At 44.4% G+C, this 72,089-nt stretch overlaps 2 protein-coding genes across 4 annotated transcripts in view; one reads left to right on the top strand and one right to left on the bottom strand.

The window, feature by feature from the left end:
• The window catches only part of cbfa2t2 (CBFA2/RUNX1 partner transcriptional co-repressor 2), a 21,770-nt gene extending 5,708 nt beyond the window's left edge, over positions 1-16,062 (bottom strand). The window contains exons 1-6 of one of the 2 annotated variants that reach the window (XM_062405964.1): positions 15,629-16,062; positions 3,903-4,061; positions 3,499-3,743; positions 3,267-3,356; positions 1,179-1,363; positions 841-1,094 (exon numbers count right to left, since the gene is read on the bottom strand). In XM_062405964.1, the coding sequence (XP_062261948.1) occupies positions 841-1,094; positions 1,179-1,363; positions 3,267-3,356; positions 3,499-3,743; positions 3,903-4,035 (907 nt within the window). In that variant the 5' untranslated portion in view covers positions 4,036-4,061; positions 15,629-16,062. Of the gene's footprint in view, positions 1-840; positions 1,095-1,178; positions 1,364-3,266; positions 3,357-3,498; positions 3,744-3,902; positions 4,062-6,651; positions 6,770-15,628 lie in introns of those variants that run through there. The other variant, XM_062405970.1, reaches the window with a different exon arrangement.
• Positions 16,063-43,281: 27,219 nt separating this feature from the next.
• snta1 (syntrophin, alpha 1) lies at positions 43,282-71,715 on the top strand. Of its 2 annotated transcripts, none has more exons than XM_062405952.1 (8): positions 43,282-43,746; positions 50,379-50,564; positions 66,173-66,368; positions 66,633-66,822; positions 67,484-67,614; positions 68,039-68,235; positions 69,586-69,773; positions 70,183-71,715. In XM_062405952.1, the coding sequence occupies exons 1-8, from the start codon at positions 43,464-43,466 to the stop codon at positions 70,270-70,272; spliced, it is 1,461 nt and encodes a 486-aa protein (XP_062261936.1). In that variant the 5' UTR covers positions 43,282-43,463; the 3' UTR covers positions 70,273-71,715. The 2 variants fall into 2 exon arrangements, with proteins under 2 accessions (XP_062261936.1, XP_062261927.1); XM_062405943.1 differs by having other exon boundaries at positions 43,289-43,746; positions 70,180-71,715.
• Positions 71,716-72,089: the final 374 nt, after the last annotated feature.

Raw genomic sequence — 72,089 nt, 5'->3', positions numbered from 1 at the left:
GTGTGTGTGTGTGTGTATGTGTGTGTGTGTGTGTGTGTGTGTGTGTGTGTTTGTGTGTGAGAGAGAGCCTGGGTCTGTGAGCTACTGCTGTTTCCACTGTGTGCTGACAAGTCCCAAATGGAGGGTAGATGTACACCAGAGTAGATCCAACCCTCGCTGCCTGGACAGTATGGCACTGTTTATACACACGTGGACTCCAGAGGCATATGGGGGTGGCTGCACAAACACGGAGACCACCCGTTATCACACACAGAATATGATGTGTGTGTGTGTGTGTGTGTGTGAGTGAGTGTTGGTTTCAATGCAGCCATTTATTTTCTAAATGTCTTCACCAGCCACTTGCACTCACAGAACCTGGCTCAGGTACATGACGGTCAGTGTTTATGTGGCTTGTGGATTCCTCCAGTAATGACTTGGCATGCGTTGAGAGCTTATGTTGTGTCCGGTGGGATGTAGGAGTCTAGAACCGATGGCTTGTTAAAGTTCCCCCACTAGCTGCAGGACTTCAACACAACTTGGTCCAGGTAGGAACGCTGCACCTTTATTCCACCTCACTGTTCTGTATAGAAGTTTGGGATGGGGGCTTCATTGCTCCACCTTGATGCCCAGAGGCGGAGGTCATTACAGAGCTGGATGATTATCTGAGTGAAAGGAGGAGCCAGCATGGCGGTACAGATGCTGCAGATGTTGTATTTTAAACATCTGGGACACTGAAGCAAATTGCCAGCTTGTTTGGTTCAGTGCAAACCGGCTAAGCTGACATCAGGAGGGGGCTCCTAATGACAACATTGTGCGATCACTAATAAAAGTGGCTCATCGGCAGGAGTGTGCGTCACGTACCAGGGAGTCGGGGTCTGTCTTTGAGCTCTCGGATCTCCAGCAGGCGCTGGCTGTGCTCGCGGTGGAGGATGTGCGGCGCGGCGATGTCGTCCAGGGCGTAGTGCTGCAGGGGCGGAGGGGTCGGGTGGAGCTGGGAGTTGAGGGGCATCGGGTGGGCGGGGCTGTGTCGGGGAGCGGGGCTGATGGTGCAAATCCGTTTCGCCGCCGGCTCCATGGCTACGGGTGGACGTTCGTGGAAACCGTTCTCTTTCGCCCTGAAAACCAAAGAGAAACATGTTAACGTACGTTTCTACAAAGACTAGATCTCAACAGGGACTCTTTTGGAGCTTGAATTTCACCTGCTGGGGCTGTGTCTCTTCATGGCAGCATCAGGAGGCTCCATCAGCAGCTCGGAGGAGTCCGGAGAGGAGGCGAGGGTGGTGCTGAGCAGGAGGTGCTCGTGCTGGGACAGGTACTGGGCTGGGGTTTGCTTGGCGGCCCGTGCGCAGTGGAGCAGCTCTCTCTGCAGCAGGGGTAGGTTTGCCTAGAGATAGAGGGGGGGGAATTCCAATGTTCAATTTCAAATTTGCTAAAGTCATAAATACAATTACTCATTCAGAGGCAAATATAATCGTTTTAAAGAAGAGAGGGGAGAAGACAGAGCTGGGCTTCATACACGAGCAGTCTCATGGGGAAGATACTTGGCTTGGGCGGGACTTAAAGGAGGGGGGGAGGGGGGGGGGTACCGACTCCTTGAGGTCTGGCTGTGAGTCTGGGTGTTGTTCTGTGGCTGCCTCCATGGTGGCTGTGGTTTCCCCCCCGCTCAAATGAAAAAAAAGGCTGAGTTCTCTAAACTGCTGCTGAGGCTGGCGACTAACCAGTGGCAGGCAGGCCCGAGTGCCACGGCCACAGTAAAGACGTGCAGGACGCTACCGCGGCTTAAAGACGTTTCAAAACAAATGCTACACAGGCTCCACTCCCCCGAGCCCCCTCATTCCTTACCCTGTTTTCTTTTTTTTATTCATCAGTGACTGTCTCTTTCGTATCTTTCCATCTCACTTCTGTTCCCTGGACCTCCTTAATTAGGAACAGACCCCGGTGTGTTTGCAATTACTCCACTTCCTCACTCCCTCGCTCCCTCGTCCCTCCTAAACAACCATACCGTTCTCCTTTTGTGACTCTGACCTCTTCTTCTTCTTCTTCTCCTCCTCACACAGCACTTCCAACCATCGTGTTTTCAACTTCTGTAAACCTAGACCCCCCCCCGTTCCAATCTTATCTGACCTTTACTGATTTCTAAGCAGAGCATCTCTCAAGCTTCATCCGTTAACGACGCTAGCATATCTGCCCTGTGCGCTCTATCGTCCTCTTTCGCCCGTCTCCCATGCTCCCCGGCCTCCTTTCCTTCCCTGGGGCCCCAGACAGCGGACACATGTGCTGTGTGTCAGCTCGGCAGAGGGCTCTCTGGGGTTCAGCGGGGCAAATGCTGGATGCTGGATCGGCGGCGCCTTGGCAGCTGAACGCTCTTTTAACGGGACAGCGGCTCCATATGGCGCACACACACTGCAGCCCATAAAAAAGGGAAGGGAACACTTTATAGGCATGTTTCACACTTCCGAGTTCCCACTTTTCCCTCTCTGTTTTCTCTCTCTCTTTCTCCTCCGCTACCTCACCCCTTGACTTTGTCCATCTGTCCGTTTCTTCCCTCTTTCTCAAGACTTCTCCCAGGAGTTGGAATTAAGTTGTGCGGACCCCCCCCCCCCCCCCCCCATTGTAATAAATTAGCAGAAGGAGGGGGAACAGAGGGTTCTTGTGTCTCGGCGCTCGGAGACAGACAGCTGGAGGGGCTCCAAAGGTGAGTAAGAGGTAAGTGTGGAAAAAGAGCAGATTTCGACTGCTTGAAGTTACAGCGGTACAACTCGCTGAAGATTTATGGGCTGCTTTACTGAAGGGGGCTCCTAAAAAGTATACACTTGCAGACTTCACTGGTTACAAAGGGGGCTCGCGAGGCAGTTTAACACACTCACACACTCATCTGAGGCCTGTCAAGTCAACATGCAAATCTTAATAGCTACTTTGAACCGCTGAAAGGCAGTTTATTCAATTAGGAAACCTACACAGAGGCGTATTTATAGACCTCTGCCATGTATCCTGGAAACATCGTAATATAGTGTTAATGAATCTATTGCATTTCCATCACCATGACTCACAAGCTGTATTGTGATTGGCCGTGGATTATTCAGATCATGCTGGATGAGGGGTATGTTGATGTCAAGGACCTTCTGTTTATCACCGGTTATTTGGTCATTAATCGTGCGGCCGAGGCTTGAGGGGCTGATGGGAAGGTGATGCTACAGTCACACAGGCTGTATGGTTTACTGGGGGGGGGGGGGGGGGGGCAAGGAACTGACCAGAGAAGGTGGAAAAGAGGATGGAGGAGAGTTTACCTTGAGGAAAGGAATAACGAAAGGCCGTAGGGGGAAGTTGGTGGCCTCCTGGAGTCGTGAGTGAAACTCTTCAATGGTAACTGTGGAATTCTAAGAGAAAAGGAAAGGGCGATTTCAAATCAATGAATTGTGAAAATCAAATTTGTGCAGAAACTGATGTGTGAAAAATGTTGTTTGTTTACAAGGTACAGGTTCATTTGTTCGTCTGTCGCATGATAACAAAAGGACTCACCACCAGGGCCAGCACTAGGCTCCGGACGCTGTCTCCGATCTCGGGGGAGATGTCGTTGCCAAACTGCTGCAGCGTGGTCAGGAAACGCTTCAGCTTGCTCAGCTGGCGAGCCCCACAGGTGGCGGGCAGCTGCTGGTTGGCTAGCGACGAGGACGAGGAGGAGGACGGCCCGTTGCTGTAGCGCTGCGGCGGAGAGGGCACTGCGTTCAAGGTCGGTGGGGAATGATGATGATTCCCGTTGGTCACTGGGGATTAAAGGTGAGAGGAAGATGGGATTAATCAGGGGGGGGGGGGGGGGGCAGAAAAAGCAAATAGCTCACAGGAACTGATCAATAAGATTAGGACTTATGCTATTGGTTTTTAGCTTTTTAAGACAACTGATGAATTTAGGAGTGGACCCTTACATGCTGTGGTGGAAAAAGAGGCCGGTCGAGGGCCGCTGGGGTTGACAGAGGGCAGGGGGGGCATCGTGAGGCTGTTGATGCTGCTTGGGGCTGATCTGGAATGAGTCTTAGCATCCACAGGAGAACCGGGCATGGCAGGGCTCTTCTTCTCTCTACTGTCTGCACGAGGAGGAGGAGAAGAAGAAGAAGAAGAAGAAGAAGAAGAAGAAGAAGAAGAGAGGTCAGCTGAGGGTCGACAAAACCAGAACACGTAAAAAGAATAATGTCCTGAGAACACAGCAGTGGGCGGAAATCAAAAGCAGATTTTAACTACAGAAGCACAAACATTTCCAGAGAGAGTTCCCATATATTCACAATGCACTTCTCTACAACTGTGTGTGTGTGTATGGATGGAAAGAGCAAAAACTAGGGTGTTAAATAAGTTTGGCTATTTTTCTTGAACTCATTAAAGTGTCAAATAAGTAAATAAATACGACCACTTTAACTTTCCCCATCAGCTCACTGGTTAAAAAAACAAAACAAAAAATCAATGCAAAAGCAATAGGTCTATAGTCACAAAAGAAATGCCCCGCCCCCCCCAAAACCACTTCACATCATACAACACATACTGCCAGGTCACCCCCCCCCACCCCACCCCACCCCCCCGACCCACCGACCCCCATCAATGAGCCAGATGTCTAAAGTTTAGCCCCTCACTCTGAAACCATTCAGATCAATAACAGAAGAAATGCTGAAGGAGCCTATTGTGAGGGGAGAAGAATGCCCCCCCTTTGAGCTCCCCACCCGATGCAGGCGGGGACACACGAGAGAAAGGGACGGGGCTATTTCACGCTTTACTAACAAGATCGGCGAAGCTTTTGAATGTTAAACGCTACTTCTCAATATGCTTCTGCCGCTGAATGAGACCACCAGATAAGGGGTCTGAAGAAAGTGGGATGGGGGGGGTGGGGGGTGGGGGTTAGGCGAGCGATATGTGGGATCAGAAGCCGCCTTTGTCTCCCGGAGACCCATGAAGGCTGGGTCCCGTCTCCATTTAGAGTGGATCAGACTTTTCTAAGAACCGACGATTAATAGACAAGCATGGCCTCGCGGGTCATGGGTCAACAGAGAGCAGCTTTTTAAATGTGGTTTCATGGCTTTAAGGCTTTGGCTTCAATGGCACCCTGTATATCTTTTTCACAGCTATGAACTCTGCATGGCCTTGAGCCACAGGGACCCGGTTTATAAAGAGTTGAGACGGGAGTGTAAGCCGTCGGTTGGTAGCGCAAGGAGAACTGAAGAGAAAGGGAACAACGCCCGTTAAGTGGATAGAGATAATTACAATTGTGAGAGTAAAAATATGTAAAAAAAAAACTAAAAACAAACAGGAAACAATGCTAAATTAATTCAGTTCAAAGTCAAATATCGAAAATATGTGAATTAACAGTCGTCTACAGATAACTGGAGAAGGAATCTCCCCTATTTCCGCGAGTCCGTCTATATGACTCATCTGTCATGTGTGTGACAGCTTTAAATGCTCCGTCCTTCCGTTGCCCCCCCCCCACCCCCCACCCCTCCATCTCTGTCCTGCCGCGTTCCCTCTCATTCTCTCAGCCCTGTGGCCTGCCTGCCATCGCTCCACCTGTTCACCAACATGGGGGGGCAGGAAGGAGGGATCTACGCAGACATTTGGATCGACATACCCACCCACCACACACCACACACACACACACAAATAGTCTGCCAGTGCACCGCAGGAAGCAGCCTGCAGCACACACACACACACACACACACACATACACACATACACACACCAGTATCAAAGATCTGCACACTCCGTCCGTATGGCCAGGAAATTAGACTGACATCTCAATAACAGAATCAACGGGGCATATGGCCTTAGTGTCAACACTGTCACCATGTAAACAACTTCATATACACACACAAGGCCTCGGGTTGTGGCATTCGGATTGTGCTACGTACTCACAAGTTCTTTTGTTGACACATCATACAACAGTTTGTCACCAGCAGAGAACATGAGTTTTCAGTCCAACTCGCCTGTCGTCCTTGTAAAGCGTTCTTTTAAAAAGACGCTTGTAGATCTATTGTGTTTGACAGACAGGCCGCAGAATAAACACAAGCACAACAGTCGCATGCGTGTGCATCCAGTTCTGCAGGGGGCGGAGAGAATTAGGCTGCAGCTGCCTCCGTGCAACCTCAAGATGCAGAGCGGGTCTGTCGTTCGCCTCGTCGGAGGTAATGGCCATAACAGGAGACATCAGGTGTGTGTGTGTCTGTGTGTGTACGTGTGTGTGTGTGTGTGTATACAGTGCTGACAGCCCGTAGAGAATTTCCTCTGCTCGTCAATTAAGACAGCGCACATATCCCGGATGACTTCATCTGGCCTGTGAGCACCTGAGTCCACTGTATGCAGTCACAGGACTGTCAGGGGAGGCAGCTGTCACCGCAGCCACAAAACACACACAAACACACACACTCACACACACTCACAGGGTGCACAGAGTGGTCTGATGTTAACTCAGGTGAATATGGTCTTGGAGGAGGATGTGGGCTGTTTGTCTGGTCTAAATGCCACCTGTCATCTTGGCTCTAATGGAACAAAGGGAAGGCACACAAAGCTCCTGGCCGCACATCCACAGGATTACAGGCAAACGCCACAATGCACACACACGACACTTTGAGGCGAAGGGGACGAAACTGTGAGCAGATCATCACACTGACGAAAACACAAAACTCCATCTTCTCATACCGTTCTGGATGCTCTTCCAATCACGTATTGAGATATTGGGTTTGTACGGCCCGTGCGTTACTCGGCTCCACTTATTTGCTCTCTGCAGCAGTTGTTATGCAGGGAAGGAACAGTCAAGTGCGTCTGTGGTGATGGCTGTTGTTGCTAACCAGGTGTTCCCTGTTTGTTCAGCTCAGGTGTCGCTCGTCTGCATTCAGACCTTCAGCTGCCTGTAATTGCCTCGGCCTCTGCAGGTGATGCAAAGGGACAGAGAGAGGGGCTGCGTCCGAAATGTTTAGGGACGTTTTTTATATCCCCTAATTGGTGCACTTACTGTTTCCCACAATGCATCATGGAAAGTAGTGAACAGCTGATGGCCACTAACCGAGCAATATATACCATCATGCACTGCGCTCGAGGCGGGAGTCGCGACATCAACAAGTTTATTAGTAATTCAAAACGTTTTTTAACCTTAAAGTGTAAATAATCAGTGCAAAATAAACATTTAAAATTTACTATGGGATTTTCTAGTGGCCGACGTTGTTGAATGTAGAGGACGTTCATTTAGTCAAATAAGGATCTTGTCAGAACAGATAAATTAGACTTGATGTGTAAATAAATGTGTTCAGCGGTCGGGGTTTATTAAACTCATGGTTAAACTGTAAAGTTTAAAAGGTCTAAAGCTTTGAGTCATGAGGGAAGTATGTGTAGTTGAAGCCGCGCTGCTATCACTGTCCTGTTATCGTAGAGGAGGCGAGAGAGGACACAATGCAGACTGGACTCGTTTATCAGTGAGCGGAAAAAAGATAATTCATGTTGTGTGCCATGCTGCAGCTATCAAAACAGCTTGATTACTAAATTATGTGGAACACCTGTTATTTACCAAGACTGAGTCAAAAACATAATGATAAGGGATGTTTGGCCAAAGAGGGAATTTAAGCTAAGTTAGCTTTCTGTCCAAAAACAGTATTAATCCAGATATAATTTAACAAATGAATCAAATGAATTTTTGATATAAAGCCTTATTGATTGTACTTTGTACAGAGGGATAAATAATCCTACTGCGATAATTGACAAAACAAAAAATGTGTATGCTATTTCGATAAAAGTGTTAAATAATTATCCTGCAGAGACATCTGAAACAAATGTGCAATCTCCCCATTTGAATAATTAATAGAGCGCTCATATGATTAAAAAAAACATTAAAACGATCCCAGATATCTGTTAGAAAATGAATATTCAGGAGCAGAGGACTCGTCTTGGAGCTGAGGGCAAAAAAGGGACAAGCTAACAGGCCCCTTAGCACCCATGCAACTGATGGACGCTCCTCCTCCTCCTCCTCCTTCTCCTCCTCCTCCTCCTGTACCATATGGATCTAATCGGCCAAGAGCTGGCCAGCTGGGACCTCCAACAGTCACCTGTGAGGGAGGAGGGGGGTGCAGAAGGGACGGCTGGAGCCTCCTCTGCGAAGCCAAGGCTGCCCCCTCCTCCACACAGAAACACACACACACACACACACACACACACACACACACACACACACTTATCTGCCGTCCCTCCAAGGAGAGGGGGAGGAAGAAGGAGGGGGGGGGGTAGGGGAGGCACGAGGCGGCTGAATGCAAGCGAGTGGACTTAAATGCCGCGGAGACAAAGGCTGCACCTGGTCCCCGTCAGTCCACACACACCACCACAATACAGCACACATCTGTTCCTCCATCCTGCTCTCCCTTCTGACCTCCACCCACACACACACTGACTCACACACACACACTCACAAACACTCACACACACACCACTCACTGACACACACACAAAGCAGATAATTCAGCAGCGCACGGCCTCTGTGAGACTGTGTCAGGCTGCTGTTACAACCCTACAGCCACACAACAGTTTCAAGGACTTAAGTATTTAAGAGAGTGTGTGCGGTGTCAGATTCCCGTAAATCAGGAAACTCGTGTCCCCCTCTGCTAATTTCAATCAGCTTCATTTGCGTTATTGCTCTCTGGGGGTCGACCCCTCGTCCACTGTTGAGTCGCCTCACTTCCACTCGAGCTGTCATCGGATACGATTTGTAACGCAGTAGAGAGTAAAGTGGTTTGTACAGTTTAATCAAAGGCCTCATTTTTTATTCAGGACATGTCATTTGAGTAAAATCCACACGTGCATGTTACTAGTAACTCTAGAAATCTCTGTCCTACTATTTGTCTGTATCTAGACTTTATCAACAACTTCAAACTTGGTGGATGAAATTGTGAGGACATCAGAAGTGTTTTGAATGAGCCCCAACCCAAATACCACAGCAAAAACTAAATATTTTTTTCCGTTTAACGTTCAATTAAATTTGTTGCTTTGCTGGTTCCACGGTGAATTGGACGCATTCACGATTTGAATTACATCTAATTTTATTTGCACTTTATTATTTGTCATCTCGGGCCAAAAAAGGGGCTTTTCAATTATCACAGTAACGACTCTGTCGAAACCGTTAAACAAGCACCCGTGGGAATAAGAAATTAGTCTGCAAATTAGTGGCGCCAGAGGTAGAGAAAGAGGGATGCAGAGAGGGATGGAGGATGGGAGGGAAGGAATAACAAGGATAGAAAATACTGTTTTCATTCGGTTTCATCAGAAAGACAAGGCTGGTTGTCAGACTCCGAGCAAGGCTGTTTTTCTTGGCTCTCATTACCACCTTCCAGCCCTGTAGACTATTTGGAGAAACCCCAATATCAACACTCTGCTAGGGAGGGGAGAGATGGGGAGGTGGCAAGTTTGACAGCAAAGGGGGGAGAGTGGAAGAAAGATGTACACAAGCAGAGGGCAAAAAGGTGGGGAGAGACGGAGACGAGCTGGGAGGAGGCGAAATTGGCAAAAACAGAAATGGAGGTGAGGGAAGGTGAAAAGAAAGAAAAACAGAAAACACGCAAGTGACTTCCAGTCAAACACATGTGAAGAATCACAGATGTGTAGAGAGAGTGAACTCCTCACATTTCCCCGAGACGCAGCGATGATGAGAAAAGCCCCCACATAACCTTGTGGCTCAGTGGGATGATTAGAAAAACACTGCTGTAATCCAGCGTGCCACATAGTGATGAAAAAAGTGGGACACAGGGATGGAATTGTACTTAGTGGCAAAGGGAGAGAGAGAGAAAGCGATGAGGGGACGGCAAGGCAGACAGACGGTGTCCATAAAAAACTGGGAGTGAGCAGTAAAAAGAGGCTCGGTGATGTGAGGCTGGGAGCAGAGGAGGGAGAGGACGTCTGGCAGAGACTGGACGGAGCGGGACAACGAACAGTGTCCACGTGTACATGAGGTCGGGCCGGGGGAGGAAATTCACTGATGAGAAGTTTGTCAGAAAACTACCAGACCTAAACTATAAATGACTCCAGTGCCTGTAATTTCTTTTCACTTTCTGAAAATGTCCATGTCTTGGGTTCAGGGAGGAAACACACAAACCATAACGGCAATGAAAATCGTCATGTAAAGAGTCATAGTCATAAATCCAAATCCATTAACAAACCGTACGACCCATAAAAGTAATGGCACACCAGTATAGAGCATACAGCCCAACAGCCCCCTTCACATTCTACAAGCTGCACCAAGTTTCAACAGTTCCCTAAACTTGGCAGATTTTCACCATCCAAGATCCATGAAAACCTCAAAGAAATCAATGACAATGTTCTCACAATGCAAAATAGAATGAAAACAGATTCTTGGATCCGGCCCCTGATCTGGGTCCACACCAAATTTCAATGGGATCCTCTCGGACCCATATCGCATCCTTCCAGCTATTTTTGCGATAATCCTTCCAGGAGTTTTTGTGTAATCGTGGCAATATACAAACGTAGTGCAGACAAAAAATATATAACCTTCTCTGTGCAGGTAACGTAAAAGGGTGGAACAACAGTTTGTATTGTGTGTTTTCCTTCAGTTTCTGCTCCAGGGCTCCACTGTCTTTGGGTTAAATGAGTGTGCGTTATTCAGTGTGGCGCAAACTTTTAAACACACACACTCGCGTCACACACAGCTGTGTCACGGGGGATAGGGCTGGAAGTGGATGTGTCATCATGTGTAAGTGTGTGTGTTGGCCCCGTTTACCAGGTGCTGGGTTTGTCATCGGCTGAGCGGAGGGAGAGGACATTTATCCCTGAAGTAACACAATTTACACACACACACACACACACGGACACGCGCACACACCTGTGAAATGTCCGACCCGAGCCACATGTGCATTCCCACCCACACGAATAACAACTGTGACATAACCGGGACGATTTGAATCCTCCAATCGCGACCTTCAACCGAAAAAGCTGTTACACACACACACACACACACTCACACACACACACATATTTACCCAGCTCTCCCACACCGGCTCCCACTCTCCGAGGCCAGTAGATTATCTGCCTATCTGGTTACAACCCTTCTCACCTCTCCGTAACAAATCGGTTAGTCTGCCCATCAATCATCGGGAGCCTCATAATTCTTTAAAGCACAAAATCGCCACGTGAAAAACAATCCGCTCTCGCTCTTTAAGGACGCATGACCATGAGAATTATGTCGAGTTGTCTTTATTTTCTTTTTCCCATGCACATTTCATCTCGGGGTGGAAAAAAAAAATCCTAACGCTGAAGATGTATATCACCATGTCTGTCTGGAGGATTAAGACTCTGTGGCTCCTGTGCGTTACAAACCCAGACGATTGACTGCAGCCAGGAAAAGAGAAGTGTTTTCCCTCTCGGAGACACACAAACGCAGACGCTCGCTCTCACCTGGAGAGTTGCAGTATTCCATTAAACTAAATACGAGCTGGAAAACAAAGCGAACACTGCGGCCCGTCTCAGACCAGGTGTCGGGGGCCTCAGCAGCCGAGCGGCCTCGGCCCAACCAGATGTTGAGCTCACGCGGAAGACTTTCACATTACACTTGACTTCAGACGTCCTCCGCGACGACTCAGTGGGTTTTATGTTTATGTTCTCTCACTAGCTCCAATAGCTACTCATGATGAAGAACGCGAGTTTACTTGAGATTCAAATGATGGACGTGCAAAAGTTGTTTACGATATCGTCTCTGAGTGAAACTTGTTTGTGATTCGTCTGTCACATATATTTATATTACATTATTTTCTCCCATTTCCCAAAGTGGACGAGACTTTTCAAACGCTCACATTTCTGACTCCCAAAAAAACCATGATGATCACTTATCATTATAATGCTAATAAATAGTGTCAGACCAATATCAGGGAGTAACACATTTCTGACCTCCGATTTATCAGTCAGATTTTGAAGAAATGATGATTGTCAATGCCAGTGATTGATAAACAACCAATTAAGGAGAATAAACATAATTTTCTTTTTTTCTGAATTATCTTTTCGGAAATGTTTATATCAGTATGTCTGTGAAAAGGCTCCAAAATGGTCGATTTTATGGCATAATGATAAACGGGTCAGGCTCCACTATAATGATTCTACTTGGTGTATTGTAATTATAGAAGAGACATTAGTCTTTCTACAAACATGCTACAGAGAAAACTATTGTGTTGCCCTGGGGGGGTGGGGGGGGGGGTTTGGGGGAAGACAGGGAAATAAAGCTGAGACGTAAGGTCCCCACACGGAGCTGCTCACTGGTTTATCCCAGCAGAGCACAGAGACAGATAAGTCAAACAAAGAGGCCAGCTGTGCTCAGAACAATGAGGAGGACGAGACAGAGATAGCGGAGGATGAGTGTGTGCGGTTGGGAATGTGTGGGCAGTGGTTTGTTTTGATGGGGGGGGGGGGGGGGGTTGAACGCACATATGTTTAAGAACACGGTGCATTCTTCGTCTATGTGTGCAGGGCGTCTGCGTGGTGATACGCTTTTCACGCTTTTCTAAAAAAAAACATTCTGGCATTTGGCTTTTAGTTTGTGGAAATGCAGTGATTTTTCAACGCTCACTCAGAAGGAGGCCGAGGGGGAGGGGGAGAGAGAGAGAGAGAGAGAGAGAGAGAGAGAGAGAGAGAGAGAGAGAGAGAGAGAGAGAGAGAGAGAGAGAGAAAATAATGACTAAGACAGACAATTCACAGAGAGGGGCAGCACCACCCATTTCTTATCCACCCACGTACCTAACAACCCGAGCACAGGAGTTTTATTCTTTATTTCTCTCTCTCTCTCTCTCTCTCTCTCTCTGTAGCAGCTTTTACCCTTCAGGGCTTAGCGTTGGAAATAAGGTTTCCAGGAAAAAGTGCAAATGCATCATGTTGCTTAGGGATTTCACTGAGGTTCACCGAATGTCAATGTTTCCTCTGTCTGTCTGCTGGGTGCCTTGATTGGGGTTTTAGAAAGTGCAGCCTTTAGGCTCTGTGACATAATACCAGTTATATTAACATCTAAATAACCAGAGGGGTGGTTTTGCTGAAAACCCTGAGAATCAACAGAACGCTGCCCTGCTCAGATTTAGATATTTCTAATCTACATAAGCCATAAGGATCAAATCTGGAGAATTGGCTTCGGAGCTCCCCCTCAGTTTGTCTTCTCCACAGGCGCAACAGGAAGGTTTTTTTTCCTCAATCTCAATCCAGACCATGAATTGATCCGTTTGAAGACTTCGGTCGCGGTCGTTTTACGGCCTTTTAAGCATGTGCCGGCACTCCTCCCCGTCACACCACACCAGCCCCGTAAATAGAGGTCTGGTCCTGGGTCAGCGAGCGTCTCTCTCAGGGCAGCGAGGGGTCAGCGGAGCCCCCCCCGCAAGAGACCTCTGACTCGTGCACTTGGCACAAGGAGAGGGGCTGCCACACCGTGTCAATGGGGTTGCAATGGGAGAGAGGAGGAGGGGTGGGGGAGGTGCAGGTGGCGACACTCACTGACACAGATCTGTCTGTACGCTCACTGACACACACACACACACACACACACACACACACACACACACACACACAGGGCTATTTACATAGTCAGCAGACGTCCCCCATGATGAAACAATCTTTCAGAGTGCTACTTGTAGTGACTGAGCGGTTTCTGTTCAGTAAATGGCTGAAACCCTTTCATGTCCAGACACACAACACACACGCACACACACGCACACGCACACAGAACCCCTGGGGCCTGATATCACAGTCCTCACAACTGGAACTAATAGAGTACTTCCTGAATCATCCTCCTGCAGCAGCTGCTCTATTCTGTGTGAACGTGTGCGTGTTGAGGACGGGGGGGGGGGGGGGGGGAATTCTTCTGATAATAGTGAGCAGGGGTCATGGTGGTCTCGATCTATTTATTACCACACTTTGAGCGGAGAAGCTCGCAGCTGGGATTGAGGTCGGCGGCGGAAAGTTATTAAGACATGTAACCTTGTACTACAGCAGACACAATGTCTACAAGGCACCTGGTACACACACACACACACACACACACACACACACTCCCTTCCCCCCGGACACAACCACACACTCACCAAAGTACTGATTGAAAACGTATTAAAGCAACATCAGCCACTGGGAGTGAATGGAAGTGAGATTTGTGATTAAAAAAAAAGGATTTGAAACTTCACGTCCTCGGATCTTTGCACAAACAGCAGAGCGGACACACAAGCGAACACACACACACACACACACACACAACAGTGGCTGCTGTCAGGAGGGTGACAGTGTCCAGCGGAGCAGACAGGGGTCTCTGGTTTGAGGCTCTGCAGCCGACAGTTAGACGCTCCTATCTCCCTGATGGACCAGCCTGGCCTGGCGTGACACTAGCCAGGTCTCTCTGCCTTTTCTCTGTCTGCTTCTGCTGCACACACACACACACACAAACACACAACTCCTCCCTCCACACGCACAATTTCTCCTTCAAGGTAGACAGCCAAGGTGCAGTCGCTGGAGTGACTCGTGCGACGCTGTGACATTTGCACCCGGCTGGGTTCCAGCCTCCCACTGATGTGTCAGTGTTGTGCAACATGTAGGCACAGCATGAAAGACAGACGCAGCAGTTTCCCTCCTCTTCCCATATGTCTGTGCAGCAGATGCACACGTCTTCTTTACCTACTTTCTTCTGCTCTGTTTGCCATGTGGAACAGAAATCCGACTCAGTGGCAGCTGATCACGTTGGCTGGGTTTATTTTTCAGTTTTTTTTTTTGTTTTGTTTTTAAGCGTGGGTCTTCGCCATGGAGGAAAGCTCTCCCTCCTTCTTTCCACTGGTGGAAGCAAACAGGGCGTCAATGGAAAAACAAAGATAATCTGATGTAAAACAAAAGACACTCAAGCGCCTCGCATTTAATCAATTTGTGAAAGGTGAGAATTATGGAATTTAACCAAATGTATCTGTTGTTTTTAGTCGTTTGTTGATCATGAGGAGATTCGACCCTGTTTCCTTGTTGTTTTCATGTTCTCCCCCTTTCTTGTCTGACAAATAAATCTAATTTAGGAATGAAGGTCTCTGTTTAGAATGTGAGAATTTTACAGTTTTTTAAGCCTCCATGAAATGTTTGATTGCCCAAGCAACATAAGCAGAACGTGGACCCCTGATGTTCCCTCGTGAGGCCGAACATGAGCAGTTCAAAGGTTAAGGCTCATTCGTAAAAGGAGACAGACAGATATCGGGGAGCTTTTTGGATAATCACCACACAGCAGCCCTGGGAAACGCTTCCTCCAACCCAAACAACTCAGTCACACGCGAGGAAACACACTCCTTAGCTTTTCTTTTCCTCCAAAACACACAGCATGACGACCGGGCATCAACACAACACGCCGAAAGTCTCAACAACAATCAGTGCTTTGTCCATATGGCGGCAGAAGTTCTGTGGGCACAGAAGCACACATTCATCCCTCCTTCCTATACCTCAGTGGACGAGGATGAAAAGATGAAGAGTTAAAGAGGAAAGGATGAGGCACCATCTGTACAGCACGGAATTAGGTTGGGACACACACACACTCACACTATGCACATAGATGCCTCTCACAGAGAAACCCACTCACAAACGGAGGTACACACATTCTGCAGTGACACACAAACACACACAAATCGTCTGTTCCTACCTCCTCTCTAGTAGAGTCCACTCCTGGGTCCGTGGAGAAAGTCAGCTGCGGAGTGGTGCTGTGGCTCTCTTATCCGTTTTGCCTGGTTGTGTGTGTCTCTCTCTCTCTCTCTCTCTCTCTCTCTCTCTCTGACTCCACGCCTTCATATGTCAGGCATGTGTTTGCATTCCCACATATGTGAGCTCCAGTGCGGCGGAGAGGCCAGAGCCAGGGACGCAGATGGCACCCAGATGGAGGCAGATCACCGAGCGGACCAGCACAGCGCTGCACGACACACACACACTGACACACACTGACACACACTGTCGCTCTCTCTCTCTCTTCTTCTTCTTCTTCTTCTTACTTTATCTTTTAATCGGCCTCCTCTGGTGCATTGATTTCATCCAACTCTCTCTCTCTGTGCATCCTCTCTCGTGCTCACTCTCCCAGGCTCTGACTCCCTCTCTCACCCTCTCGGTGTCTCTCTCTCGCTCCTCGCCTGTAGCTCCTCCCCTGTTTTCCCACACATCGCCCTCCCCCCCTCTGTTTTCGTGGGCCGAGTGCTTCGGTGACGTCACGACTACCCATCATTGCCCCCCCCGCCCCCCCGCTGTGGCTCCTGGCCAATCATCCGCTGCTGACTGGCTCTATTCAACCTGCATTCACCGGCAATGGACCCTGCAATTAACATAACTAATTGCTTTGGCACCTAAAGGCTAAACAAGGGGCCGTGCCAAAGGGGAGTGTGTGTGTGTGTCTGTGTGTGTGTGTGTGTGTGTGTGTGTGTGTGTGTGTGTGTGTGTGTGTGTGTGTGTGTGTGTGTGTGTATGCATGCATGTATGTATGTGTTTTTTAAGGAGGGTATACCATTGCAACCTCACTCCCTACCACTCTCCCCCCCTGCCCCCACCAAGAGAAATAGGGCTCCCCCCCCCCCCCCCCCCTTTTTAAAAATGTTTTCATACTATCCACCCCCCCTCGTCCCGGCCCTTTCATTGATGCCCTTCCATTGTCTCAGGTCCTTAACGCGGCCGGCTCAGACCTGCATCGCCAGCCAGCCAGCCCATTGGGGTGCACTTAAGGAGCATGAATGAGTTATTCTTCTTTGCCTTCTTCTCCGCTCTCGTCCTCTTGCTCTCCTCTTCACTGAGTTAAACTTAAATCGTTGTGTGATTTATGCCCGGCCTCTCGCACAAGTGCCGCCGCCGGAGACAATACAGGTTAAGATAATGGAGCCGGCGTGCTTTATTCACTCCCGCCCATTATTCCCGGACTTCTTGAAATAGCGGAGGAACGCTGCTAAGTTGGTGCCGCATCTGCGGTAAATGAGACATTAATCTGTTTTGTACAAAGCAGCTGACAATCGAGAGAAGGGGCTCAACGTGCGAGACTTGGCCGTGTGAGCAAATGCTGTTGGATAAACACAAACGGTTCATTAGAAGAAGGCGATGCTGCCCTTCTTTCCCCCCCGCCATGCAAATATTCAACCATGCCCTCTTGAACCACAGGTGAAATCCCCAAAAAGTGAGAAGTAATTGCTTGTACGTAATCACCAGGAGGACTGAGGTGGGTTATTTGATTGCCGTGAGTTGTCAAAAACGACATTGGACTGAATAATCACCCATAATAACCTCTATCTCCCCTCCTGTCTCCGCACAGGCCGGCTCCATTCAGGGTGCATCTGGTCAGCCAGCAGGCTCAGAGGCAGGGCCAGGTGGCGGTGAGGGAGGGAGGGGGTGGGACGGCGGAGAAACGTGGAAGGCCGAGCATCTGAACATATACTGTAATCCACACACGAGCGTAGGATATAGTGATGACGAAGGCCAGCAGCAAAGTGGATTTAAAACCCAGGTGTAATCACTGGCACATGGCAGAAGAGTGAGCAAGCTCATTAGAGCGCTCTGCTGTATAGCTACACAGCATTCAGTTTCTTATTTCAAATCTCGTTATGCATCTAATTTTAACAGAACAACTTATCAATTAATCCATATCAAGCAATTGTTTCAAAAATGAGTTGACGTTCAATCAAGGAAGACAATACTTATGTTTGAGAAGATGTCATAAATAACTGATTGTCTCTGACTAATTCTCTGTTGAGCGAGTTCTCCATTGATCAACTTGATTTAATATTTCAAAATTACACAACCGAATAAATCTGAACAAATGTTGTTACCTTTCTTTCTCTGTGTGGGATCATGGAAGGTGTGAAGGGAGCTTTTGGCTGCTTTTTATAACTTGCAAACGAAACTTGGAGTAACAGGCTATAACTGCTGACCCTATTTTAGTGGAAAACAACAACGCAGGCCCCAGTCTGGTCGGGATCAATCACGACCCAATTACCAGGGCTGGACGCACCCACTGTCGTTAACCAGTTTCACCTCGTTAGTGGTCCAAGAAAAGAAATCCCACGTCACACTATTCATAATTGCTGTTTCCTTGTATTTTCTACAATCAAGCAACTGACTGCAAAGTCGACAGAATCGCTTTATGTTGAGATGCTGTTTGTAAACAAAAAGACATGTACGGATGAAGCCTCCGCCTCAAGTCTATGCTCTAAGCCTTTAAACAAGAATCAAGGGAACTAGCTGTCCTAGGTATATAATTTTTCTGATGGAAAATCAGCATGTTTTATGTATGCATACTGTGTGACTTCCTTTTACTGTAGCTGCTCTGGCCCCATGCAGCTGTTTGCCATTGTGTGCATGGCTGTGAGATAAAGAGAGAGAGAGAGAGAGAGAGAGAGAGAGAGAGAGAGACAAACAAGAGAGTTTGCAGCATCTGTTTCTGTTCACACGCTCCCTCACCAAACTTCCACTTTTAGAAAAAGTAAACAGTTTTTTGGGGTTTTTTTTAAGCTGAGGGAACAATCAAGACTAGAGGGAATTATATATCTTAAAACTTGAGGATTGTGCGAATGAGATAACAATCAGTGTTTGTGTATTTGAAAACCAGTTTAAAGACACCTTATTCAAATATTGCTCTTGATCAAACATAAAGAAGGGTTCAAGGGTTTTCCGTGTAGTATTGTGGCTTCAGATCTGTGACATTTCCTGCTCCGACAAAACAAATGTCTAATCGTCAAGAGACTCTATCTATTCAACTTAAGCACAGTCTTATTCCCAGGATAACGCTGATCCAGCATACAGTACCTACCATGAATGGCAGAATGCATCGCATATGAGAGGGATGGTATCTAAGCTCCACTTTTAATAAACTTCTAAGTACCTTCAGCAGGGAGGTTGTGTTTTCACCCCTTTCTGTTTGTTGCTTTGTAGATTTAGTCAACCAGATTACGCAATAACTGCTGAACTGATTTAAAATAAACTTAGTGAAAGGATGGGGACACAGGGTGGAAGGAACTCACAAAAAATGCAGATCCAGACAAAGAGGGGGATCAAGGATTTGTTTTTTCTTTAATAAAGTTTGATAGGGAGTTAGCCTTGGCGGAGGTATGCAGTCTATGTGTGGCCTTCTGCTCAACTCTGGATAGCTGGGCCACAATGCAGTTCAACTGAGGTTCTACTCCACAATCTCTACAAAGCCAACATCATATACATCATTTAAAGGATCAACAAATGCAAAGACACTTGGACTGATCAGATGACATGATGTAAACCTGGAAGACCCCAGAACTGTACCATTCCCTAATGGGACCTCACTTTGCTTGTGAAAAAGGAATGAAATGAAACCTCATATGAACATCCAAATTGATGCTCAAAGTTTTTATCAACAGGCGTCCCGGAATACACCACCAGGGAACTTCGGGAAATGTGAGACATCCTCTGATGAAACATGGTCCCCCGAGTAACAGGAATAGTTTTGTTCTTAGAACTCACTGAGGGGTTTTAAAGGGAAATCTGAGTGATGGGATCCCACTGCAGAGAGTCGCTGCCAAATCAGTGTGAAACGATGACATGAGATTTTCATAAGCTGGGAAAAAGCACCATAGAGCCGCTTTGTATTCTTTTCCCAGGCGCAGCATCCTACAGTCGGGAGCTTTCCAATTTCACACTGGGTTAAGTCAATGTTTGTGAGATTTGTATGTGCATGTGGTGGCTGTGAATGTGATGGGACTGTGGACTTATCAGTGATCAAGCTTCTTTGTCGTCAGCTTGGAACGTGAGCCAGGACAACTCATTCTCTGGCCTGATTCCCAACAATGTCAACTTCCCTGGCCAGGAGATCTGTGTGGGACCATGACACAAATACATAAAGACATGCTTTGTTTTGGCTCAGGACAACTTACAAATACATTCCATGTTAAACTTGCAAAGACAAGTGAAGGCCTGAGGACTGCTGCCCATGCATGTTCACTCTGCACTCAAATGTCCTCAAATGAAGATTCAAGTGAGATTGGAAAAGTAAGAATAGAAAGAATTGGTTTACCCAGGTCAGTTTAAGAAGGTTTCCCTTTGTGAGCAGACATTGTGGACAGTGGAACAACCAGAGCAGTGGCCTTGGATGGTGAAATGTACTCAATGGATCTGACTTGGACAGACTTTTCTCTGAACTTATTCACTGGGACCAGAGCGAGGCCCGGTATAGAGGCCAACTGGGTTGGTTAAAACTTTATGGATATTTTTTACGGCCCACCGGGACGATGGCCAGTCCCACAAACAACAGGGCTCTGAGCTGACATTCAGTCTGCATTATTTCTACTAGATCAGTAAGTAACAAAACATTCTCTCCTATCAATACACTCAGGTGTTTTACCCTGGCGTCATCGTTGTTGTAAGCAAAAAGGGTTTAGTTCAACTCAGCATATTTATGGTTGTCTGCAGCTCTGGACAGTAGCGAGGCTGATAGTGAAAGCCATGATGCCAATGCTACAGCTAGAGGTCAGAAACAAGTGATCCATTGTAAGTTTGATACTCTAAACATGTGTTTTAGTGGTATGAGCGGGACACTAACTACATGATCAAGGAGTTGACGATCCGGTCATTGTGACAGCGGGGCCAACACTAAAACCACATGGAGACACAAAAGGGAAGAAGTTGTCTATAGCAGCGTCACAACCACAGCAAATGGGTTCAAGCATCGGTTTGCTGTAGGAGAAACCACTGCTATACTAAACAATGGCTAAGAGACATTGGTTTAGTGCTTCAGCCCCCATTATAAAAACGTTCCTTATCCTGGTGATCTCTGTCTCTCCCTCTCTCCCTTTTTCTTGCAGATAAAAATCTCTCTTTCTGTTAATTATTCATGTTGCGGCTATTTTTACCACTCGTCATTGAATGCCACCCCTCTCTCTCACCATCTTACCAGCATGGGTCCCCTCCCTCCCCTTCCCCTTCCCCTCATTCCCTCCATCCTCATCACTGTTCCTACTCCTGATGTTGGCTAATCTGATGCAGCCGCAGATTTCCCTGTCTGATCTCGCATGGCCACATTTTCCATTACATCCTCCACAGCACATTTATCTAATGGGGACACGTCATTTTCCAGGTCCATGTCTGTCTGGAAGACCGATTACTGTAAGAAAAAAAAAACATAGTTAGAGATAAAATAAAATGCTTCTTGCTGGTAATCAAGGCTAAAGTGAAACCCATTTTTATATCTCTGAAGAGGGTCAGACAAATGATATGGTTCCTGAAACTTACAGATTAGTGGAGAGGGTGGCATGAGGAAGGCTGAGGTTCCCAGAACATCATTTTCCCATCACACACCCACCCACACACACACACACAGGCTTCTATTTCAACAACCGCGAAAACCAAAGAAACTAAAAAAATACGTTAACATCGATTTGTCGTCTTCCACATTCGGTTAAATAGCAGTTGGCACACCACAGAATGGTTCTGGTCAGCAGTGGCCGAGGTGGGGAAGCTATTTCACAAACATATTCGACAATGTAGTTTTCAGGGCAAATAATTCCGTGGCTCTTTCTGCTCTCACTTAGCACGAGCATGGTTCAGTACAGCCGAGCGTAGGTGTTGTATTGAGATATCTTCCTCTGCGGTCAGATGTTGGCTAAACTTGAAAGAATCTCGTGTTCCTTGTATAGCAAACAGGATTCACGGCACACAATTAAACCACTTTTGTAGTGTTGTTATAACCGGACTGTAAACACAGACATTGCTCGATTCACAGAGCTTTCAATTTGGAAGTCCTTCTCAAGGAACAAACACATGTTTCAGACCCCATTGACTCTGAAAGATGAGTCCGAAGCGGCACTCAGCACTGGGGGCGTATTCCTGAATGTTTCTGAAGGAGCTCTCTGTGTCCGAGGCGTTCGCTTTAGACATTTTCCAGAACTTATCCTACCGGTCGCCTGGTAAAATGTGCGGGTGATTCAATGTGATAATACAGCAGAAAAATGTCTGGAAAGTTCAGTGATCGAGTGGGGACGAGGTTTCTAACACATGGCAGAGACAAAACTGACAAAAACAACAAGAATACAGGAACACAGGATTCAAGAGCTTTAGGTGATGAGGTTCGATGCCGGTGACAACGAGCTGAAACCCCAAAAAACTTGTCTAAACTCTGCAGCAGAGTTGATTCATTGTGCTCTGCCTCCTGCAGGCTCTGTCCAGACCTTGTTTGAACGCTCCAGAGATTTCCCTGCTCATGTGAACACGTCTGACCCAGAAAATCTCCGACCCAAATTTGATTTTTAATTGTCTTGGAGTTCACGTTCGAAAAAAAACAGCCAAGACACTTTGATTCTTTAAAACGTTTCTCTGAAGCACTTAATGAAGCCATTCAAATCTCTGGTCTGTGCTTTGACCCTTATCTGCAACAACAGATCAAAGTTTGACAAAACGGAGTGAAAAGACCAAAACAATATCTGCTTTCAAAGTATTGTTTAAGTTTTGAGTCTGCTTCACTCAGTTCCAAACGATATTGATTCTCTGAAGGCTCATTCACATCTCATCCCCAAGACATTAATAACCAGCGGCTGGTCCCATGGTGCTCTGACACAATGCAGCCACTGGCTGGTACTTTACCCCCTCCTGTCATCCCACTAGCCCAAACACGCCTCTCCCCTCCCCTCTCCTGCCCCCCTCAGTCCTTCCATTTCATGACTATTGTGCCCTCCTTTTCACTCATCCTCATATCACCCATAACAAATGGGTCCCGTATTTCCCTCTCTCTCCTCCTCCTCCCCCTCCTTTCTCTTATTTTCTCTCCCTCACTCTCTCTCTCTCTTTCCCTCCCTCACTCGGTGCCGATGAAAGGCAGGCATTGAGCCGGCAGTGGCATTCCAAAACCTCAGGCCTCGGCTCCAGTGTGTCTGGCTATTCAACACTGCTGGGAGCCATTAGTTTAAGTAAGGCCTGACCCGCCTACTCACCCACGGAAAACCCTCAGATCTCCTATTACACTCGGCACACAGAGGGGAGACACACGGCTGCTCCTCGGGTGCAACGGGTGTGTGTGTGTGCATGTGTGTAAATACAAGACAGAACCCCAAAAATTGAGTAAATATACAGAAGTGTGGGAGTGCAGGAGGGAGAGAAATGGCCGTGTGTTTATGAGTGATAGGAAAAGTGAGTGTGCCGAGTGTGTATGAGAGAGACAGAACGAGAGAGTGGCGGCATGTGTGCTTAAAGTTTACGAGCGCTGGGTCACACGCTCACTTGGCTGCATCTTCCTAAAGTTTCCACGCGGCGAGGCCAAGTTCGCAGCCAGACGCCAAACGCTCCTCACCAATAACTTTGCCTTAAACGATATTCAATAAGCACGCAGCTCTCTAAGTCTCTCCAGCCGCTCTCTTGTTTAACTTAGGTACCAGACACACTGTCAGTTCCCTCAATCTATGTTACTCACCGCTCACAATCCATAAATGCACCAATTTTTCTAATTGGAAAATGATACCCCGGATCAGAGACTGCTCCTTGATGCCTGCCGCACACGATTGTCGGCACATAAACATGAGCAGTTACTCATAAACAACCCAGTGTTTGGGAGAAGCTGGGTTAAAGTAGTGTGCGTTCGCTAAGACGTGGGTAAGCCCACACACAGACATAACACACACACACACTCACACACACACACACACTGGACGCTTCTCTCAATGCAACATGCTTCATTTTGGTGACGATACTGAATATTGTTCACAGCTGTCCAGTAAAAGACTTGTAACTTGCCATCTCTTTGCCTTTGAGTAGGGAATTTATTATGGTCCAAATCTGATTTCAATCAACAGCATCATTTATAGGTTAACACAAGACTTTGTGAATGGTGTCACACTGTCGCTGCTTCAATTAAAAGCACATTGCTAGACGGCTGAAAAGAGTTGTCTTTGCTAAAGCTACATCCAAAGTCATTTAAAAATGTTTGCATTTTACCTCCATATCAGAAATAATCTCTGTTCATACTCAAACACCATAAATCACTGCCTAGGATTCCTTGAATAATGCCTATATTCATTGCCTCCTATCAGTGTAGTTAGGTATAGCAAGATGAAATGTTCAATAAACTAGAAACGAGCACAAGGTCGGCTGTCTTGTATTTTGTTATGCAAATGGTTTCACCTCTGGCAGTGTAACTGGTGTTGTTTGTTTTCTTATGGTAAAAGGTCACATGACGAATCCGGGAAGGACACGTTGGGACTGATAAGACTCAATCAGGAGTGATAGATACCAAACTTTTGGTTTTTCTCCACGGTGCATAATTTTGACCAAAGCACCAAAAACCGAGAGGCACTCTCACTTCGCTGTCTTACCAGATGAGAGCGTTCACCTGGGTGTCCCATTTCTGTCATTACCGATTGGAACGTGACCTGGGGGCAAATGCAGATTGTATCCATTCACATTGCAGAGCAAATGCCAGATGTTAGCAGGTGTTATTGATGTTTTGAGCAGTGGAAAAGGGGCTTGGGTTGCTGTTTCTGCCTATCAAGCATTTAATGCAGCCCCAGTTTTCAAACTAAAACAAAGCCAGCAGCGTGTCTCAAAGTCTCAGTTTTAAGGGTTCGAAAACTCTGTTAAAGCACAAACAGGTGTGTGGATGTAGCCTGAAAGGCAGGTGACAAAAACACATCTACCATATAATGTTACTTTAAACTGTATTTTTGCCTGATGTGCGTGAAGCCTCCTGCTACCAGCAGCTCTCTTGATACAAACCTTCCTTCTCTGGCTTTGGCTCCCCGAGGCTGCAGGAGCAGCTGTGTTGTGCTCTTCCCTGTCGATGGCCACACCTGTGATCTGCAGGTGGTTCATCTGGCAGCGGAGCCGGGAACACCTGGCCCGGCAGAGATACAGCCTCCAGGCTTTACTCTGTGTGTGTGTGTGTGTAGGTGTGTGTGTGTGTGTTTGTGAATGTGTGTGCGTGAATGTGTGTGCGTGTGTTTTTTGGGATTTCTGAAGGGCTCAATTAAAGCTGAGGGAAGATAACGGCTGGCTTCGACCCACCTCCCCCACCCGCACCCCCACCTATACACACACACACCCACTCACACGCTGTGGCATGTGTTGGCATTTCCCAAGGTTAATGTTTGGACTTGTCAATGCTCCCTCGATTGTGTGTGAGAATTTTGTGGGGAGAGGGTGAGCTTAAAGTTTTGCTTGTTCTGCTTCTTCTTATTCCAAGACATAACAATGTGAACCAAACCTCCTTCTGCCTTCAAAGTGGTTCCTGCTTGGTTGACCGGATCAGATTCGTCCACACGGACCGACGGGAGACTGTCGCAGCACCTGCTTTGTTGTTGTGTTGCAGATCCGCCACGGGTCTGACGTCTCGCTGCAACGCTCTGCGAGGACAAAGCAGCAAAGACAACAAGCAGAGACACCAGCTGAGGACAAGACACATAAACAACAGCACCCAGCACACATTCCACCCTGGGAGCAAGAGCAGACACAGTGCAGTACAAGTTTGCGTGTGTGTGTGTGTGTGTGTGTGTGTGTGTGCAGCAGACGTTCACAGGGCCTGTTCTCTGACAGCACAAGGCCCAGCAGGAGCGGCAACTCAGATGGGACAGATGAGGTGAACTTGACAAAAGTCATAAAACTCAAATGTGACATGTGCCGAGACGAGTGTTAGCGTGAGGGATGTTGGCTTCCGCTAAGATCCTGAGTCCCATTCATTGCATGTGAGTGTGTGTGTGCGTGCGTCAGACCAAGTGAGACTAAGCCAAGGCCACACATCATCCTCCTCATTATCTGTCAGGATGTGAAGCAAGTGATTATCTGGGTCAGAGAGGTGGCTGGGTAATTGTTGCATATGCTCTACACGAGCGCTACACTTGTCTCAGACGACAACTGCTGATAATTTATAGGTATTTCTATAAAAACCGACAGCGATCGTTTGACATGCATAGATGTTCCCGAGAGGCGTCTTGTGAAGGCAGTGTAATAAAAGTGACGGGCAAGCGAGAAGTGGAAAGAAGATATAAAAGGATTTTTCTTTTTAAACGTGTGATATTGGCAACATGTTGTCAAAGTCTTCAGCAGGAACTCAGCGGCGCAGCTGGACGTCTGCTTTTCTCTGGGCGATGACAAGCCAGCTGCAGTCGGGCTCCGCGTGGCGGCCAAGACAGACGAGTGGAGAATGGAGCGAAGGGATAAAGACAGATAAGTGCAGACGAAAAAAAAAGAAAAGGGAATTGCCACAGAGAGAGACAGTGAGGGAAGGATGGGGTGGGGGGGGGGGGGGGGGGCAGAGAGGGATAGCTGGAGGGAGGGAGGCCGAACATGAGACAGACGACACAGGAGGTGAGAGAGAAGCGCTGGGGTAACCCTGGAAGGCATGGAGAAGAGGGGGAACCAATGCTAACTCCTCTTTGTCTGGGGCAAGTGGGAAATGATGGGAGGGGAGGGGAAGGGGGGGGGGGGGTGTGAGGCATGAGGAGTGGGAACGGAGAAACTGGGGCATTAAAAAAGCATTAATGTGGTGATAAGTTCCCTTCACTTGCTCCTTTTTCTCTTTGCACCGGCCACTCTGAAGTGACTGGGTCCTTTTGTTCCCACATAATACCCCCCCCCCCCCCCCCCCCCCCCCCCCTCTTAAAGCAAAGGAGCGAATAAATGCCTGCACACAATCCTGGGGGCCTGCATCCCGCCATCCCCGTGAAGGATACATGTTATTTTTTTCCTCCACGACGATTTAAATGAAACACTTTTTAATGCACAAAAGAAGCATTAATCCCTTTTGGTTGAATAATTCTAAAGCCATGTGACAAATATGCTAAACCCCCCATCGAAACCCCCGCGAGCCACCATTTTGGAATAGTCAAATGTGTCAAAGCGATGTTTACGCTGCCTCGTGACACCTGAATGCAGAGGTCGTGGCGGTGGCTGGCGCTATAACAAAATACCAGTGTTAACAGCTCAGAGCGGGGGGGGGGGGGGGGGGGGGGGGGGCTATCTTTTCAGAGGTGGAGGAGTGGTGTTTTGTCAGAGGGGCTACGCAAGCACGGACACTCTCGCGCCCCACCCCCCCCCCCCCCCCGACTCTCGTACGCCTGCTATTCCCGAGGATTGTTATTGACGGCTGATCCCTGGCGCGAGATCACATCTGGATCCCGTCCTCCCAGCCGCTCCGTGCAGCGCTGCACAGCAACAAGAAACAGCTGTGCAGAACTGGCTTCAATTAGCTTCACATTCTCCCCGACAGTTAATCCCTCTCTACTCTCCCGTCCATCGCCGTTTTCTTTTTTTCTCTTCCTTTAACTGTTGGGTCACTCCTCTCTTTCTCTTTTCTGAAGCCTTTTTGCTTCAGGTTGCCTGCACTGTCTGAAATAATTGACGGGGAAACAAACGCCGGGGGCCGAGAGCTCCGAGGTCTCACGAAACGGGGAGAAGACGAGCGCAGTGGCTTGGGGTTCGACACGAGGGAACTTGATAATAAGATACAGAGATGGGGGCTTTGCATTTCTTGTCACTAGGTAGTAAACACTTTAGTGGAATTAATCTCCAAATTGCTATGATGCATACTGCGACTGCTCAGAGACAGCATGGAGAACGTTTCAAAAAGTAGGATTGATTTTCAGGTCCTGTCTTTGGGTATGATGCTTCTCTCTATATCATGTTTAAAACATTAATAAAAAGCTATCATAACGGAGTGGCTATGCCACGAATCGTCCACATTGGCACAATGGTTTAATGTGATGCATAAATCTTTTGTAATGGTAAAAATGTACATTTGATTTAAGGATACTTTTGACAAATGTTAGAACCGATGGATCGAGTTAATTAACCCGTACAGAACGAACTTCATGTAATACAACCTCAATTTTATAAAAACCTCCCAGGTTCCTATACACAAACAGTTGGATTTGTATATCTTGTTTGTTTTGTGTGTGTAGTTTGTTTTTCATGATGGGTTTGTTGTTTATGTATTGTATCTGTTGACTGTCAAGATAAAAATAAAGAATTAATCTCCAATTTAAACTCCTCCCTAACAGCCGATAAGTTGAATTAAAAGCCTATTTAAATTGTAATTTGTGCCAAGTATTATTACTCAAACAGAAGATGCAAGGTTCTTTGTTGTGGTTCTCACATGTGGAGCATGGGGCAACAAGAATGACCCCATAAATCCAGTGTTTAAACTCCTCTTTCTCCACCAAAACCACACTCAGCAAACACTTAAGTGTGATCCAGTCGTACAGAACGCTGGATGAAATGTTGTCGCTCATGAGTCATTCAATCAAACTCAGCTCAATTCCAACCGGCTCCACGGCACACCATCTTGACTCAGCTCGACTACACCGGGGGACTCCATCTCCAGATTGGTCCTCTGATAGGAAATGGGAGCCAGATTTGAGGCAAGGAGGCCGATCTGATGGGCCTGATGAGCAAATCTGGAAGGTTCTGTAGTCATTGTAGCCCTGAGGCCTGAGTAAAGCACTAACAGGTGGTGGTGCTGGTGGAAAAGACCCACGCTGAGACCAGAGGGAGTGAGAAGGATACTGGGCTCGCAGCCTGACACACACACACACACACACACACACACACACACACACACAAACACACAGTGAGTCTTCTACGCAAAACACAGCCAACCGCGTGCATGACACATAGCAACACAAAGTAAAGCAGTTACACCACACAGAAAAACAGAGGAATAATGAATTTGAGGCAACGGTGTAGGCAGCTCCGACAACACACGACCAGAATGTGTGATCCATAGTGTTTTCATTGGAAGCAACATTTACAAACTAAACAATCTCTGTCCACATGAGTGTTTCCATACCAGCACTCAGGTTCACTGGTCATAGACATGCTGAGGCCCCCCTGGACACGGCGATTGTCCAAGATCACTCGAATAATATCTCGTGTCCTACACATGTAAGCAGCTGTAGCTGTGCAAAATGCAGAATTTAACTAGACAACAGCTGTCAGCAAAGGCAACTACTGCAACGCCTGTAATCGATTCTCCATGTTGCGTTCTGCACTGGTGGCCGAGGCCGATGCTGCTTGTTTTTCATCTGGAAGAGGGTCACGTGACGGGATACTGATGAATCAGCGACGGCTATGACACGAAAAGACCCATTTAGCAAGTGGTTGTGAGTTCGTACATAATTGTCTGTGTGTGAAGCCACTCATTCACTAACCCCTACCTTACTCAAATGGGTCTTCTATGCAGAGAACTCTATAGTGAGCTCATCAGAAAAGAGTTTGTGTTGGGACACTACTCGCGTCAGACAACGGCCTAAACATTTCAAACGTTTATTCTACACTTACTACTAATACCTATAAAACATGATGAATGTTAATATTTAAATGCCAAAATATACTTGTTTGCTACAGTTCGTGCGGTGATGCTCGCTCCTCTTGTTTCTCCGTCTTGAGCGCAGCCCATGATGGTATATATATATATTGCTCAAATGGTGACCATCAGTTGAACATTATTTTTCATGATGTATTATGGGAAACAATGACTGCAGTATATAGGGAATAGAAAATGTCACTAAACGATGGAACATCTTGTGAAAATGGCGAACTCTATAGCGGACCATATAGGGATTCGTGAGTGATTTTGGACACAGCTATTGATTCTAAACACTGCCCCCAGAGTTTTCAAAGTAAAACTCGACAGCAGTCGGGACGCCAGGTGAATCCTTTACAAACTTGATGTGTTTTCAAACAAAAACAAGGTAATGTGGATGTAGCCTGTGTAGCGTTGACTCAGAGAACAGTCTTCAGGCACCTCTCTCTCTACCTCCAGCACAGGCAACTCTCCCACATGGCAAAACACAAAAGGGCCCTCGTCTGGCACCACCACCAGCCCACTCGAGCCAAAACCAATTAGGTCTCTAATGCAAACCTGCAGGGCCCCTTTGTCATTTATTTCCCCTTTTTTAATGTCAGAGGATTGGAATCTGAGTCCATAACCCACCCCAAAGAGAAGAAGGGAAAAGGCAAAGGGGAAAATGATCAGGGGTTCCAAATGATCCACATGTTCCTGAGTAGAGATAATTGAATCAAGGGAGGATGGAAATGATTGACTTGTGTGAGCAACGCTGACGATACATGATCCTCAACACATTTTCTCCAAGTGTACACACAGCGTCCCTGGTTCCCAGAGGGCTATTTAGGTTTCTGCATAACATCTAATTACTCCACCTAAACAATAATTATGGTAAAACAGAGAATTACACATTTTTTGGGGCTTTTATGGGGAAGTAGTTGAAAACCAAATTTTCCAAAATAGGAATTGCTTTCAAACCCAGCATCAGTCATGTTTAAAGTTTCATGTTACAGTACACACTCTGCTGCTCCCTGGTGGCCACTGTAGCTCCATCGTCACCATCACTGTATTTGTCAGACGATTGTTTGTTATTCTGTAGAGAAATGGAGATCAAGTGGAGTATGTGTGGGGGTGTAAGAGTCCAGCCCTTACACCCCCACACTTGCCCGCCCTTACATTGCAGGACTGTCCCATTGACCTATGATTTAAAACAGGAAACCAAAAGCAAAAAGGAAGAAAACAATAAATAAAAGCTCTCCTGGCATCAAGCAGCAGCTCCAGCCTGGTTTCACACCGCCTGGTGTTTTTGTCTTGAAAAGCGACAAACTCCAGATGGTGGAAAGACAGGAAAAAAAAAAAAACTTTGCCTGGTGGATTAAGGGCTCCAAATCCTCCTCTGAAAAGACACATAGACCGAAAGCTGCTATTCAAGGACCTAAGAGCATAATAGCTGTCTTGTGCGGGCTATATAAGGGATAATGCATTCAATAGAGTATGTGTTATGCATAGTTTATTCCCACTCTTTAATGGATCCTAATGAGCGTAAGATCTCAGCGGACAAAGGGACGGCCGAGGTTTTGTTTGGTCATTATGATGATTTGATATGATCTGAAGCAGCTCCTTCTCAGGTCCTTTCTGCAGACTTCATCCTCTCTGTGGGACGAGACTCTGAGGATAATGGAGAGGAGGAGTTCTGCTATATTTTCATTACCAAGCGAAGACAAGCCTTAAGCTGGGACCGAGGGTCCTTAATTATGTACAACACCAAGATGAGAACATATGGCACGTTTGTTGTGACTCAGCATAGAGCATCATTGTGCGTGCAGCTGTAGCAACTACACGTATAACACACACACACACACAATTGTCTCTCTGTAGTGGTGAGGACACTGGACACTTCAGATTGCACCAACAATAACCTTTCAATAACCTATTAATTCATCTGTATATCTTCATATGCCATAATATAATATAATATATATATAATATATGTTAAAAACCACATAGATGTATGTAAAGTGACCTACTTGCTCGTGCTCCTCTTGACACTCTGAGTGTCCCCTAATCCTTATTTAACCTCAATTCTAACCCTCAATCCAAATCTTGAATTTGTAAGCACCAGCCAAACTTGGCCCTCATAACCAAAGAAAGACCAGTTATCGGTTGTAACAGTTATATATATAAAAAAATGTAATCTGTTTTTTACACAGCCTGTTCAGCATATTATAAAGTTACAATTTAAGAGACTTGGCATCAAGACCATGCTCCTTTGATATATTTGAGTTTTGTTCTTTGCAGAATACTTTCTGAAGTCAATCACTTAAAAAACACAAATCACAGAAACACAGTTCAGTGCAGGAGACCTTGTTGAGGCACTCCACCAGCAGGCAGCAGGTATCTGGTCTCTGTGGCGGCACACAGTATCATTTGAGTGGACTGTGCTAATTGTAAGCGTTTAATCAGTAAGACAATAACACAGCGGCGGAGCGTAACGTGTTCTAAGTAATGATTAACGCCGACAATAAAGCAAACACCAGAGTTCAGCTCCAGGGGCGGACCTAGAGAAAGATTTATGGGGTGGCTATAGAGGGTGGCATTAAGGGTTGTATGTATGCATGTTGATTTAAATAATTAATTACCTCATTACATACATTCATTTTTGCTTGGATAAGCCCCTAAATAGAAATATTTTGGTGTATAAAATCTTAAGACATCTTTCCAAATGGATGTCTCTTTTCCATTGAGCATGAGCCCATCACCTAAATATGTCTACAAGTGATCTTGAAATTATAAATTTATGTTTGGAAATGAAAGACTCAGAATGACTTCACTACAACATTTTACTTCAGCCTGATTGAAAATGTTCAGTCAGTTGCTCTAGAATTTTTTTAAAACCATTTACGGGCCAGCACCCTAGTAAAGTGTATGATGTTTCTAAAGCTGCTTTCCGACACGTGCTGAACTCCAGATAATCCGAGTTAGTCACTGCGGACATTTTCCAGAGCTTTTACAGTCAGATTGAAAACTGAAAAACCAAAAGCATACAAAGAAGCCAGACATTGTAGAAGTCGCTGAGGAGGATGTCAACTTGGAAAGACAAGGGACAATGCCAGAGTCAACAGGCTTATCCCTGCCACCATCCCTCAGCAGGCATACAGTATTTGTTCTGGTGAAAGGTGGAAATCCAACCCCCACACACATTTATCAGGAAAAAAGCCATCAGTGGAAGTCGTGTGTGGCCCCCCCGGCACCTGGAGGCTCAACAGAACACACTCGGAGCCAGGAGGAGCTGCCGCCCGCTGCAGGGACGGTGGGTGGCAGATGGGTGAAAGTGGTCTGTTACCAGCCCTGTGTCCTCTCATGACTGCTGGCAGCCCAGTGTGGCTGTTTGTTTGTTTCCTCATTCCTTCACCGTCTAGTCTGCCAAACACCAAGGCCTCCACTCAAAGTCGCTCCTGTCGGGCGGAGGGGCAGAACCTCCTCACTTGTATTCATCGAGGTTTAACTCCTGCAAATTCAACCCCAACTTTTCATTTATATATTTATCTTTAGAAATAATCCAATCGAATTGCCCAAAACTCGGGTGGCAGCTGGTGTGGAACTGCATTTTTTTCTCCCGGGGTGGCAGCTGTCACTCGATGCCACCCCTGTAGATCCGCCGCTGCTTAGCTCAGATAATCCTCCCAGCAGACACACTTCCATCGCCCTGAGCAAAGTCGTTGAAGACCTCGACTTATTGGTGTAGGCTATTGATTTTTTTTTTTGATTGCCTGAAACGCGTCCAGGACTCGTCATTGGAACGAGCCATGAAACTACAAATGTGTTTTGCCCCAAGGAACAAATTAGTATTGTAATTTAAAATGTGGAACGATACAATCGTGGTTAGGGTCTAAAGTAAAAGTTGGTTAATAATCATCACATCTCACCGGAAGCCAAAGATCACACAGTCGGAGCGAACCTGGACGAGATCCAGGGCCTCACATGTTATTCTTCTTTACAAGCATAATATTTGGATGCAGGATGAGACGCCTGTAGGCTATAACACCCCCAACACACACACACACACACACACACACAAACACAAACACACGCAACCACAACCACCATTATCTTCCTATCCTCCCCCCCTGCAGCCACCCACATATGCCACACGCTCCGATCCTCCCCCTCCTTTCCCTCTTCCCGTTCCAGCCCCCCCCCCCTCCCCCCCATCCTCCACTCCTGCCAGGCTGCCACCTGCTCTCCGCGGCATGCTGCACAGCTGCTTTGCTACAATAACAAATTAAGGTCCACCATGGCCGACAGGAGTCATTACCTAATGCTCCTGCTACCGAGGAGCCAGGGAGGCATCAGCCACCATCTCACGGTGTGGGGGGGTTTGGGGGCTGGGGGCAGGTTGCCTACTCGACAGGACGTGTACAGGGACGGGTCAAAGGCCACTAATTGTTCTGATGTGGAGCAGAGGATGGGGGGGGGGGGGGGGGGGGGGCGCTACAGTTTGTGGATACAGGAGCCAAGAGTCACCGCTTGCTGTGTCATTGTCAGGAGCCGGTCGCTTGCTGCCAACTGTGCTGTTTTCACAACAGACAGGACAAGAAGCAGAAGAGACATTTCCAACTGCACAGGATCACATTTCGACTCGTAAACCGATTTATTAACATTATTCTTTGGAGCACCTCCACATCCTGTGATGATAAGCAATGTATGATATAACATGAAGAAACGTGTGTTTGTTTATTAAAAGGACTTTTTGTTTATTTACACTAGAGCTAACGTTACAAATTCAAGGTTTTCTTCCCTCATCATCTGCAGAAAGCGACAGTTGCTTTCTTTCAGTTTCATTAAAATAACAATAACAATTTATATGTTAAGCATACAGAAAGAATCAATGTATAATTACCTGATATGTTTTTACATTACCTCCACTTGTCTTTACTTATATTTAGAGGAACATAATTTTTTACTTCTGTCGCTTTTATATATTTAGTTGAATATTTTCCTTTGTAAATCACAATAACAGGTCCAATTAGATTTGAGGATGACAGTCATTTTCGCTGTCCTTGCACGATGACAACAAAGCACTTGACCCGTGAATTGCATGGTGTCTGGTTTACGTGACTTTTTAATGATTTCTTTTTTCAAATCAATCCAAAAACATTCTTTTAAAATCAAAGCATCGTCTTTTATTTCATCTTGTAAGCCAATCAGTGAAATCTCAATCCAGTGCTCGTTCGGTGAGTCGGACGTTCAGCCGGTCGATCCAGACGAACCCTTTGATTGTGACAACAAGGTCCAATCTAACTCATCTCGTCAAGCAGCTCGGTGACAGCTCAACACAAAGATGACCAGTCAGTTAGCAGGAGTCAAAGAAGGAACAGGGCCAGACGGTGGAGGGATTTTCCGTGGTCATTATGGTCCCTCTGTGTGACAGCTGGCCGTTGCCTCCCCCCTCTCCCCCCCCCCCCCCCCCCCCCCCCCCAGCCCTCGTCATCACCTTTCAGGGTCTTTGTCAGAGTGTCTTTAATCACACCAGCAGGACTGTTACACAGCAAATCAGCTGACCTGACCCGCTGTCGCACTGAGCCATTGTCTCAGTGTACAACCTACTGAGCTGCAGTGAAGTTCTTACGACATGTAACCAGCTCCAATTAGCCCCTTAACATTAACTGAGGAACACTTCTCACCATGAAATCTAATGTAAGAACATTTGGACCATTTCAATCCGAAGCTCCTGCCAAGTCAACCGCAGTGGAATGTTTTCACATGGAAATCCAGTTTGATGAAGCACGACACTCAAATTTACACTGTTATCAACATTAGGGCAAATTTAAAGGAAATAAAAAGTGAAATTTAGAGAATAAAGTCTTACAGGAATAAAGTCATAATATAATGAGAATAAAATCATGTGAAATCATTATATTATAGAGGGGGGATATTAGAAAGTGGATATTAACGTGCATCTTGTTAAGTTAGACTTAAGTATCAGTTTCACAACCAACAAAATACTTAATCTTTTGGCATATTAGCAGAAAGGAATATTTCTGGATCCAGAAGAAGAGGGGGCACTGGTGAGCATAAGGTTTTCATTGCTGCTTATTTCGTAAAAAAAGTTGTGTTATAATAATATGAAAACATTTTCTCATTAAATTACGACTCTCTTCTAGTTATATATAGAGTATAGAGTTATACTCTATACTCTATATACTCTCACATTATTCTGAGAACCTCCAATTTATTTTTCTTCAATAAGGCCCAAATACTCTGCTGCAGTCCTGAGAGGAATAGCGAGCGTCAAGCAGCATCTATTTTGAGAGAATGTAAATATCGATTTTGTTTCATTTTCCCGGTGTGAGTGGACGCAAAAATCAGGGAATGTGAATATATGCAGAGAACAAAAAACATCCTGTGTTTTCTCTTCTCCATTTAGAATCTGTGTTTTTCTTCAACCACACTGTGGAAAACCTGTAGGTCTTACTTCCCTCCACACACCACAATTACTCCTCAGGCTCATGAGGAACTTGCTGCCTATCCTCTCCTCTCCTCTCCTCGGAGAGATCTGACACCTCCAGAGCAGCCCTGTGAAAAGATGGCACAGATTTATTCCCACACATTGGCAACATTACACAGTAACCCTCTCCACGGTACAGCTGTTTACATGACAGATTCTTTAGTCCCATGAGAGGATGTTTTCTCGAACCATTTGCTCTCTCACTGTACTGAGTCATGACGGGTCATGACATTAGCTGGGACTGTTTAACCTACTTTCCCAGCAGCTGTGCGATCTGCATGAGCTCTGTAGGTTGCATAAGGTCTGGCAGATAAGACACCTCCGCACAACCTGTTCCCTCTCAGCCATTGATTCCGCCTTCTCCCTCCGATATTGTCCTTTCTCTCCTGTGAGACGTCCTTTTTTATTCCCTTTGTCTTTTCACGATTTCCCTCTCAACGCTAATTATCTCCCTTCCCCTCTCTTTCCGAATCCTCTCCTCCTGTCCTCCCCAACAACTGGCAGGCCACACACTGCCTGGTGGTGACACTTCACCCATGCTGACCCACGCTAACCCGGGCCAGATCACTCATCCATGTGGGAGCCAGAGCCAGGACCAAGGCCAGGGTTTCTGCTGAAGGGGGGGGAGCAAGATGGCCCTAGTCGTCATAATCATTCATAGCCTGCTGGTCCTTCTGTCCTTTGCCTCCTCCTACTCCTCCTGCTTTTGTGTCGTCCTCATGTCAGGGCCACACGGCACGTGTATCAGCTGAGCCCAGGACGGTCGGAGTCAACGGGGTCAGGTGGCAGACGCCTGGTTAATTCTCCTGAGGCCTCAAAGTGCTCGCGTCATCAAACGGAAACGAACAGACGGGGAGACTCGCATTCACGTTCACACACATGCTCAGTATTTAATGCTCTGTCTCGTCCACGGAATAACTCATTGCAGAATATGGATATAGAATATTGTTATTAGAGTGAGCACAATGGTTGATGGTCCGTCAGACAAGCAGCTCAGCATCATGAAGGAGGAGGGGAAGATTATTAATACATGACCAGATGGAAGGAGAGATAGCCCTATTATGTAGATCCTTCCATCCCTCGGCCCTGTCCCCTCTCTTCTGCTTAGATCCCTCATGCATATATACCTTTACATTATTCAGTAGGTTATAATGAGAGCAACTGAATGTTGTGGGGGGTTCAAAAACAAAGATGGTCGTTGGGGCGGGTTGGATGGCAGAAGGTGGGCCACAGGTGTACAAGCCAGAGACTTATTCTTCTGTGTGACCTCTCATTATCACCCCCCAAGTTTTCATTCATTATGATCCCGTGTCCCCGGGTGCAGGGTGGTGTGTCTGTCCGCAGTCTGTTCACCGCACAGTCTGTCATTTCTGCGTTGAGGATAAATTATTCCATATTTTAATCTATTATTGTCTGCTCCTCTTTTGTCTGCACGTGTGTGCCATCTATCTGTATTTATGTCTTTTGTCCTCCGCTCATCTCAAACACTTTTCTAGTGACTTTTAGCTCTTTTTCGTTTTAACTTTATTTGATCAATAACATGATTTACAGTTGCTTCAGTGGATAAATCTCCGCAGTCGACTCTCAACTGACTGTTGACTGAAAGCTTTTTAAAAACCCAACTGTCACATCCTCCTCTCCATCTTTTCATCTGTTTGTCTGTGATCAGTTAATCTGTCTATCCACCAGCTTGGATGGTTTGGAGAGGAGAGGTCTGGTGTGTTTGTGCAGAAGGAACAGTCTGGGCAGGGGCTCAAACACACACACACACACACACACACACACACACACACACATATATGCATTCCTGCCTTACCCATAACACACATTACTCATATTTGTCTGTAGATAAAGAAGAAACTAGATTTCAGACTGGACCCTTTCCACTTTAGTTTATTGTATGACTCTAACTGTCTTAATTGTTTTGAGCCTACAACACCAAAGTACATTATATATTTCATTTCACTTCATGAAGAAACAGTCACTGCTTCTCATTTCTGGCGCTGTGGTGCAGTGAGCGAGCAAAGTGACAAGTGTGTCTGTGCAGAACCATTTTTTCTTTGTGTTTCTCTTTTTACCACTTTTCCGACGACTTCTCTGAAGCTTCAAGGGAAACCCATAAAAATCCTTTGTAGGCCACATGCGCCTTAAATGTCTTAATGTCTTCATGTGGTTAAAAGGGTGTCAAAAAGATCGCCATGCAACACACACACACACACACACACACACACACACACACACACACACACACACACACACACACACACACAAGCTGCAGGGAGGCAGGCAGTCGGCCACTCAGACACTGGTCCATATGGTAGACCTCTGGAGCTGCTGCCCTGAGCGGAGTAGGGGAGGGATATGGATGGAGGGATGAAGAATGGATTCAGGGGGAGGGGAGGGGAGGGGGGGGGACTGAAATTAATCAGCAGGCCACCCCAACTGTCCGCTGTGTTTGGAGAGTTGAGACATGCATATATGTTGCAGACTGACTCCGGGGATGTAGGGGATGACAAGTGGGGGGTCCTGTTCAGCGGTGTGTGTACATTACTGTTACACTTTATTTACTTAGCAGACGTCCACACGTTACACCCGTCATATAAACATGAGCCCATATCCTACAACCAATGAATCTACTATAATATATAGTCATGAAAGGATCAGATATTAGAGACTATTTTATTTTTCCATATTCATTCTTTTATATTTCATTCAAAGTTTCAATTAATTATTATTGATATCAAAAAACACAATGACAACACAATGTGATGTGAAATAGCTGTTGTGTGTTTTGTGATATATCGTAGTGCAAATCACAACAAATATTGTATATTACCAACAGTATATTCCAGTATTAATATAAATAACCAACATTAAAACGTCCACAAACTCACGAATCATTGTTGCAGCACGAGTCAAATGTGATGGAAAATGAGAACAATAGGAAATGTGTCACTGTGCAAATACCCCTCAAAGGCACACTTCATATGTCTCCATACGACCGGCAACTTTATCCACACCGTCGATGACCGCGTCAACTCCTAACTACAAAAGTGTGCGTGTCCTTTTGAGTGTGTGATCCTCTCAAAACCTTTTGTTCTAGTCGCTGGCGCTTTAAAAAAAAAAAAAAACATATTAAGGCCTTGTACTGGGAGAGATAGGCCGGCCACCTGCCACTCACATCACAAAGGAACAGGCCGACAGATGTACAGACAGGAGGTCAGATGGTGAAATACTCTGTGATAATGCTAAACACGCACCGCGCGCACTGCTTAAGTGAAGCGCTGTAGAGCTGGAGCTGCCTGGTCATTGTTGCTGGGCTGTTTGTATTCATGTGCTAGTTTGAATGTCAAAGTGTTCTTGTCTGTATAGGTGCTGTATAACAGTGCAAGTATTTGTGAAAGTTTATAGAGTGTCACCATTAAAGAGCTTCAAAAATCTGCATTTCATTTTAACCCACAGGAAACAGATGCCAATTTGTTTGCCTTGACAATATACAGGACACATGGAAGGAGTATATTTAATCCTGGATTAAACAAAGAGGTATGATGTCAGTTTATGACACAGAAATTGTATAATTAAAATAATCATCATCATCATCGTTATGGTGATTAAGATAATGATGATGATGATGATGATGATTTTGTTTTTGATTGAAAGAAACTAATCATGCTGATGTGTGGCAGAAACTCAAAGCATTAAAGCTACGTTGGGACAATTTTATTTATTTAATAATTTTTTGTTTCTTTATATGTTTTTAATTACACTGATACCAGGCTCCAGTTCAACATGAATAAGTGGAAAACAAACTTCCCTTGCCAAACAGGAAGGATCAGAGAGGATGTCTGGCGTCTGGCACCATGTTTTTGTTACACACGTGTCTTCTTTTTGATGTAATGAAGCTGTTTAGTCACCAGGGGGAGACATAAGATTAAGAACCAGCTTTATTAAAGTGTGTATTGAGCACTGGTCAGTTTTTTCATCTGTGCATTATGTCCAATCGATGAGTGAAATTCAGTTATAGAAAATAAAGTTACAGGTCAACGAGTGCTGAGGAAATATTAACCACTCACATGTAGCCGGGGCCAGCTTGTCAACTGAGCTGCTTTAATGTTAAAAGGAGCTTCTACGAACAAATTAGCATTTTTAAACCATCTGCATTGGTTGAGGGTAACTCTCAGTCAATGTCCCACAACTTGTTTTCACTAAGTGAGCACTTCCAACCCAGCAGCCCACCCAGGAAAGAGTGTTTTCTAAAATTGGGTGCTGTAACTTATTTGCTGTTTTCACCTGCTGTGGAGCAGATGCGACGCAGGCTGCACAGAGTGCTTCATCAGCTGCTTTCTGTGACTAGCTCGTGTTTTAATGTCTACTCTGTGCAATTAAGCGCATCTCTGCTGAGTCACCAGGACGGTGCAGTACTCATCCATGACGAGGCCAAGGCTAAGTTGCTTGGTCATGGTTTATTACTGCTGGAATCACAACTTATTGCAGTTTCAAACAAATATGAGAGCGTTACACAGCGTTTCCCCGGGTTATTTTAAAAATGTAGATGAACTACACAGGTAATAGTTTGTGCGTGTCTGTGCAGAATAATTGCAAATTACACGAGACAGCTTGATAGATTGGACTGAAGTTAAGGAAACGATTCAGGGTAAAAAATACATCTGGTTCAGAGTGGAGGTTTATTCCAAATGTTTTCCTGAAGGGCTGAGAATAATGTGGAAATAATCTGAATCGAGGCAGACAGACAGACAGACAGACAGACAGACAGACAGACAGACAGACAGAGAGACAGACAGACAGAGAGACAGAGAGACAGACAGACAGACAGACAGACAGACAGACAGACAGACAGACAGAGAGACAGACAGACAGACAGACAGAGAGACAGACAGACAGACAGACAGACAGACAGACAGACAGACAGACAGACAGACAGACAGACAGTGAGACAGACAGACAGACAGACAGACAGACAGACAGACAGACAGACAGACAGACAGACAGGCAGGCAGGCAGACAGGCAGACAGACAGACAGACAGACAGACAGACAGACAGACAGTGAGACAGACAGACAGACAGACAGACAGACAGACAGACAGACAGACAGACAGACAGACAGACAGACAGAGAGACAGACAGACAGACAGAGAGACAGACAGAAAGAGAGACAGACAGACAGACAGACAGACAGACAGACAGACAGGCAGGCAGACAGACAGACAGACAGACAGACAGACAGACAGACAGACAGACACAGACAGACAGACAGACAGACAGACAGACAGACAGACAGACAGACAGACAGACAGACAGACAGGCAGGCAGGCAGACAGGCAGGCAGACAGACAGACAGACTGGTTTGTTTCTTTCTGACTGTAGCAGCGATGCTTTACTCTCCCCATTAAAATTGTTAAAAGGAAGCACCATCCAGCTTCTTATCCAATAATTAGTGTGTTTTTGTGTCTGTTAGTCTTCCTCTTCACGTCCATGGAAATCGAGTCTGGTGCATCTTCTGCTTCTGGTCTGTGTCCAGTAATAATTTAGCATTATCGGTGCTCATGCACTGCTGCCAACACATTTAGTGCCTAATGGAGGGAAGCTTGTAAAATGCTTGTCATGTGTCTGTGTTTTATTAAGATTTTGCCAGTTATTGAGTTATGGAAGGGGGTTCCTTTCCAAATCATTCAATTCAGGGTTACCTGTGGCTCCATGAAGCCCAGAACTGCCATGGTCCTGATTGGGCATCATTTTCATCTGCAGCATCAGTGTCTGTTTTTGTGTGTTTAACCCTCAGCAAGATTCAGGAAACAATGGACAAAAAAGTAGAAACCTCACAGAGAGTTGAATGTGTGTGATCCCTCTCCAAGGATGGACAGATGGCGCATGTTGCTAAGCACACATCGACAAAATACGATTATTTACAACATTCAGGAGAAAAAAAACAGTGTCTAACATAAATAACACATTGCACATAGGAGCATTTTAAGGCTCATTTCAAGCTCACATGGTGGCAGTAGGGTGGTCCGGACCTGTTGGCCAGATGTGGGCCACAATAAGCAAAAGGTGGCCTGAATTGCTTTCTGAGTTATATGGGCCATATTCAACATTTACCACATTGGGCCGCTTTGGGTTCACATCCACGCTGCACCTTGCCCGGAGCACCGCCTGTTTGTCAAAGAGAGGCCCACGTTTCAGGGGAGATACTTGGGGAACATGCAGAGGACGAATGAGAGGCTCCGTGTGTCAGAGGTCGTGTTGGTGGATCTTGATGGTGGATAGTGACGATTCTGGTTTATCTTTATAATGGAACATGGATCGTTATGGTGTGTGTTGGTTCTCTCACATGTTTCTTTCCTGTGTTTTGTAGATTTCCCTCACTCTTGCTCAGGCAGGAGCTAAGGACCATAAACTGTTTGTTAACGACAGAGGATGTCGCACATCGTTAAGCCCTTTGTGTCAAATTGTGATTAGTGACTAAGGGCTATACAAACAACATTTAACTGATTGACTGATGGATAATGTGCCCCCCCCCCCCCACAATAAACTTAACCTAATTTACAGCTGCTCCACACCTGAGCTGTGTTTTCTGTCAGCAGCAGAGTTCACACCCATGAGGATTTCATACCAGGGGACAGTGTGAGAGGTTCTGCTGGTGTCTCTGGTCCTGGAGACATGTATTGATGGTTTTCTTCCTGACAGGACGCCTGTTTCTCCAGATGCAGCAGAGCTCTCTGTGTCAGCTGGGCACACTGTCAGATTAGATATGCGATCTGTGCAATCAGTGCTCTTAATATAAATAAATAAAAGGAACCTCATCATGTGTGACTCACCCACTCACAGTTCATTAATGGAGGGGTTTAACTAGAAGCCCTTTGAACTTTAAGTGTGTGTGTGTGTGTCAACACCGTAGCTAATCGTATCGCCCTCAATTAACTTTACTTCTGCATAAACCGCTTTAAAGACACTGAGTAGAGAGGGAGAGAGGGGGGGGGGGGAGAAGAGGGAGAGAGAAAGATGGGGGAGACAGAGAAGGGCCGAGGGGAGAAAGAGAAGTAGAGAGAGAAGATAAGAGAGGGGGGAGATAAGGAGTAAGAAGGGAGAGAAAGAGGAGAGAGAGTAGGAGAGTGAGAGAAGAAGAGAGGGGTGGAAAGAGAAGGAAAGAGGGAGAGAGAACGAAGGGGGAGAAACAGAAGGAGAGAGGGGTAGAAAGAAAAGGAGTGAGAGGGGGAGATAGAAGGTGAGAAAGAGAAGGAGAGTGGAGGAGGAAGATGGGAAGGGGGGGGGGAGAGAAAGGAGAGGGGAGAAAGAGAAGGAGAGGGGGGGGAATAGGAGAGAGAGTAGGAGAGAAAAATAAGGAGTAAGGGGGAGAAAGAAAAGGAGATAGAAGGGGAGAAAGAGAAGGAGAGTGGGGAGGAAGATGGGATCGAGGGGGGAGAGAAAGAAGGAGAGGGGAGAAAAAGTGAAGGAACAAGAGGGAGAGAAAGAGAAGGAGAGAGGGGGGAGAAAGAAGGAGAGAGTTGGAGAATGAGATAGAAAGAGAAGTAGAGGGAGAGAGAGGGGGGCAAACAGGGGAGAAGGAGAAGGAGAGAAAGGGAGAGAGAGAGAAGGAGAGACCCCGTCCTCCCCTCCCTCCTCCTCCTCCTCTCCGCCCCCCTGTCTCTCTACAGGACTGCCAGCCTGTCTAGAGTTATTCCAGGAATGCGTTGAACATGGCTGCCGCGATGAAGGAGCAGAAAACGGGACTGCTGGAACTTCGCGTGACCGTGGACCGCTGGATCCGGGTGCTGGCCACACTCACCGAGGACACGCTGACCGTGAATCCCGGCGAGGGCGCCGAGGAGCCCGCGAAGCCCGGCCCGAGTCCTGCCGGCGCCATCAACGGAGACCCCCCGAACCTGAGCTCGTCCCCGGTCCCGGAAACCATCACCAACGTGAAGCGCACCGTGCGAGTCACCAAGCAAGATGTTGGCGGACTCGGGATCAGTATCAAAGGTAGAAACGCGTTTGATAACCATTAATAAAGCTGTCAGACTCAGCAATGGCGACTTTCACCGTCAGTGAACACAAGTTTGCAGCCGGAGTTTGAGGAGCACTTTTCCGTCAAGGACGACGACGTCCCGGTTCACCGAGCTAACTCAAAGTGGAGCGTCGGTTTAAAACCACGACATTGATCCAACTTCTGACTTGTGTTTTATCAACATGGATTCAAGTTAATACTGTTGGACACACGCGCGTAACAAACTCCTTTTTCTGCGTGACGTATACAAGTTGAAGCCGAGGAGCCATGTGTCCGTGCCGCGGTCATCGGACACGCTGATGAGTTACCGCGGTGGAACGTTAGCGTCGGTATTTACCAGCGTGGTGATAAACCTGTGAAACTGAAACTACAGCAGAAAAGTTTGCTTTACTCCAAAAAACACCCGTCATAGTGAATAAAGTCCTCTGGAAGCAGTCAGGAATATGTTGCACTGCTAAATCCAAAGTTTTGGGAGGTTCTAAAAGTTTTGCGTTGAGTGTGACATGTTGAAATGGGAAAATATTATATCTAAGATATAAGATCTGTGTTTATGTCGTGCCATCCTCGCCTTGGTGCAAACGAAAAGCACTTAACAGTACAGTTTTTCCATTAACACGTATTAATACACATTTACATAGAGCATCTATGTGCAGCACTTTCTGTATCACACATCACACACACTGCCAGCAGGGGAAATTCAGTATCTTACCCATGGACGTTTTATCACACAGAATTAGGGAGACTGGAATCAAACCGCTGAGACAACCAGCTCTACCTCACGAGCTACACTTAATTGTTTAATTTTTTTTTTTTTAATCTATGAGTCATGTGGACATACTTCAGGTTTGTGGATGTGCCGCTCTCCACCCTGAGCCACAGCCACCTGTAAGTGAACTGGTTTGGCTGCAGCTAAAATATCTTTTTGGCTGGTTAATTAACTCCCTGAGAAAAGATGAGCAGATCAAAGACAGACATGGACCCTGCTGCTGCACGTTACACAATGTTGCACCAGCGTTTGCTCCTCAAACCTCTCAATGGTGAAAAGGTTGTGCCTCCATAGATGTTCTAGAAGCTGCCATTAATCTATTTTGATTGCAACAGCAACACTTGCCATTTATGAACCAGGTGGACACATGAAACCAGGAGATAACATGTTAAATTGAGAATCATTTTATAAACCACCACAATAATAACATGTCAAATTTGAGCACGTCTTTTTCTGTCATACAACTTTTACTTTTCAGCTCGCTATGTAATTGCGAGGCATATATCTGAAGAGTGCTCAGAAAGATGGCTGTGGGAACTAACTGTGGCTAAACCAGTGGAACAGAAATCCATCAACGTTTCTACAGAAGCAAATTGACTGCATTTATATAATACTTTTGTCGACTGAATGGCCTCTTAAAGCAGTTACACAACATTATTCATTCACACAATCATTTTTGTTGCACCGAAAAAAGACAAATGTTTCAATTGGTAACACAGATTTGAATTTTTTTTAAAATGAAAGTTATCAATCATGTCCAATTGTATATATTCTCAGTGTTTCTAATGTCATTCTTTTTCAATCACACCTCATTCTCACATGGGTCTCAGAAGCAATTTAGGGTTCAGTATCTTGCCCAATGACAAATAAGAGAACCCAGGGATCGAACCACAACCTTCTGGCTGGTGGACATCCCAGCCACAACCTGTAAGTAAGCTGGTTTGGCTTTAGCTAAAAGATCTTCATCACCGGTCGATTCACTTTGTAACCAAAGACGAGCAGCTCCAACGTGTATAGACCCTGCTGCTGCACATCAAGGTCACACCAGTGTGTGCTCCTTCAACTTGTCAATGGGAGAAGGTTGTGACCTCTCCATATCTTACAAGCCAGGCTCACATACCTGCAGTGTGTACTGTGCGGCGGCTGATAAATGCCTTTTCCCCGTTTCCTTAACCTGCAGCAACAGGCCACTTATCTCAGCGGCGATCTCAACGTGAAGAAACAGGGTTGAACATTCGGAAGTTATGTAAATATAGAAGGTACAATAGATCTAACAAGTATTTAAAATCAATATTTTATTTAATTTCCTGGTTATTTATACATTGCTTGCGATCTAAATGATGCTTTTTGCATCTTTTTATCACTATTTGTTTTAGTTACAGACTCTAAATCTATTCTTCTCCAGTGCCCCACTATATGGTTCAATCTCCCTAAACTGCTCTTATTTGGGGTTATCATGGTGAAGCTTGGGCTTTGACTTGTGCTCTATCACAGTTTAGTGAGTAAAGGATGTGGTGAATCATGGTCCTGTTTTCTGATAGGTTTGTTTGTTTGCATTATGTTTGAACATGCATGCACAAGAGTGAGCTACAGCCTCCGCCTCCTGACAGGTCTGCAGTGGACAAGTATTGGCAGGTTATCACTTGGCCGCTCGGCAGTGCATAGGGGTCGATGTGATTGACAGCCGCTGTAGTCTTGCTCCATTGTCATAGTGCAAAGACGTTTGTCACTGTGGCTGCTGCTGGAATGTTAATTTGAGTTCTCCCATCGTTGCCACCAACAACAACAACAACAAAGCCGGCCCCTAATGACATAAATGCAATGTCCATCTCTCTGGAAATCTGGCGGCTTTGAATATCAGACAGCATGTGATTAAAAACAAAATCATTGCTGCCACCCTGCTGACTTGACACTGTTGTGATGCCGGTTGTTCAAAGGCGAGGATGAAGCGCGGGAGGAGAAGGGGTTTAGCAGAGGGATAGAGAGAGAAGGCGAAAGAAAGAAAAAGTGTAAAGCTAATGAAAGAACACGGCTAAAGTTGTTGTGGGCTAACTGACACCACATTGTGAACAGCTGAGAGGAGCAGTCCTCGGCCGGCAGTTGTCACTGGCCAAAGATGAAAGCTATGTGGCTGGGAGTGAACTACTCCACTAGTGTTAATTTTAGGGAGCCCACCCCTGCTTGCAGAAAAGCACGGAGGCAGTCAGCCTTTTCTCTCACATGTCTAAATTTAAGAGGGGAGCTTAGGAAATGAGGCTCCTGGTCTGTCGACAGGCCCACTGGTCAGAGGGAGGAGGAGCTTGCTGGTGCAGACTTTTCTGTTGAGCTACTCGGGTGTGAGCTTGCTGGATGGTAGTCGTTCTGAAAAGTTTGCACTTGAACACATTTGTTATAAATGTCCCTTTGGGCTTTGCCCCATTTATACTGGATTTGATGTCAATTGAAATCAGTGGTGGACCCTTATTATGAAAGACATTCTTCAATGCCTGAACTCTTCAGCCACAGACCAGTTCATGTTCAGCAGAACAATGTTTTATTCAGTTAACAAAGTTCCAGCTCAGCATTATGTTACAAACCTGTTAAAAGATAACCTCCTTATGTGGCATTGCAGCATAGCCTGTATATCAATATGGACAACAGGACAACTCCCAAAACCGAGGCTAAAGCACCATAATTGCCTCCTGGTGGCTGGCTGCAGTATAAGTCATAAATGCAGCCTCCTCCATGTTAGTGGATGGGACACCGACCAAGCTGAACATTCTGATATATGTCTGAGTGTTCATTTGTCAGGTAAGTTTGGCTTTAGTTAGTCATTTGATGCCCTAAGAACGGGGTAAAACATCACGGTTAACTACTGACCCTCACTCATGATTGGTTGAGCCCACTTATTGGCGGGACTTCGCTCCAACCCAAATATCGCTAAGACACAGACTTTTGCAAGATGGCTGTGTTCGAATGCAGGATATTTTGACTTTGTGGGAAAAAGTGGGGACCTGTCGTCCATTAACAGTCTATGCTTTACAGTCTTATCAGGGAACCAAATTATTTAGTTTTGTGTTAAAACTGTTTAGTTGCTCTATGCACTGCACGCTACGCAGCTGTGGAATATTTGATGAAGTGCTTATCATGCTACATTCTTTGAAAGGAACATTATCAACACTAACACACTTCCAGCACAACACTACCTAATCAGGTACATGTCATTGTTGTATAACCCGGTACCAATCATTTACCTGTCATGGGCTGGCTCCTCCACCACCTCCGCCACCACCTCCCCGCTGTGTGACAGGCTGCCAGCTGGTGGGTGCTGAACTGTGTTTGCCAAAAAAAAGTTGGAGGAAGAGGGGTGGGGATGGCAGGGATGGGAAGGCAGCATTGGAGGATTACAGGTTGTGCAAGGAGTGGCAGACATATTGACAGTATTTGTCTGTCAATATGTCATGGATGTTTATTCAGCCGTCAGTGTAGGTAAAAGCTGTTTGATATTAGAAGTAAACCTGAAAGTATGTGGAGGCGTAAACGTGGAAGATGGATCATGCCTTGACTGCCCCACTAAGGTCAGACTTTAATCTGTAGTCTGTATAAGGGTGAGAAAAGAAACTTGTTATTTTACAGAGCGCACACAGGTATTTGTTGTAGGCTTTAATGAAAATACTGCTCATTCCCATTCAGTTTGGTCAGTTTTCATTTCATTTAGGACCAGCAGCTAAACACTAGTGTTGTATGTACGGCATATTTCACATTTTATTATTAATGCGCATTGCAGGTTAAGTGCCACAGTTGGGGCTACAGTCTACACCTCAGCAAACCAATACCTGCCTTCCTAAGTCGTGCTCAATTCTGAGTGTTTTCTTATTTTAGACTGAGTAGTAGGATAGATTTATATGTCAATTTAATTTACATGGAGATTATCATCTAGTGGCAGAAACTTGGACTATGGGCAGAAAAGGTCGCTGGTTCGACTCCACGGAGAAACAACAAAAGACGAACCTGGATTGATCTGTCAAAAAATCCAAGAGAATTCTCCCTACCATGTCTAGTGCCCCTGAGCAAGGCACCTTACTCCCCCAACATCTTCTCCCCGAGCGCCGTACATGGCTGCTCACTGCTCTGTGTGTCCTGCACCAGCTGGGTTAAATGCAGAGGATACATTTACCTACCATTGCATGAGTGTGTTGTGCATGTCTGTGCATGTGTTTGGTATAAATAAACGTATCTTATCTCTTCTTATCTTAGGAACATCCTTAGGTTTTGCTCTATATTTAGTTTTTTTGCCGTGTTAATGTTTATTCTCCAATTTAGTGCAAATCATTGGACAATTATTGAATTGCTATATACTTGACATAGACACAGTTGTCAATAATTGCTGGGTGTCTGGTGTTAAAGTTTTAAGCCTATTATAGGTGATACAGATAGTAAGTCTGCAGTTGTGTATTGGTAGTAGAACTGTGGACTTGTCATGCAGTGAATAGGGATCATGGAATAATGTAATTCGCTATAATTTCTAGGGTTGTGCAAATTGGGGGTAAAGGTAACCTGAAAGTTAGAGAAACAGCTTGTGACTGGAAGGTATTTAAATGTAATCCTCAAGCTGGGAAAGGTTGGTAATGAGGTGAGTGAGCAGGACACTGACCTCACAGTGCAACAGACTATTAAATTGACATTTAGAATCACACATTAATAATAATTCCAACACTGATTAGCTAGAAAAGCATCAGCCATGGCTAAAAACTTAATCTGTGACCGCTAATTGTGGCAGCTTTTCTTCCGCAGTATAGTATGCCGAGTTTGGCTGTTTTTTCTATTCTGTCTCAAGAGTGGGCATGGCATGTAATCACTACATTTGTCCCTTCATAATCTTTCTTTATCTGCGTTACTGTTGTTTTTGTTGATAATGCTTCAAATCAGCAAAGCTAGTTTTCTACTTAGCCGACTAACCATTCCTGTAGCTGTGGATACATGCACAGTTTTATTGTTTTCTAAATAACATTTTTCTAAATAAAGATTTTGAATAAATGTTTCCACTTTGGTGTCTACATGCCCGAGGCATTGAATCTCAACAGCTGTGCGACATCTGCCAAAGTGATGAATTCGCCATGCATTCCAGATCAGCTCCCTGAAGGGGGTTATCAGCACAACCCTGGTGTTGCTGTATTGAGAGCACTACACTGTAGCCTCCAAAGGAAGATGTACAAGTTAAATCCTGAGTAATCACCTATAGGAAGCAACCTGTGGGAAATGTATTTTCAATTAATTAGATGTAATCCTCTTTTGGATAATTTCTCCCTTGCCTGAAGGTCAGAGTCCAAGTGATAGCTGATAATAATGACGATATTTCTCATGCAGAGAATAAGCCTGCTGCCAGATTAGCAAGACCATCAACTTTCTAGCTGACCTTCATTTAACGAGTAAGGTGGGGATCCGAAGAGACAGAACTTGAGGATAATTGCTGCTTTTTGTGTTGGTCCTCGAGTACTGTATAGAGGTTTAAGTGATTCCATTTGTCTTTATTGCTGAAATATGAGGAGGTTGGTTGGTGGCTGAAAACAAAATAAAGGCAGCACACAGGCTGTTTTGTTCAATCAAAGCTACTACCCAAGTACTTAGTCTTATAATTCTGTATTTTCTTATTGATTACTCACCAATTGTATGGATTGCATTGGTAGTAAAAAACGTAATTCCAAGCTGCTCTGTGATATTGATCAGGGGTCAAAATTCAAGAGACGTGGTTGTGTGGTTTAAATGTGTGTGTATGTTAACAAAGACGCAACAATGTAAAACAGCAGGTTCCATAGACAATGATAAAGTGAAACCACATTGTTTTTCTGTCTTGTAATGCAGGTGGGAGGGAGAACAAGATGCCGATACTCATCTCCAAGATTTTTAAGGGCCTGGCTGCTGACCAGACTGAGGCTCTTTATGTTGGTGACGCCATACTGTCTGTCAATGGTTATGACCTGAGGGAGGCCACACATGATGAGGCTGTGCAAGCGTTGAAGAAAACTGGCAAAGAAGTCATCCTTGAAGGTAAGGTATTTTAGATTCTGAACAAAAGTAATGAAGAAACGTTTTTAATCCTGTGTTTCCCATTTATTACTTTGACCGTCAAAGTCTAATTTGTCCTGCCACCTTTTTTTAATTATCCAAAATGTTTTTTACACTTCATTATAATACAAATGCTCTTTATTTGTGTTTTGCGCTGTTGCTTCATTGCAGAGCTGTGTGCCGCCCTCTCCATCTCTCTCACAAACACATTTCATTTTATTTCATAGTCGGACTGTCCATCGGCAGGAATCCTGCCTTGTTGGTGGCCTTCTGAACCATCAAAACATCCATTAAGATTTTAGCGTCCTTGGCAGGCAGTGAGAGCTCAACATATTATCGTTAGTTTCTGCTTGAGGCTAATTTATGTCACGATGTAACATCACTGTCCACATACTTCCGTGAATTCTTTACATTGGTATGTTAGCAATACATCTACTAGAGGACAGCACACATCCAAAATATCTGGAGGAGGTTGTGATATTGTACCAATGCAGGTTACGCACAGCCGGCTCCGTCCGTTTCTATATCTTATGTTGAGCATTACTTGACCTGCAGTTGTGAACGTTCCCAGCACAGGCCTGGAGTTTGCAGCAGCAACACCTGCCTTCTCTATTACCAGACCATTTGAGTGCTCACGGGAGCATAGTGCATGTGTTCATGTCTATGTTTGATAATTACAAAAGTAAAGTTGATTGCTCAATACAAAACCCCAGACTCAGATGTTGTAAGAGGGTTTTCACTGTCACAAACAATGTGGCAAATAATCAAAAAGATGGAACAATATCAGTTGCTGTTGCAACTTTACATTTGCAAAGACTTGGCCCAAACATACACAGTAAAATGTGGTATATTGCAATATCTATCATCATCTGGATATGTGTTCTGTTGCATGGAAAAGAGGCACTTCATTAAAATGTCTTAACACATTAGTCAGAGAAGGGGAGAACTTAATATTATCTCTTGAACAAAAACTGAGAACTTCAAACCTATCACTCCTCAGCTCCAAATTGATACATTCACAGGAACAATGGGAACTTTTCTTATCTTTTTTGATACATTTCACTTTGTTTGAATTTTTCCTTGAGGGGCCATATGCGATGCACTGAGACAGACGAGCCTATAAATCAGAACTTTGATCAGGCTTCCTCTGAAACATCTAAATAATGAGTTGAACTGAAAGAGCAAGAGGAAACCAAAGACTCATATTTCAAGCATATTGTTGTGGCTCACACCTCTGAGCATCCCAGCATTTGCTAATGAGCAGTCTTCCTGAACATCAAACACCTTTTGACGATGATACAAAGTACTTTAAGCCCATGCTAGCGCAGTGGAGAAGTTATGGTCTAAGACCTGCTGTGTGAATAGGAAGGTTTGCAGTGGAGTCAGCAGGTGTTTGCAGGTGCTCTTCTTTCCTCTTGCTCATTCATCTGAGCAGTCAGAGCTAATGTGTTGTATCACTTCTTTTTGTCCTTTTCTGTCTCATCCTTACAGTTTAGTCATTTGCTGTGTGTGTGTGTGTGTGTGTGTGTGTGTGTGTGTGTGTGTGTGTGTGTGTGTGTGTGTGTGTGTGTGTGTGTGTGTGTGTGTGTGTGTGTGTGTGTGTGTGTGTGCGTGTGCGTGATAAAACGACATAGTGAGACTCATCTTTAGTTGAGAGGACAGTGAAGAGAGGCTTAAAAGAAAAGCAGCCCTTTCTCTTGCCAACTGGTTGCATCACAAGAATCCTGCATCTCCCACTAAGCTGACAGAGGTTGAGTGATGATTTATACAGGATGTTACTTTACAAGGAGAATATGTTTTTTTTTTTATCAGGAACCACAAAGCTTGACACATTTTATGTTTTGCCTTTATAATTCTTTCTATAGATCTGTACATTCTCTGTGCCACTGTCCATGTTCTGTGAGAGAATCCTCCCCACTGTCTAACAGTCACGTTCAGTCAAACAGACGCTTCAAACCAGAGGCGTTACCAACCTTTGGTTCCAGATGAATGAGCATGTCAAAGTCTTGCAAGATCCTAGGATAGAGAAACACGAACAGTTTCGCCTTTAAAGCAGCCCAATGAGCTGTATGAAATCAAAATGACTCAGTGGGTGTAACATAAGATACACTTTCCATCTGAGAAAATGAATGTAAAAATAGGGGAACACTGAAACCAGAGTTACCAGTTTTCCTCCTGACAGCATTTCTGTGGATGAACTCACGCAGTGGGCCAGCGCCAGTAACAGTCAGTCAGCTGAACGGAATCAGCCAGAGCTACAGCCAGGGGAAATCATTGCAAATCCCCCTCCTTGCCTTGTCCACAGTCAGGCAGAAAAGTGTTGATATCAGACGGCTCAACCGGCGCTGTTCTGTGATCCGTCATGTCAGGAATCATTTCATGGGTCCCCCCCCCCCCCCCCCCGAGGACCTGATAGAGGAGTGAAGAGACGAAAGAGGTTTGAAGGCTCTCTAAAGTGAGAGGGTTGAATGTGTGTGTATTTTTTGATGTTCTGCTATTCCTGTTTGTGTAGACATATCGGTCTCAATCGAGCAGGATGCTTTAGAGTACCCTTTTGAGGAAAGGAGGAAATAAAGAATGAAAGGTTTCGGTTAATACTTGAGGGCATTTGTACGTTTCAGATTTAATTTCAAGGCTATTTGTGCGTCTTAAAAATACTTGTGAATATATATGGCAAGATGTTCACTGCTTGTTTTGGTTAGGCATTTATCCAGCAGTCAGAGACAAGTTCCCTCCTGGCACCACCACAGTGCTAAAGGTCAGAGTAGCAGTGTTTCTTATGTGCACAGCAACTAACACTCCACCACTGCTGTGCTCAAGGCAATTTTCATTGTTGTGTGAAATTCATAATACAGAGGGCCTTGACTGAGATCAAGGAGACACTGCCTCCATCACATTGAAACATCTTGAATATGTGAATCAGACAGATTTGAATGTGCCAGATAAGTACTTTGACAACAGTTAAGCAGTTGAACAAGTAGCCTGTAGGGCTATTTTTTTATGCCCAACAGGATATCCTTGTCCTTTTTGACCTGTGCGGAAGGCAAGGGAGGATATATTTATAATATCATGCATTAAACAGATCTCACCTTAGATTAATGCAAATGTGATTGTTCCCGCAGCACATGAGAGATACGCTGTGCTTTGCCTCACACATTTAGCAGTGTTATCAAGGTGAAGATTGTTTTCAAGGATGCTAGGTTTTTTCTGTGTGTGTGTGTCTTTGTGTACAAGATTTACAAATTGCTAAAACAAGAAAATGTCTGGAGTCAAACAGAGTTAATGTTCCAAGCTGTGTATATGTTTTACAACTGCAAATACCTATACTTAAAAGCTTGTCAATAAGTCAATGTCCGATCCAATTTCTTAGCAGACATCTAGGGCGTCTTCCAAGTGTCAGCATTGGGTGTGGATGTGTTTAAAACCCTCTTCCTCCTTCAAGGTTTCCCCAAACCTCTTACCATAAACACTATTTTTTGCACTGTCAATCTGTCTGCTTGAAGAAAAAACAACTCTTAATGTTTGTTCTCAAAACCTCTTCCTCTTTTGTATGTTAAATCTAAATAGTGATTGAACGATCAACATGTGTATGAGGAAGAGGAAACTCATAAGGTCAGATAACTAAAACAGACCATATGAAAACATAAAACCACAACTACCTTCACTTTCATCACAGGAACAGTTACAGCCCCACTTTTATTTATGGACGTGACAGGAGTCACAGGACTTTTGCCACTTTCATACTTGCAGTATGTGCTGGAGAAGGCAGTTGCCTAGGACAGCTTCACATTTTACCACACCTTATTATCACTTGAGAATATTCCTTTTTAATATAGTCATGGACTTTCTGCCACAGGGATCAAATGTAAAATAGAGATGAGGAGAGAATTAAAGAAACTGCAGTCATATGAAGCAGCTCTAAAGGGACTGGATGAGCGATGTAGTACTCTGCTCTCTGAACTGAACCACTGCCTTCTACCCTGTTTTAATTTTGATTCAACTCTCACTGAAAACACATCCATCATTGCCACCTGCTTGCCTGCCAAGACAGGGCTCATTTCACTACTGTATGAAGAAACCATGGGGCAAGGAATCGGGGGGGTGTGTGTGTGTGTGTCCGTGCGGGCATGTGTGCATCTGTGAAAGACAGGGTGGGTGGTGGGAATAGTTCAATGGTAAAGCTGTTCCCTGGGTAACCAGTGTCTGATAGAAAAGCTCACACACAGTAAGTAAACCACCAAATGCAAAAAGTATACTTGCACACATGGAGACAATGTGTAAAATAGAAACTGAGGTAAGTTGGAATGTTGGGGTAAGTTGAGGGTGTAAGAAGGTGCGTTTGTGCATAAAATGCAGGTGTATGTGTGAAAGCTGTCCATGTACCAAAGGGGTCAAAGAGTTGCTACAACATGGTTGGTAGTGAAGTAGAAGAAGGTAAAGCTTCAGTGATGGGCAAGGAAAGGAATGGGAACTCTTGAAAACCCGAACAAATCTTATCTTAGACTTTCCATAGTAGTGATCCATACTAATTGAATTAACAACCAGCCATGTCTATTGTTCATGTGGTCCATATACAGGACAGAAACAATTATAAACAGGACGACTGGTGGTTTAATGTCTCGTGGTTGAGCCAGCGTAAAAACACTCAAACATAGGATCAATAGCCGAATAGTGAGGATAGAGCTGGCGAGGCCTATTTTAAGACCCATGAGAAGAGATGCCAAGCCCTCACTGCGCAGAGCAACTGTGCCTCATTAGTTTACCAATTTGAGTGACTGGTGATGTACTTGACCTTTTGGTTTAGTTGAATAATGGTGAGATATGTTTGAAATACACTAGTTTAAAATCCAACTGCATCTGGAGGCAGAAGTCTTATAGCTGATCCTTACAGCCAAAGAAGGACAAAGCTGCAGTCATAGATAGGGGTCGGATGTTTAATTCATTCATGTGGGAGTAATGATGTCATCTTGGACAGTCTCTTCTCAAAAGCATACATTGTATTTCACTTGTTTGTTCAAACAGTAAGTGATGGAAATAGTTAGGCTCAGAATGAAAAGAAGAAAACTGAAGCACAGAATTTGTCAGTTGTAAGCTCTTATGCCCTGTTCCAATTCCTCTCCCTTGGCCCTACATCTTGATATGAAGTGCCCTTCGCTGGAAGTGTCCACCTCCAAATGGAGACACAAAGGTGACGGCTAAAAAAATCTTCCCCGAGGAATTGGGACACGACTCGTTACATCAGCAGCAGCCAACCAATGTCATCACAGTGACAATCATCATCAACTAACAACCATTATCAACCGACATTTTTACAACACATTTGACAACTGGAGGACACAGGTTACAGATCTATTGATCAATACACAGCCAGTCAGCATGTTTACATTGGTTATTTCAAAGTAATGTTAGTTATTTACATAGAAACTTCTGCCCTGCACTGAAAACGTTATAACATGAGCAGTGAGAGAAATGAGACACCACTACTGCTTCGGGGCCACGTTAAAAACGGAGGGGTACACATCGATACTCCACCTTCACAGCTCTTTGGTTGTTGTCTGTTTATATTATTCTGTCACTCTGCACTACATCACAATTGCTCCTATTGGTCGATCCGTTTGCGTCCAGGGACATTTTGGTCTGCAGCCGCAGATAACGCTGGTAGGAGATTGATCATAAACCCAGAGGTTCCAGACCCATTCACTAATGCGAATAGCTTTGGCAATGCCAGGCTGTGTAGCTCTTCCTGCTTGGCAACAAAAAATACTGAAATGTACCTTTTTGAAATGACACTTTGGCCCATGTCCAACGAGAAAGTTTGTCGGTGTTGAACCGTGAGTTCATTTTGGTTCGTGGTGAGGGTATTAGCTTAATGCCAGTCTGAATTTTTGATATCCAGAGGAACTTACTTTTCCGTGCTTTTGTATGAGTGTGTGTGTGTGCACAAGAGAGAATGAGGACCTGAGTTAGGAAAACCTAGTCTGTTCCGCCAAGACATTTGACTGCTGGCTCTTTCTGTCTTGTCCTTTTCATTAAGGTAGTTGTGCTCGGGCTCAGTGCACACACACACATGGATTAAATAAGCTTAGTTATGGAAGCTGTACGGGTGCATGCTGTCCCCGGTCCAGAGCCTCCTTTATGTTCTGGACGTGTTGTAAGCTGTTTCACGTCTCCAGATTTCTGTCATCACTGATGGGCTGTTTGCCAATTTGAAAGCTTGAACCATTGATTGACTTTGTACAACGTCTTAATGTAAGTACCTTGTTCTGTGAAATATGTGAAACAAAACTGTTTCAAAGCATAAATTCAGAAATATTCATATGAGACTCATCCCAGCCAATCATTTTTGACAACTTATAAAATTGGTTGTGCGCCAGGGACCAAGTCCTCACTATAAGAAACAGCCTCTGCCAAGGGTTACCTCACTGCAGATCATGACTATCATGGAGGAGGTTATACTTTGAATGGGAATCATTACATTTTCTTATATGAAGTCCCAGTGCACTTTGACAGAGTGGTTGCACATTTGACTGTATTTAATCAATCTGACTACATTGACGATATCATTTCCTCTAGACTGTGCATTTACCCGTCACTTTAAAACTGCAAGAATGTGAAATATAAATATGGGAGAGCAGGAGTGTCTATCAGGAGTGCACGAGGTGAGATTAGATTTGAAGAGGTTCATTTGTGTCTGTCAGCGCTCTCAACAAGACCTAACCCCAAACCTAATCTCTCCCCCTGTCTCTCTGACATGCACACACACATATACACACACAGCTCATTTCTCTTTTCATCAAATCCCTTTACTGCATTTGTATAGCTGACAGGTATAGATACAAGTTGTGTATTAATCTGCAGCTACAGCACAGAGCCCCATTTAAACATGACATCACTTCCTCATGGTTTTGGTTACTCATATTCAAGGAGAACGATGATCATATTGAAGTAGTAATGTCTGAGCTAGTGAAGCAAGGACGGACACTGTGGCTCTTTCACAAGGATGAAGAATGCAGACTGGCGATTTTAGCTTCATTTTGCTTTGAGGGCTCAAACTTTTATTTCCTAGTATCTACAAATCAAGCCCTTTAAGGACATGTGGGTGTAGCTGCTCAAGACAAGATATTTACCAGAAAATCTTTTTTTAACAAGATACTGTATTTAATTCAGCCTTTCTTTTTACACTGATTTAATATGTTTAAATTAGCGATTTATTGAATATAATGGCTTTTTGGAGTAAGGTTTTCATTGGGACACAGCACATAATGTAATCTGTATATATACTGGGCTCAGCCGCCTGGCCATGAATTTGCACACATCCAAACTTAAGGCGGCCCTGTGGCGCCTGCCAGACATGTTGGAGAGGCAAGTGAGATTTTCTCAATTCTCAGATGCAGCAGCTCAGTCAGAGATGTGAGATCTGATGTTTATGTGTTTAAGCTAATATCTATTCATGTGGTGGGTGGCAGCAGCTGCTTTTGGAGCGCTCTTCAGTTGCCCTCGTGTTTGTCCCTCTTGTGTCCCTTGCTTCTCAAGGAATGTCTACAGCATTCTGAACTTTGGGGAAAAAAACAGCCAAAGTCAATGTATTTCTGGGAAACTGTTGTGTGCTCAAACATCTCAAGAGCTGCTGTGTTCTCGTCTCTCCCTAATCAGTCTCTGTTTTGTGTATGCTGTTGTCTGCAGCATGATAATCCTGTCTGTTTTTCTTCCTCTGAGTCAGACCACATGGATTAATGAATTTCTTTTACTGTTTGTGTCTCAGACATTGCTTGGAAAGCTTTTCACGCTGGATTGGCACAGTCAGTGGTGTGTCCTGTGCCACTAAGGCACAGTATGCTGTCTTTGCTACATTTCTGGCTCTGGACCCATTAACTTCCTCCTCCTGAAATGTCTTTTGACAGAGTAGACTCCATTAAACAATGTTGAAGTGTTACCTGTAGCAAATACAACTGCTTATCTAACTGGAACACAAAGTTAAAGTCAATGCTTTTTCTGATATATCCTTGAAAATGAAAAACATGAACGCAACCATTACTGATACTGGAACTTTATGTGTGAATTGAGGAACCTCTTGGCAGCGTAGTCGGGTCTTAGCCCTGCTTTAAGCAAGCTGAGCGATGTCATAACTGCCTCAACATATGTAGAGCTGTGCCAATGACATGCATATACTTTAAAACCTAATTAAAACCTCCTTGATCTCACTCCTGTGACAGAGTAATTATTACTTTGAAAATAAACCTTTCCCCTGAACGCCTCAGCAACTTCTCGCTGGGATCCCACTACCTCTTGGATCTTTGTTCTCAATACTCTCTTCTGACAATATGCAGTGGCAGAAAGCAACATCACCACTGCACATTTAAAGCTTCTTATTATTGTAGGATATTGAGTGTACTTTGTGTATCTAAAAATAACTATGTTCTGTGAAAGAATGTCTTTCTATTTGTGGGAGCACCATTAGAGCATGTGGTCCCATATAGTTTGGGACAATGACCTTTATAAGTTGATGTAGACTCTTTTGCCAGCACTGGATTTTCTTGGTTCAAATAAGTTATACTTGGGAAAAAAATTGTCTCCAGGACACATGAAGACGTTTGCTGAACTGGCTTCATTTTCATTAAAAGCAGATAAATTGCAGCCGTGTTTTTGCAGCGTTGCCAATTTGCTGTGCCTATGAATTACTCTCTTAAATATTTGATTAAAATAAGAAGGAGCAGTTAAGTAAGGTAAAAGCGTGTGTATTTAAATCAAAGCTGTCCAGTGTGGCGCCATCGCCTCACAGCAATAAGGTTCCCAGTTTGAATCATGGTTCTGTGTGGAGTTTGTATGTTCTCCCGATGTCTGTGTGGGTTTTCTCAAGGTACTCTAGTTTCCTCCCACAGTTAAAAGACATGTGGGTTGGGGTTAGGCTAATTGGACAGTAGATTTGAGTGTGAATGGTTGTTTCAGTGTGTTGCCCCTGAGTTATGCTGGAAACTTGTAGTGGGTGTACTCTGCCTCTCACCCAGTGTCAGACTGGATTGCAGCTCCCCCTGCAACCATAAAAAGGATAACTGAACCGATAATGGATGGATTGAATAACTGTCCACACCAGTCATCTGTTGCTGTAGTCCCAGTGTCCTCTAGTTGCTTGTGTCCTGAGTCTGAGTGAAATCCCTGCTGGGAAACCTCCCAACGCTCTGCACACAAAGTTTAGTTCCCTCTCCTTCAGAGCCGCTAGCCCGTAAGGACATTGTGCTTCGACTCAGCGAGGAAATGGATTAACTCGCAAAATAACATAGCTTTATTAAATCACAACTCTCCCTCAGACGCTTCTCCCTCTGTGGCGTCAACTTTACTAAACAGGCCCCCTCCGAACCCCACTGCCCTGATCCAGGGCCCCTGATAAATTGGTGGCCAAGTCTTTGTGCCACTCTTCTCAGTTCATTACAGGCTTAGACTCCACTGAACCATCTCACAGCATTGTGCAGAATGTGCAAACTGGGGACGGATGGAGGAGGGTAATGGCATTGGAGGCTGTCTGTGCAGCCATTATCAGGATTAAATTGGTTTATACACACGGTATAAATACATGTATGCACAAAACCATAAATAGATGAAAAAGGAAAGGAAATTTAACATTATCTTTTACAATATTACTGTTTAAAAATCGAGAAGCAGACGTTAACATCATTTCAATTCATCAAATGAAAATGAATTGTAAATTAGAGTCATTGGTCACACAGCATGTTACCACTTGGTTTGTATATGTTTCCACAGTGTGCCAACATATACAAATCTATAACTGGGACAATGAGTTACTTTGCGCCTCAGACAGGAAACAGATCTCCAGGTAGAAAGTTATAAAAGAGAAGTTTGAAAGTGAAGTGGGAATGTGTGCAGCCGAGCCTTCTCGTCCCTCTGTTTTTGTCTTCTGCCAGATCCTGTTCAAGTTTTCTTCACTTTCACTTTGTTGAATTAGGATAATTAACTCTCCTGACACACTATGCAAGGTAATCAAATCTGTACTTTGGCAGTGTTTGAATTTGTTTAAATCTGATTCAGGGTGCTCTGCCCACTCTCCCTGTCTGCCTCTCTGATACCATACCTTACATCCACCAGCCGTGATGTTGGCATCTATCCATGACTTTAATGAGTTGGGCTATAGGAGCTATGAACTTATCTAAATCTTTCTGAACAGGAGAAATCTTCCAATGATGCTGCCAGGAAGAGACACACTTTAATCAGCACAACACTGAGGACACGTAGCCAGCATTTATTATCTGTACTTGAAAGAGATAACTAAAAAGAAGCATGCACTTGCACTTTTTCATTTGTATGTGTGCAGTGCACACAAACATCAAAACAATCACAAACACCACTTAAGTCTTAATTTTTAAGGATTAAATCAATGTTTTTAAAATACTCCCTTGACATTGTATAATCAGTATATCAACAAATAAACCACTGCTTAATTACTTGTGCATAACTTTAAAGCAGTAGTGACAAAGCTTGGAAATCATTCCAAAGCTCTTAGCCTCTTTTTTATGTTTGACAACTTCACTATTTAGATTTTCACTCAATTATCTTTTTCAAGCTTTCCAATGTACACTACTTGCATAATTAACAAACCAAAACCGAGACAACGCTACAACAAGTTGGTGAATGAAGTGTCTCATCTAACAGGTAAAAGGCCAAATTTGTTTGGCCTTAAGTTGCCTACATGTCCTTATTCAATTTTTTCTGAGCAGAACCTTTTACAGTTTAAAAGTAAACTTATTTGTGCTATATGAAAACACATGTTATTGCAATTTCTGTCACATATCTGCAAACATGTGTTCCTGTTCGAATGCTTAGCTTTGTTTTCTAAATCTATAAAATAGAAGCAACATGTCTGATGTTGTTGCATCCTCTAATGCACAATACACATCCCAGCTACTCTAAAGCTATTCTCCCCTTTCCTACATCAGATCTGATTGGCAGACGCATTAAGTTGGCCCATTAATGCCTTTCTCCCTTTACATTTATAGACCTCAACGCATTGAATAGAAGCAGTAATTGTTCCCCGTAATTTGAGCCGTTATTTATGACATTGTTTTGGCCCAAGACATCGTTCCCTCGTTGGCGGTGTAACATGGGGACATTCTTCTCCTGACATGGTTTACAGAGCCAACTGCATGCTTCTGAGGTCGCTGACTGGCCAATGACATTCCAGCTGCTCCCACGGTAACCAGTGCCAGGGGGAGGAGGGGCTGTGTCTAGCATTAGTTTAGTCCCTGACAACTCAATGCCACTTTTCTGCCACAAGTCAAGAGGCGTGTTAATGACTGCCATCAACCTGCTGCTTTTATGAGTGGACACCTGATGTTTCAAAGCTTTTGCGAATTGTTTCTACAGAGCTTGTGTGTGTGTTAGCTTTCTAGGACCTTTTCCAGAAAAACATTAACTTGGTCAGGACCAGTAGAGCTTATTGGTGAAAATGGGGGCAAAACTATACAGGTAAATATGTGAAGTGAGGTTAGTTTAAGGTTATGCTGTCCACAATGTGTGGATGTCAGTGCATGTCCTACAAGGACAGCTGCTCAAACTTCATTTATTCTATCAAAAAGTTAGTTAGTCAGTTAATCAGCATATTGGCAAGTATTGATGGATAATTTAAACTTGTGCCATAGCAGTCGGGACTTAGTAAGAATCTGGAAAAGAGAAGAAAAAGTTTCTCAACAAGCCATAGTTAAATTAACTGTGTCAAAACTGAATTTTCTGGAAATGTGAGATCAGGATTCGTGGGGTTCAATGTAAAGACTTTAGCAGGAAAAGCTTAGCACTGGATTCTGCAGATGAAAAAAAAACTAAACTTTTCGTACACACGTGCATGTGCACACATACACATGGTACAAAAGTAGTTTCACTGGCTGCCAGATAAGCTAAAGTAATAACAGTGCCATCTCAGCTAATTTTAGCTCGGTATTGAATGTGCCACCACTGGTACTCATGGCAACATATCTGGCTCAGCTTAGCTGCATGTTTAGTCTCACTGTATTGCCTGTCTCACACTTTCTTATTCTTCTTACTCTCAATCACACCAAGGCAATTTCCTGTATGTGCAAATATACATGGCAATAAAAAGAAAATCTGATTCTGATTCTGAATCTTCTTTTTATTTCTGTGTCTCATTCCTAGCTCAGCACCCCCTTTCTAATTCTCCATCACGCTTTTCTCCTCTTCTTTTCATTCTCCACTCTGTTTTGAAAGCTAGCTCGTCTGATTTGGTATGTGGGGCCACGGCTAATGCCGGAAATTTATAATCTGGGAAACACAAATATGATAATTTCCACATTACATTTCACTGAAAATAGTTAAGCCTCTATACAAAAGTAAACATCTCCTTATACCTGCAATAATTAGTGTTTTCTCCCGGCCGGTTCTGCAGTTTGTGCAGCATGAATCACAGACAGTAACCCTGTCTTACATAACACGATATTAGTACCTACAGTCATGCCCCTGCTCTGACATCTTGATGTTCTTGAAGATTTTATTCTTCAAAGTGTTGCACTAGTTTTCCCATCTGGCTGCACTGTTCTGCCACCCACACGTGGCCTTTTCTTTTTGTTGAAATTCTGCCGTTTGTTCATATTCAGTGTGGGGTTCAGGAAGTCTTCTGTAATGGCTTCCATATGAAATAATAATAGAGGGAATTCCAATTCCATTCAGTCGTGTGGCCTCGCATACCATATTGAGATTGACCGCATCAATTCAGAATGGCCTTGGTCCAGCAACAAGAAAGCAGTCGGCTACCCCATGTTACAAACATCAGTGGGTTGGCACATGAGCAAATAGACAGAAGCAAATGTCCATGAAACATTACACATTCAATTTGACTGCCACTTCAAAGTACAGCTAATATACATAACTGTCTCACTGTTGGATGTGTTTTCCCAGTAAGTTTGTTTTGTGTGTACATATGCACTTTTTCTCTTTGTTGGTTGAGCTGGTTTGTGTTGGATAGGGTAAAAGAAGCACTTGCATTCAAGATTAAATCCCCACTACAAACAGAAAACATTTTTGTGCACACAAATTCACTACTTAGCATGGGGATGAGAGTCATGAGCACTGGCAACCACAAACGGTAAATGCTAGTCTGATATTGAAATTTAAATCAGAAACAAGGAATCCTAAAAGAAGAGTAAACATCTGAGCAAATTCCACTGCCAGTTTTTCGTTCCCTGTATCGCAGACACAAAGTCAGAACCATAGAACTGCCCACACACAGATTTTAATACACAGCATATGTAGGCTCCTGTGTTTGTATTTGCATGTGTTTCTGTGAGAAAATGTTTGTATTTCACCCACTGTTTGTGGGTCCAAGGAAACATACTGTTACATCATACAGATAGAGAAAGAGGGAGTATGTGAGGAAGGGATTTTAAAAAGCTCTGGATCCAATGGGGACAAAATGGATGAATGGGTGGATGGATGGGTGGATGGATGGGCGGCGCACAGACGGATGAATGCACTGACCTCCCTAACTGCTCTTCCAGTTGTAAATGTTGGAATCATGCTGGCAAAGGAAAACTAATTTAACACCACATAACATTTTATGCAACACCTTGAACATCGGTGTTGCGATTGAACATAGTTGTCTTGTCATTAGAAGCAATTTGTCTGAATAGAGATTTTTCGAAGCTTAATGGGAAAGAGGGGCTGGAGATGACGTGTTCACACACTGAAATAGAACAGTTGTCCCTCCATTCTGAGGATGAGATAACAAATGAACAACCTAGCATCCTGCAAGGCATATTATCATGAGCTAGATGCCAATTGCGTGAACATTGAATCTGTATCGGACATATCCTTTTCAACCGAGTCGCCTTGAAACCATTCCAGACCAGAGACTTATGTATGCCTGAATGCTAAACCTCCTTACTTGAACTAGCAGTGTGACAGATTAAGTGTCCAGAAGCAGCTTTACAGGGATTGAGAAGGTGTGTTAGGGGTCCTTCTCAAAGACAGTGCAGACGGACACTTCCATGATGACTGACCCTTTAATCGACGAGTCACTCTGCCTGCCCTCAAAAAAATATTTTAACAAACCATCTGACAGACTGAACTTCTGAAGCTGTAGTTTGGCAGCCTCGTCTCTCGCTCCTTTTGTCCTGTGCACTGACTCTCTTGCGTACCCCCTGGCTACATTGTACAGTGCAAGACGAGCACTTCACACTTCCCCAGTGAAACCAGAGCTCTGCTGTGAGCCTTCAGCCTCATGCCTTGCCATGTCCTCTGCGCTATTTTTACTCCAGTAGTGGCTAAGCCAAACCCATACCACAGCCTGCTGGACTTGAGCTGAGACCATGTGTTTCTGTGTGCATGTTCTATGCATGTCGGTCTGTGGCTGTAATCATGATTAATTGTGCATAACTTCAGTAAGACTGGATTATAGCCCACAGACATTGTGTAATTATGGGGGGGCCCTTGTCTTGGAGGTTGAAAATGCTGACCATTTGCCCCAGCTTCACGGGTTTGAATCACTTCAGGGACCTTTATTGACCTTCTCTCTCCTATGATGTTAAATCGATGTGGATGCCAATACCGAATAAACACCCATCGACTGTCTAATTTAAAATAATGAGCCGGAACAGCATGAAGTCTCTAAACTTAAGGGGCAGCAATTCTGTAAATATCAAGATCATATAACAATTTAGCTATGAAATGATCTAGGACTGAAACTAATTTTTTGAAATTTACAAGAACTCCTTTTGCAGGATGACAATGCACAACCACTATGCCACTGGCCATTTTTGGAGGGAATTTGACACCTTAAATCATGAAAACACAGGATAAAACACTTAAAACTCTTTAAATTGAGACTTAGATTTCTGAATAAAATCTTTCTATTATTTAGAATACTGGAGGCGTGGCTCAGAGAGAACCTCCATGTGTACCAGGGGAGTAATCAGGGCAACTAATGGCTGTTAGCTGATCAGTCCTCGGGTTTAACAGGCAGAAAGAGCTGCCACAAGCGAGAGGAAACACAAGAGAGACACATCAGACCCCCTTGGAAAGACTGTGCTGAGCTGCCATGAAGCAGAAACTGCTGGACACTTAGTGTTGTTTAAAGACAGTATATTTGTTCCTGTTTGATAGAATAAAAACATGTTAAAAAGCAAATTGTTCCTCACTGGCTACAAGATGTGACACTTCAAGGTGTTTTAGTGGTTTGATCTCCTCTAGCCATGGCACATTCTCTAGAGTAAAGCAAAGGTTCCCGAAATAACAAGAATGTCCAAGTGGTTTTTAATTTGGTTAATTAAACTATGTGTGTGTTTACCTCTTCATCAGAGTAAAATATGTAATACAACTCGAAATAGTTGCCATATAAGGAAATGTCTTTCTTCATAACTGAGGATGGTACGTTTTGTATAATAGCTTCTGAGTAGAAGTGAATCGTTTCCAGATGGATTTCCTGCATGTTTTTTGAAGCCTTTCTGAAAGTGCTGCTACAGTTTTCAACTCATCTCTGAAGCCAGAGGCTCCATATTAATATCCCCAAATTCCTTTTCTCTCCCTCTATCTTCTCTTCTCCCTTTTCTCCTTATCTAATTCTCACTCTGCTACAGTGAAGTACATCAAGGAGATGTCGGCCTTCTTTAAAAACTCGGGTTCTCCTGGGGCTGGCCATCCCTGGGACTCTCCCCCTTCAACACCTCAGAGGGGCACTGATATCTTCCCTGCTGAGGTGAAGGAGCCCCGCAGCATCCCGCTGAAGATGTGTCAGGTGTCTCGGAAACAGTGCCCCCCAGACACAGAAAACAGGTACTACACGTGAGGATTCCAGTGTGAACCTGAAAATAACAAAATGGTTTTGGAGAGAATATTGTCAACGGCACTTTTAGTTCTTCAGAACATATTACTCAGATATTCTCTTTGTTAATATCTGACACTTCCTCTTCACCCCCAAGATTTTCTCTCTTTGCCATGTGTCTTTTATTTCTCTAACTGCCCTTTTTCCCACCTCCATTTTGTCTCCCTGATCTCTTTCTCTCTCGCTCTCTCTAATCCTCTCATCTCATCTGCCAGGTATTTCGAGGTGATTTCATCCAACAGAAAGAACTCTGTGTTCCTGCGGGCAAAGGACCCCGCCATGGCCCAGTCCTGGTACAATGGGATCCAGGCAGGCGCTGCCAACCTTTTACCGCGAGTGAAGGAGGAGATGAAGAGCATGCAGCCTGGCTTGGAGGTGAAACATCTGGGCTGGATCGCAGAGCAGGTATGCAAGAATACAGCCGTGCATGGTTTTGTTCTTCAAAACAGTGTCTGATGTTTGTTTAGGATTCTGTTTTTTTGCTTATTAAATCATGTTTGTTAGTATTTTGTTGGTATCCTGTTGTGATTTGATCAATATGTTACATGCTCTTGATTCAAGCCTGGTTTAGGTTTCAGTTTACAACCCTGTTTTTCTTGAATGGGCCCTGCTGATTCCCACCGGCACTTATTGAATGTCATAAATGTGCTGTTAAAAACAATCATAGAAAAGCACTGGACGGATGATGTGTTGTTTATACAGTCAGACTGTCCATAGGAAGCACATGGAGCTTTTAACCATCCTCTGCTCCAAACTGAATTGAGCATTAAGTCAGTAAATACTGATTTAGCTGTACACGTTAACGAGACAAGATTACAGTTCTCAGCAGGCAGCCAGACCTTGTCTTAACACAGGCCCTGCTCCTGTAAGAGCGCAGGGCCACAACCCTGGACCAATTCCCACCAAGTTAGGTGAAAATACATCCATTGCTTAATGCATTAATGCAGTGCATAAATTTGTACACACACACAAACACACAGACACAGAGTTGAAAACAACACCCTGCTTCCTGCTATGTTGACGCAGATGAGTTTGTTCAGTTTTGTTCTGTGTGTCCACGATGCAGGTGACTCAGGGTCCGGAGAGACCAGTTATGGCTGTGTTGACTGACAAAGACCTGCTCCTGTATCCCACCTTGCCTGAAACCATAGACAGCTTCATCAACCCCTCCAAGAGTCACCCGCTCATCACTACCAGGTCCACATGCCGGAATGTCTTGTCTTATACAGTACAGTAGAGATATGCACACAACACAGAACTGGCAGGGTCATCAGTGGATCTGTCCTCCACCCAGAGCAGCCCGGCATAGATTCAACAGATCCTTCCCATGAGTTATTTTGAACTAGCCAAAGAACACATATTTACTCTTTCCATAACCAGCTTGCTGGACATCTCACCACATATCGTCCCATTCATTTGGAAGACATTAGTGGGAGCAGAACCTATGAGTCATGGTATTTCCCTCCCTGCTTTCTCTCCTGAGGACTTAACATTCCACTTTTCCCATCTGCAACCCTTTCTCTCTGTAACACACCAGCATGCATGATCTTTCATCAGCTTTTCTGGCTCCATTGTTTCCTATAAATCTAACTCCCCTCATTTTTATTGTGTTCTCCTTCAGACTGGTTCACTCTGGTCCAGGTAAAAGTTCTCCTCTCCTGGACTCTGAGCTGTCTTTTGGCCTGCGCTCGGGCACCAAACAAGGCGTGGAGACCCATGTGTTCAGAGTGGATTCTGCCAAGGACCTGTCCACGTGGACTCATCTGCTGGTGGAGGGAAGCCACAATGCTGCTGAGCTCATCAAGGAGGTCACCACGGGTACGGAAGACTTCCAGTTCTCTGTCTGAGCTGGTCGCTCAGTTACTGCACCTACATGTTAAATATTTATAGTTATAGTATAAAAGACAGGATTCTGTTGAGATGCCAATGCTGCAGTTCTCATTTCAGTGGCCAACTCTAAGTTAAAGGTCAGACTCAGGTTCTCTGGGAAATATAGTGTCAATAGCAATGTTCTAAAAAATATGAATCTGTAATAACTGAAAAATCTCTGCACCTGCCAGTTGTGCATTTTAACCAAATTAATGTTGTGTTAGCAGAACATTGTTTCTTTTCAATTCTCTGAATAATTCCTACAAAACAAAATATTTGCTAAAAACATTTTTTGTGTCTGAATAGAGAATCGTCCCTTTGTCAACATGCAGACTGGAATCTGCTGCCACTGTCAACGTGATTGACAGGTCTATTGTTTCTGTAGTTGCCAATGTTTACTGGCTCTGAAAACATTTGTTTTCCAGAGTAAAGCAGTATAAAATGCCAGGATTAACAAATTTCCTTGGATTAGATTATTCCTTCATCTATAGCACAAACTCTTCAGTCTTATCTATGAATAAACCTCAAATTGTTTTCATCCAAACAATAAACGCTCTGGCTCTTTGCTACCATTCAGCCGACAAACATTTCAATATCTCTCACGAAGCAGAATTAGAAGTTAAGATTTATTGTTCTGTGCACAAGGATTTAGGGACCACACTGTTTTGCTGAATGTCTTCTTTCTCTGCAGATTTCTTCTGTCACCATGTTTCTAAAAGATTTGGGTTTTATTTGTTTATTTTAATAAAGGAAGAAAGGAGACAAAACTTTTTTGTATCAATTGCAGTATGTAAATATATATATGGGGTGTTCTTTTACCCCATGTTTGCTCTGAGTAAATCACACAAATACTCTCTTTACTCCCATAATCCAGAATCAGCATTTTATACAGTAGTTAGTTCAGAAAATGGGATCATCTTTCTTTGTGACGTGCATTAGTTCACATCCAGTTCAGTTGGAATATACATATACAGCGCCATCTGCTGGTGGGTCTAAAGATTTTGTTCAATCATGTAAATATAGTTTAATTTCAGTATCAGAAGTGGGCTTTACTTTTATCTAAGATTTAGAATTTGTCTCTTTTTTACTGAACTTTTTGTCTTTCACATCTCTTATTGAACAAGAGTTTGACATTGAGAGGATACAGCCAAAACCGCTGGGCTCTGTATCAAAACTGTAACTGACATGATAAATGGGCACTGTAAATCTGTATTTCTCTGTGAACGATCCCATCTGGGAGCTTTAAATCAGCATATTGCCCCTCTGTGTGCTAACCCTGTGTTTCCTCTATCACGACAGCCTGTAGCTGGAACGGGAAGGAGTGCAACCTGGGAGTGCACATCGACGAGGGCTTCACGTTATTCACAGAGGAGATGGGTGTCAGGAAAAGTGTTCTTCTCCAGCAGCCCTTCGAGCGCCTGAGGATGTCCTCAGACGACGGAGTTCGGATGATGTTCCTCGACTTCGGAGGCCCAGAGGCAGAGATCGTAAGTTCCTGTTATCTGTAGGACCTCTCTCGCTGTGTATAAGTTTTGATATTGTGAAATTATCATCAACGAAAGCTCAAGCTATTATATTGAATATGTCAGAAGTATATTGCAAGCAGACAATGGAGTTTGCTCAGTTGACATATAAATGGTCCACAAGCAATCTGCTGATGAGGACTGCATGTTCCCAAGGTCAAGGGTTTTGCTTATTTAAACGTACTGATGTTTAAAAATTTGTACAATTTTTTTTACAGGATTCATATCTATTCAACTGTGGGTTATTTACTTTATTATCAGTCTGAAAATATATGTATAACAAACTGATAAAGTTTTTTTATCTGTATTTATTTATCTTTATCTCTTGTTTCTCTCTTTTCTCTTCCATGCTCCTCTTCTTCTCTTGCAGCAGCTGGACCTCCACAGTTGCCCTAAGACCATAGTCTTCATCATCCACTCTTTCCTATCTGCAAAAGTGAAGCGACTCGGCCTCCTGGCTTGATAACAGAACATCAACAATAGGATCTTCAATAAAAACACACAACCCAGTAGACTAAAACACACACCAGAGGACTGGGCCGAGGAAAAAGATGTTCACTAATCACATCTTTTCAGATTTCCTCTTCCTCTAAGACCATTGTCTCTGGTCAGGCATCTCCTGGTCATTGTAGTGGGAGGAGAAACAACTGCAGCATTGATGGACCTTTGTTGAATTGGTAGTTGTGAGGTCGAGAGAGTTTTTTGCCACCGAAGGGATCTGACTTCTGTTGAGTCCGTCACGTAGGTCACGACACTTTGTGATTACAACAACTCGCATCTTAATGTTTTTTAAGCTTGAACACCCAAACATTAGATTTGTCTTTTTGGTCCAATTGTTAAGTTTAGTTTTGTTGGATGAGTCACAGCCGAGCTTTATCACCGACATGCTTTCATCTTTCAATCGTTGCTCCGGGACAAGTCAGAGAAAGTTATTTCAAAAATGTCCTGATTGATGTTGGACTAACTGTTGTTTGTTGTGAAGGCAGCTGCTCGATCAATCGTCTGTGCTGAACAATTAAACAACACGCTGTGTATGTGGATGCTTAAGTTGCCTTTACCCTGATTGATCCTGAAATAAGCTACGTGTTTTATGTTTAGACAACTTTCAATGGAAAATCAAATACTGTGTATTTTTCATTACAGCAGAACAAATCTCTTATTTTATATTCCTCTCTGTTTCTCTCCTTTCCCCTTTTAAAGCATGTTTATAACAGCCTATAGAAAGGACTAACTGTTTTAACTTCACCAATAAATTAGGTATAAATTAGTAATTCGCCTCACGAAAAACACATATTAGTCTAAAACTGTGCGTTAGACGGTGGGACTCTACAATTTCCGTCCCATGAGACGTAGAAAATAAGAGCTCTTGTTTTTTCAGTGTCTGGTTTTCACCTTATCATTTATAATTAGATGAGAAACAAATCTAACTACTTCCGTAAGGAAAAAGCTTTGAGTTTAGCTCCTGAATGAAGTAGTTCTACAGAGTCCAGTGTTTTAAGATGGAGATGTAATCCCAGGTTCATGAGAGAGCACTGATTCTCACACAATGTGTCCAACATACGTAAAAGTAATATATTTATTTAAATACCAGACGAAAGATGTTAAATTGTTTACCTTTTTTTTTTCCTTTATTATTTTTGTCAACAGAATATCCACGGCTTTGGGGCCCTCTCTCTCTCTCTCTCTCTTTCTCTCTCTTTCTCTCTCTCTCTCTCTCTCTCTCTCTCTCTCTCTCTCTCTCTCTCTCTCTCTTTCCAACACTAAACAGACTTGTATTAATATATATTTAAAAACTAAAACTAGTTTGCTCTCCAGAATAAGATGCATTGTATATTCTTATTTAAACAAAGGTGTGCCTTGCAGGGTTGTTTGTATATAAACATGTAATAAACTTTGTTAACTTTTACTGTTTATTTCAATTGTGTTTTATTGGCAAACTCAACATTTTGCTAAAGATGTTAAGCATTTTCACCACATTTATACTTCGGTTGCATGAGCCTGCCTGTATCTTAGTGCAGATATTAAATTATAAACTAGCGGAGATCAATAGATGACTGATCTCCACCAACATCTATCCATCCATCTCAGTCATGTATCTATCGATTATCTATCAATCTATCAGTCATCTGTCTATCCATCATCTATCCATCAGTCATCTATCCATCCATCAGCAGGTTTTCAGGTCATATATCTCGTGGTCTTTAGCGAGTCGTCACAGATCTGCTTCAGACGGCAGATCTAACCTTCGTGCAGTCTTTATTTAACAGTCCCAGCGGGTGG

The sequence above is a fragment of the Platichthys flesus genome, chromosome 2 (genome assembly GCF_949316205.1).
Source record: "Platichthys flesus chromosome 2, fPlaFle2.1, whole genome shotgun sequence".
Lineage (NCBI taxonomy): Eukaryota > Metazoa > Chordata > Actinopteri > Pleuronectiformes > Pleuronectidae > Platichthys > Platichthys flesus.
The sequence above is the reverse complement of the archived record's forward strand: the minus strand, read 5'-3'. Positions and strand labels throughout refer to the sequence as shown.

Excerpts from the sequence above, each read along its gene's own strand:
- snta1 (XM_062405943.1), top strand. The coding sequence starts at position 43,464 with ATGGCTGCCGCGATGAAGGAGCAGAAAACGGGACTGCTGGAACTTCGC. Across the intron at positions 66,369-66,632 it reads CCCCCAGACACAGAAAACAG|GTATTTCGAGGTGATTTCAT; the intron begins GTACTACACGTG and ends CTCATCTGCCAG. Across the intron at positions 69,774-70,179 it reads GAGGCCCAGAGGCAGAGATC|CAGCTGGACCTCCACAGTTG; the intron begins GTAAGTTCCTGT and ends CTTCTCTTGCAG.